This window comes from Anastrepha ludens, chromosome 2 (assembly GCF_028408465.1).
Source record: "Anastrepha ludens isolate Willacy chromosome 2, idAnaLude1.1, whole genome shotgun sequence".
In the NCBI taxonomy this organism is placed as follows: Eukaryota; Metazoa; Arthropoda; class Insecta; order Diptera; family Tephritidae; genus Anastrepha; species Anastrepha ludens.
In genome coordinates this window covers 96,651,200-96,723,138 of record NC_071498.1, presented here as the reverse complement: position 1 = coordinate 96,723,138, position 71,939 = coordinate 96,651,200, and the positions used below count along the sequence as shown (strand labels likewise).

Genomic DNA, 71,939 nt, shown 5'->3' with positions numbered 1-71,939 from the left:
TGCACAGAGGCGGGTGCGCAGCTTGGCTGCAACAAGGTAATGATCCGAGTCGATGTTGGGCCCTCGGATCGTACGTACATCTAATACACTAGAAGCGTGTCTTCCATCTATCACAACATGATCGATCTGGTTTCGCGTTTTTCGATCAGGAGACAGCCAGGTAGCTTGGTGTATCTTTTTATGCTGGAATCTGGTGCTGCAGACTACCATGTTTCGGGCCCCGGCGAAGTCGATCAGCCTCTGTCCGTTACCGGATGTTTCGTTGTGCAGGCTGAATTTTCCGACTGTGGGACCAAAAATTCCCTCCTTGCCCACCCTGGCGTTGAAGTCGCCAAGCACGATTTTTATGTCGTGGCGGGGGCAGCGCTCATAGGAACGTTCCAAGCGCTCATAGAAGGAATCTTTGGTCGCATCGTCCTTCTCTTCCGTCGGGGCGTGGGCGCAAATTAGCGAGATGTTAAAAAATCGCGCTTTGATGCGGATTATTGCGAGACGCTCGTCCACCGGAGTGAACGACAGTACTTGGCGACGAAGTCTCTCTCCCACAACAAATCCGACACCGAATTTGCGCTCCTTTACATGGCAGCTGTAGTAGACGTCGCAAGGTCCTATGGTTTTCTTACCTTGCCCCCGCATCTCTTGGATGGCAGTGATGTCAGCCTTTACTCTCACGAGGACATCAACCAGCCGGGCAGAGGCACCTTCCCCATTAAGGGACCGGACATTCCAGGTGCATGCCCTCAAATCATATTCCTTATTTCGTTTGCAGGGGTCGTCATCAGTAAAGGCAGTTCTCATCCGAGGCTTTGTAATTCTTTTCATTGGGGGGGATTTTTAAGTGGCGGGTCCCAAACCCAGCGCACAACCAGCTATCCTGGAATGCTTCGCCTTCTCACGTTAGCTCACTCCCGAACGGGTGTTCGGGAGCTACCCAGAGGATACGTGGGCTAATCCCGGCCGTTGTGAGCTGCTTGAACCATATGTAGAAGAATCGTCCTGGCCACTCCCAAGTGAATGGCGATCAGTAACTTTCCCCACTTGCGTGGACTTCTACACATGGAACCATCCTCAATTGAACAATGTAATTATTCAATAACATTTAATATTTCTTGACAAAAATCAAGAAACCCTGTTTAGAAGAGAATTCGTTTGGGATTTCTGAGTTCAAAACGCATTTTTTTAATTTTCCTCCGATAAAATATGTCAATTTTTATTTTTTAAACCTTGGTAGCGATCCATAAAAATTGTTTTAAGATTTTAAGATTTCCGTTGATTCATTTATTTTGTATACACGATGTGAGATTTAATTGGGTGTGAGATTTGCCACGCCCCCTTTTCAAATAACCATTAGAATTAGAGTACCTTAGCATATGCAGCTCGAAAGCAAAGTCAAATGAAGGTTTCAGTTTATATGGGAGGTGTCTCGTCCCCTTTTGCAATAACTACCACTTTTTACCATATTGGAAATTTTTCACCAGATATTGAAATTTATGTAACTGTTTCAAATTTCATTATCTTAGCTTTAGTAGTTCCGGTGAAAAGCGATTTGGATATTTCCGTTTATATGGGAGGTACCACACCCCCTTTTCCAATACCTACCACTTTTCACCATAAGCACGGTATATACAATTTATGCATTCGTGCCAAGTTCCAGCTCCCTAGCTTAATTGGTTTTAGAGATATATTGGTTTTCACATTTTCGTTTGGTTTATTTTAAGTCTAAAACTTAATTATAATAGTTTGTACAGACCACTTAGAGCTAGGTTAGGTTAGGTTAGCCTGGTTGGCATTAAGCCACGCATAGACCTTTTGGTCCCTAGCGATATCAGATGGAGACCGGCCTCTATGAATACTGAAAGTGACATGAAAGACATCATGTAGGATATCAACGATTTTAGCGAATCTAAGCAGAGCTGGGAGATCCGCTTTTGAGACGTTCTCCAGACCCTCGAACAGTAGGACTCCCAGGCATTTTAAAAACGTTTTTAATAATGCCGGACAAACGCACAGAAGGTGTTCCAAAGTTTCCTCAACATCCTCTCTGCATTTCCTGCATTTGTCCGTGCTAGCAATTCATATCTTGTACGCATGTGCGGCCAATAGATTATGACCACTTAGAGCTAATATGAACTTAAATTACTACCGACATCTAAATAAATAAATTTAAAAAATAGTTCAGAATTTCATAAAAATCATTCTTTGACACCGAAAAGTCTAGCGGAATAGAACTCGAGATAGAGCAATAGGATCATTACGCTCATAATTCGTGTTAAGCAATTTAAGATGAAATGGTTAAGTGCTGTGTAGAGATCTAGTAAGAATATGAAAGGTAATGCTCCCTAATAGCATAGATCCTCTACTATCTAGAAAATTTAAGTTAATGAAAATCAAACGGCAATTTGGGAAGAGATATATATGCATGTAAGTAAGAAGTTTTTTGATCCTTACACTCTCAAATTACTTTTTACTTCCTTTGTTCGCTATAGATTAGAGTATTTAACATTTATCAGGAGGTCCTGCCATCAATTTGCAAATTACAGATTTAAACCCGTTCGGAAGATACTCCTTAAATATGCGCTCAAGTTGTTATAAGAAGTGGAGATAACACAGTTAATGTCACATTTTGGTCAATATGTCAGATGCCACGCCCGCCATATGTATATCGGGGTTAACATTTTTGCTCTAAAGTAAGTTATTTCCTTTAAATCGGTGCATGCTTTATTTTTTATATAATATAATGTACTTAAACATTTTTCGAAATATCGTCTCTTCTCTTTATAGAATGAAATTTCGATCAACATTATTCACTGTCCGTTACTGGATTCGTTTTTTTCACCTCTTTTTTGATTTTTTTTTTAAAGGTTGTTCCTTGGACCATATTGATTTGATTTTGGGGCTTATGCGGGCCACAAATCATGAGAATCGGTTGAAATTTCAATAGATCGACGTGTTTGTGTGGCGCGGTTTACAACAGATTGAAAGTTGACAAGTAATTTTTTTTCTTGCAATCGGTTGCGTGTGTGTAGAGAAGTTGCCGGGTTTTGGTATTTTATTATGAGACTTCGAAGTGTAAACATGAGCGGAAAAATGGCAACATTCATAATAAATACCACCATACATGGCAATTACTTTCTTTCCACGCTTCATGTTTACTCAGCGCGAACGACGTGAAGTAAAATTTGTCAACCAATCCAGTGTGTGGTGAAACTAAATTCAACTGATTCTTACGATTTTTTGCCCGCATTAATGAATATAACATTTAGCACTTATTGATATATTGTCGATGTGTCTCCATAGGATGAATATCCATATTAAGACTATTCTGCTAATATGTGAGCTTATAAAACCGTATGCCCGGCTGAAGTCGGCAAGAGACGATTTCATGACGTTCTCCCATGGAACCCGGTGGACAAAGCTACATACATATGTATGTACATATGTACTGTGACGTCGATATGATTCGCAGTTTCACGAATAATACCACGATATATAATATTTTTTGTGAGAAACACCTTTTATAGCCTCCATGGCCTTATAATTTCTAAAACATTTAAGGCGTTCTCTACCATTTTTCCTTTTTATTTTGAATAGGTTACCGGTTTAAATATTTGCAAGAGGAACTCCTACTCTTCATTATTTTACTATATATTTTATCAAGTTGCAAATATGACTAATTACGATTAATTTTGAGCCACCTTGTATAAACAACTCTAAAAAGCAAAAAACAAATGCTAATAACAACGAAAAAGTAAACAGAAACCGTTAATAATTTGGTCATTTAATTTTGGTCCAGTCCATAATAAACGTAAACGCTTGTTATCAAGTAGCGATGAATACTAATTTCAATTTGAATTTTTATGTTTTAATTTAATGTTTTGTTTGTAATAACAATGAATTGAATAAATAAAAAAATAATAAATACTCATCTAATATGGATTTCATTATTACTTCTTTTGCACGGTTTTTTGGGAAAATATTTGAGTTTTTTCATCTTACACGATTTTTTAAAGTTGTGGAACCTATCCCACATTTTTTTACACGATTGTTTTGCACGCGTTTCCAAAGAACATATCAACCATGTAAAAACAGAGTTGGGTGTATGCATATGCACATAAGTATACACATCCATATGTACATCTTCACAAGCATTATTGTGACATCGTTGAGCATTATAGCTGCATAGCTTTCTAGTGAATTTCAAAAAAGCACAAATAAATAAATGGAATGTTGCTGATACTATAAATAGAAGCGCAGCAATATGCACGCAACAGTAGATTATTCCAAAATTTCAATAGATATAAACACCTATATATGTACATACTCAAACGTAGACAAACCAAACATTCAAGCTGATGATTCATCATCAAATGAAAACTGCGCTCGGCTACTGGTATGCGGGTGAATCAACAAACTGACAGCGCTGAACCTCTGAATGGTGATTCCGTAATTTTGCACGGCCAAAGCAACTAGTGAATACACACCCTGTAGAGAAATCCACTAGGTTAATCTACCGCTCTTCTTGGGCATTAAGAAGTAGTAGTAGTAGTATTTTTGTAGTAATTAATTTTATCAAGTTTTCATTCACATAGGTATCAGCTCTTTTTTATCACTTTCCCAAGATGGCAGCCCATATCAGCAAATCTGAAAAATACTTGATGTATTGGCAGGTACATGGTGAGAAGAGGTCAGCTGAGGTAATCGCTCGGAGCCAACTAAAACAAAAAACAGAGAAATTTATTGTAAATGCAGAGAACCTCAGCAAAAATACTCGAGTGGATTTTTGAGTGAGTACCATTCGGAAGGTTTGGGTTCAAGGCCAGCATTGGGCATTACACCTCAAATTATACATAGATGAATGTTTTTCTAGGGTTTTACGAGAGCAATTGCCCCACGAAAAAGCTTTTAATAAAAATTATCTGCCGTTCGGAATCGACATTAAACTGTAAGCCTCTCAATTCGTATGCCAACATCAACCCGCACACCACAAATTCGGGAGAAGGCAAGTTTTATTAATGTATTTGCGTCTTATTTCGACTATGAAATTAACATAGTTCTGTACATACAAATATACTAATTAGGATCAACCGAATTCCTTTGCCTAATCTTTGGTTCGTGCGAACAGTGCTTACATACCGGTACGACTCCACGCTATTCATGAGTTTGTCGACGTTTTCGATGGTTGTCATTGGAACCACCGTTTTGCATTTGTACTCGATACTGTATAAGGTCCATAAACAGCACCGTACTGAATATTGTAGCGAATTTTATATTTTATTTTACTCCATTCCAACGCCTGAACACAAAACTGTCAGAGACGCTTTTAAAGCGTAATATCATCTTCAAAATGAGGCATAGTAAGGTCCGTCTTCAGATATTCCTCGCTAAGGCATCTAGCAAAAAATGCCCAGGGCTCGTATATATGTATGTATGTACCAACAAACATATGTAAGTATGTATATACATACGAGTATATAATCTAAAACACAAAAGGCGCCTTGTTGGTATTTTGTAAAATTATTGAAAGATTATAGAAGCAATAGAGAATAAGTGATGTAAAGACCCTCTTTCTTTGCTTTCATCTAATGTTATTAAATTGATATATATACATATGTACATATATACATGTGTACGTACATATGTATATACATATTTTAGATTCAAAACCAGAAGTGGAAATTTTGTACTCACTTCTGTTTACATTCTGAACAAAGAAATATAATAATATATTAGTATGTACGTATAATATAAACAGATTATAATTATAAAATTCTACACGAGAAAAGAGGGCTCGGCTGGTCCAAAATAACTGTGTGTATGTACCACAGTGTATGTAATACATATTCTCACAGACTACGCATAATTCTAAATCTATATGAGAAAATAAGTGACCTAAATAGTTGATTGAAGTGGTACTAGGTGGCATAAAATCAACAATTAAGGCATTGAAAACCAGGCAGATAGGAGCATTGACACTTTAATTGCTTTTGGATGAACCTGCAATGTTAAAAAACTCAGGATGCCAAAACATTCTGGCGTGAAATCAACCCATTTAAGATTTTGGCAACAAATAAACACTCTAAAAAAGATCTTCTAGTCTCAGGGATATCCAGGCTAACCAGAAGGCACCGAGCAGGATATGTGGGTAATGGCATAGAAAAATTTACAAATCGGTGAATAAAGGTAAGAAAATCTATTTGAACTCGCTCTAAGAGAGGGAATACTGAACAGTTTCGGGGAATAAATGATAACATTGAACGAGAAGGAACATACATAATTAGCGAGACTATTGAATGTTAACTTGGAATCAAATACAACGCCAAGATCTTTGATACCAGTTACGGGTTTTAAAGTAGAACCAGCTATACGGTACGATGCATGGAATGTGTTTATGTGTTTTGTGAACATTTGCGTGAAAGCATTTATTGATATTAAGTAAACACCTATTCTTAAAACACCAACCATGAAGTCTGAGTTTATGGCATACTAAAGTCGATGGTGGTAACTTCTAGTTGCTATCGCAAATATTGACTGCTATTTGTCAGACCCCAAATGTTTCTAAAAAACATATTGCAAAATTATAAACACACTTCAATTTTTCACAAAATTGGTTCATATAATAACAAAAACCATATAATTGTAATTGTTTTAAAATTTCACCAACACTTTCAACTCTTTAACCAGAAAATATTCAAACGTGTAGTACTTTGTATGGAAGAAAAGGCATTACGACTCAAAACTCAGGCATAACAACAAAAATTTCGCAAATTAACCATGTTGTACTATAGTCACTTAAAACTTACACTTCGTTATTCCTACTAAAATTCAATGAGATATAAAACTGCATACCTAAAAAATTTCTAAAACAAAGTTTTGGCTAAAAAGTTTAAGTTATTCCCTCTGTTTGTGGAAAATCATAGAGACGCACACCACAAATAGGAGGAAGAGCTCGGCCAAACACACAAAACGGTTGTAAGCGCCAATTGTATATACATACCTATGTATAATTAATATCGGAAATATAAATATATAAAAAGTTTAAAGTTTTGAAAAATTATGTACAAATTTCGAAGCTTGCGTTATATGACTTTTATTGTACAAGGTGGCGCAGAATCACCTTAAGGGAAGATTTATAATTTTCGCAAATAACGTAGTACGTCAATCATATTTAACACTTGTGAACTAGACAGCTGTATGTAGTATACAAACAGACAAGCAATGTAGCGCGAACAGGTTAGAATAGAGATTTCTATCACTCAAAATCATTTAGTAATATTTAGTGAAAAAATTGATCAATAACCACATTGGATGATTAATTTTGCGCCAGTTGAAAAATAACATTAAAGTTATACCCTTGAACTGTAGTTTTATAAAAACAATAGTAAAGTGTTTATAATTTCCCAACAAATTGTATACGAGAAGAAATCTCAGGGGTGGGAATTAATAGTGGTTCAGTCAAATATACAAAATATAAGCGGTAAAAGATATACGTACATATATACATACTATACTAAACATTTAATTACAGAGATTTTAAAGGTAACAAGATTGAAATATTGTTTATTGCCATTGCATGTACAGTCTGTGTCAGAAGAAAAGAACCGGTTTTTTTCTTGTAACTTCAAGATATTCATTTCGTTCTGCGTTTTACTGCATAATAGTCTCACTCAAGGTCTACGATGCCAGTGCTAACTCGGGTTAATGTCGTGTGAGAAGTACGCGAAGCGTTTTGAGGCGGTATTTTTATGTACGCATTCGTAAGGGTCGAAATTATCTTACCCCGCTGCTACAAAAGTAATTAAAAAATCAAACAAGTTTGTTGTGATGTGGAATCAGCGGAATAAGGTGTACAAAAATGTTGATGGCTTTTCCGAGCGCGGCTTGAAGCAAGTGACGATAAAAAAGTAGGTTAAAGTGATCGCCCAACTTTTTAAGCGGGGCCCTTCTTTGTGACTACGACAAGCACGATCAGTTCTTGCTAAAAAGGAAATAGATGTGAGTATCAACACCATCGAACAACGACTGAAGGAGGCGAACATATCCTACCGTCCCACATCATCAAAACCACTGCTCTCAGAAACCCACATTGCCAGTCCCCAGACACCAACCCCATTGAAAATGTGTGGGGAACTATGAAAACACATCTTGCCGGAAGGCCAGTCCATGATTTAAAGCAACTCGTGCGTCAAGTTCGCAAAATCTAGTCCTGTTTGTAGGCGAGCTACACAAAAAAGCTGGTTCAAAGCATGAAGAATATGCCAGGCTATACTCGACAACGAAGAAGGCTACATGGCTTATTGAGTAATGGCGACTTGTAGTTTTGTACATACTTTCGGGATCCCTACAAAATGCTGTATATCAAAATTCTTTTCGTACGAAATACTGTAAATTAACGTAACAAAATTCTGCAGTGACAAAATTCTGTATTTACAGAATTCTGTATTTACAAAATTCTGTACTGTCTTAAAAAAATTCTGTATTGACAAAATTGTATATTGACGAAATTCTGTACTGACGAAATTCTGTATTAACAAAATTCTGTATTGAAAAAATTTTGTGTTGACAAAAGTCAACGAAAAAATGAGTTCCACGCAAAAATACGGTGGATTGCGTAGCCGGAGTTGGACTGATGAGGGTTATTTTTTTGAAGCGCAGCCGAAGGCCGCCCACGCAAAAAGGAGTTCTTCGCAAAAATACGGTGGATTCTATCGAAACTAAAGAAAAAAAGTGCGCACTTTTTTTATAAAATTTGTTGAATTTCTTATCATTTACTTACAGCATTTCGTCAATACAGAATTTTGTCAATACAAAATTTCGTCAATACAGCATTTCGGAATACAGAATATTTTTTAAAGAATTTTGAAATACAGAATTTCGTATACAGAATTCTATAATACAGAATTCTGAAATACAGAATTTTGTATACAGCATTTTGTAAACAGAATATTGTATCATACAGCATTACGTACCCAACTCCATACTTTCATGTAAAACAATTTTAAATATATATCTTTTATACTTCCTTTTTTCTGACACAGACTGTATGTATGTATATCGAATAGTTATTATTGGACACATCAAACTAATTAGATTTGCCCCAACATTTTTTTATATTTTAGTTAGGGAAGGTTGTTAGTGATTTAATAGAAGTCCTTCTTTTTGGAAAATCAAACAATACAGTAGACTTTAAATACTCAACAAATCGCACAATAAAACCACAAAGATAGCATAATATATATATTTATGTATTTATTTTTGTGTTGATATGTATATACATGCGTATGCACTTTTATGCCGTTTATAAATCTCTGCAAAATTATATTAAATTCGCTACAAAAAATGTGGGCGTCAAACAATGAATGCCTACAGTCCGCACAAACAAAAGTAAACGACGGGCAACTGTTGCATTGTCGCCCGACTTCCATGTGTCAGCAAATAAAGCGGCGACAATTCGTCGTCGGTTATGTCGATTCAACAACCTTTAACGAACGAAGGCAAGATTACTTTTGTTAAGCGTAAGCGAAATGCAATAAATATTACATGAAAATCAGACATGCATACATACATAGATATGTACATATGTAATCGGTGTTTCTTCGGAGGCATGCAACTTTTTCTCGAATATAACACAAAAGCCAATGAAACGGTTAAAGTTTTTGCTTTATTAACTTGTTATGACATGAATGGTGTTTTCGTTTCTACGAAAAAATGTTGCCCTACCGCGGTGTATAAATTGTTCAATATTGCACTCAATTCTATAAAAAGGCAAGTTTTTTACCTACATAGAAAAAAACCCTGCGTTGTGTATCTGTCTTCGTCTGGAACATGCATTTCATTATATTCACGTTTTAAGTAGTCAGCTGATTTTCAAAGCAACCAACTCCCCTTAAGGATGAAAATTTGTCTCTATTGCTGGCTTGTCCTTGACGATGACATTTTGAGAATCGCACAGAAAACTTTCTCGCCGACTACACTAATTTTGGAATCGAATTCGAAAAATGTAAAGAACAATAAAAAGGCACTACTTATCTTCTGGCATGTGATTTTCTCGCCACTTTTTCACTTTTTTTGTGTTAATAACGTTCCGAATGTCGACTTCCAGTTGGCGATCATAACTAGTTTATTAGCACGTACAGCGGAATTGACGTATCCACCAGTGAATTGGCGTTAACCGGGTCAATTTTAAAAAACTATAGGCCAGTGATACTTCCAGCATGCAAAACACCAAATGGATATTGATAGTAAGATAAATTCGCATTTAGTTTTTTGCACAGCATTTCATCGAACGTGCAGCAAACGATGATGTACAATGGCTTCAATTCTAAAGTCAATGAAATCTTCTGGAGGATGCGTTCATTGTAGTTGTTCAGAATGTAGTCGAGTTAACAAATTTTTGTCATCGTTCAGACTGCTTCTACTACAATGACGTGTTGTTCTTCGCCGTGCACTATAAGATCTGGTATTGAATAAATATAATTTTTCGTAATTCGATTAAACTGCTCGGATGGGCTGTTATGAATTTCACAATAAGGGGAAATGCTGTGTGACTTTCGTAAATGAACTTCCATGAATTAAAGATGTCTTTCGGTTATAGAGTAAACTAAGCAGAAAAATTGAAAGCATATGTTTACTAGGGTAGATGGTTTGACAATTACCCTCATCAAAATTGATATTGGTATAAAATAAACACCCATTATAACATATATAGATACTAAGTAAGCAAAATTCCTATAAACGTTTGAATGTATGGGTATACGCGTAAGTTCATACATACATACATATTTATGTACGTATATATATTCAATGTAAAATGCATATATTCTGATTTTTCTGGTAGTCTCTTTGTTACGCAGCTGGTCACTTGTGAAAATAGAGCTGTCATAACAAGCAGGTTGTTGTAGGCTGAATTGCCTCAACTATATACATACATATGTATGCATGTACATTTGTAAATACATATTTACATATGTATGTATGTAGATGATTTGTAAAAATTATTCAAAGGAATACGAAATCTATAAACTCCGTACGGCAACCTGTAGACTCTTATTGACTTTTGGAGCTGTGTCCAAATAGTCCACTTCAACAAAACAAAGTCAAAATTTGAATTATAGGAGATAAATCTTTCTCGGTGCGGTTATCTGCATATACGACTCAAAAAATTTGTTTTGGGTTTTGACGGTACCCCCTAAATTTATTCTCAAGTCAGAAAAATAAGATTATGAAACTTGGTAGACTTGTTACTGTTTGTCCAAGCTATATTGGCAATAAAAATACATAGCAGAAAGTGGATCAAAATTACGTTACTTTTGAAAAATGCAGAAACTGCGATATTTGAATAACTATGTAGAGTGAACTTTAAACAAAGAATTTTGCTTTGCATAAACCACTTAAGATGAAATAAATAAGTATGTGTATCTCATTAACCGCTTAACTGATTTCATCCAAACATACCTAGTACACATATTGCTGCTGGACCCATTCAAAAATTCTTTTCAATTTTTTGAAATTAGACAACAGCGATATTTTTGGAAGATGTATTTAAACTCTGCGATTTTTCATTATGCAATTAGGCTACATTTCTCAGGTTTATATTTAGATTCATAAAATGATAGAGTTTATGAAAATAACTAGGTACCGTAGACTGCCCAAAAGTTATCGACTGGTATTAAATTGACGTAAATTAACAAAAATATAGAACTACAAACACAATAAGCTCAATAAGACTTTCCACAGTTTCCATCCTATTCAAAAGTAACTGGTTTAATGAATTTTTTAGATGCAACGCGCTAGTATGATTGAGCCTAAAATGCTCCATGTCTTTGTTTTTCACTTCCACTTCCACCTCAAATAAGTGAGTAATAGGCTGAATAATTAATCACGGCAGCTGCGTGATTAGAGAATTTTGTGTACAGTTGCCAAACGGTTGATTCCTCGATATCTGTACTTGCAAGTAAATACTCGATACTTTTTTTCGTAATTTTTTCACTGGATTCTTTTTTCGAGTTTGGTACTTGGTATCCATACTTTTTTGCAGTATTGAATATATGGCAATGGTCTATGGTCATTTATCACAAATTCCTTCCAAGGCAAATCTGTTAAAAGTTGTATCAGTAGACCAGCTTTCCGAATTTTCTTCTGTTTCGACATTCCAATGTATTAAACTTTGTTGTTGGTATAGTGAAATCACCTTTTATGAATGCGCCTTGATCTGTGGTATGGAAATTTCAATTTTCCGTTCTTATTTCGTGTTTGCTTTTCTTGTAATTTCTGCGTGTAATTGATTTTGAAAAATTGAGGTTTTGCAATATCTTCAATATCTTCCGCTTGGAATAACGTCGAAAAATTAGTCATAATATTGAGGAAGTGAATCGCTATCTGAATTATGTAATACCTAATTCAAAAGTAAATCCTTAGAGGTATTAGAAAATATATGTAAGATGAATAAGATGAATTTAGTTGTCGTGGCATCTTCTGTTCCGTGCGAAAGGCCTTTCTGTAAAACGTGAAATATACCTTCACAGAAAAGAAATTGTCACTCAGGGTAATAGAGAATCTTTTGGCTAATTCTTTTTTTATTTATTATTAGTCAAATCTAGTCAGATTCTTACTGACCACTGAACAAATAAGCTTAAAAATTAGTTAAAGTAATTAAATAAGAAGCTGGGGACTGGATAGCATAAAGTAATGCCGGATCTCAATTAGGACGATTATTTAGTTATAAGGGACTCTTAACAAGGGACAAAAGTAAACGTTGTAATTTTTGTATACATATTTCCCTTTGCGAAAATTTAAATAAAAAATGTATTTTCGCTTAGTAATAAAAGCTAAATATTAAAAATTTAAAATTGCCTAATTTTTATAGTTTCAATATTTTATTCGAACCTTTAATAACACTATGCTCTTTACCGATATTTACTCAGTACTCGATACTTTTCTCCGATACCAGAAACAAGTAAAAGTGTCGATATAAAGGATCATTAGATAGAATGATCAGGAGTGGTGCGCTCCCACGGCAGTCAGTTCTATGTTACCGGAACGACCCGGGCTTATATTCGACCAACGACTGTCACTCCAGCAGCATTCTCCGTACAAGTATAGGGAATGTTTATGGTACTACAACAACAGACAATAGTAGCTCACAGTCTCTAGAAACAAAAAAATAAAGCCAAGAAAGTTCATAATGATTAATTTGTCCAATTGTTTTAAACATTATAAACAGATCAGTGATGAATGGTCGTATTTTATTGTCAGTGTCTTATTTATAAAATTAATTCAAATTAAATAAAAATTAAGAAAAAATTGTATATTTCAAAGTCCTTCATCCAATAAAAAAGCGCGCACTTTGTAGCTGTTAATTCGGACTAAAAACCAATTTCGGGTAAATTTTTTTACATATATTTGTAAATTGTTTTTCACATACTTAAACTTTTTATAAAAATGTATGCTATTCGAAATTCCGCATATTTTTTACAAGATAAATTGAAAATCTTCCTATTTTTGCAAAAAAATCCATTAAGGCTAGTATTATGATAACTTCACAGCACACCAATAATGAGACTGTGATTCCATGATATTTTTACTCAATGATTCAACTAAGAGAGTGAAATGTGCAGAAATAAGGAATACGAAATTGATAAATATAAGGGTTACTGTGATATTGGGTTAAGTTAAGTTCACACTTTATATTGTTGATAATTACACTGTACAGCACTCGACTGGGGATTGGACCAAACCATTTTTTTTTTTATGATTGAAAATTTAAATTTTTTTTATTTATTTATTTTATTGTATTTAAAAAATTGTTTACCTGCTAGAAAATATCTACGGGAATACTAGATCTTCCGTTTGGACGGGAAAAGAAGCATCCGACTATTTTAAAACCTGAACTTGTGTGAAAGAAGGATATCTGTTGTCTCCATTATTGTTCACTTTATACCTAAACGATTTGCACGACTATTTGAAAGGTGAGCTATTGGTGGAGAGCATGAATCCTGGAGAAATACTGCGCTGAATGGAATATGGAAGTAAACCCAAATAAATCGGAGATGATGGTCTTTAGATGAGGTGGACAACTTTCCCAGGCAGAAAAATAGTGGTACCAAGGTGAAGAAATTAAATTGGTGGCCGAATATAAATATCTTGGTGTCATTCTCACACCCAAAATGGCATTCGGCAACAACTTAGAAGCCAGAAATACTTCATAAGGCAGAATATACACTCGCAGAAATACATTTACCATTGCCTGCCGATATTTTCTTCATTTTGGTGTTTTACGAAGATTTGAACCTACGTTCTCGTAATGGTGTTTACGCACCAACGTATTCGGCTACAACGTTTACTTCACTTAAATACACCCCTTTCTGGATCGAGCAATGACTTCTACGAAAATATGTGGAAATATGTACATAAAATTTTATAAATTTGAATTTTGCGCTTTATATACACATATTACTGAACCTTTTATTCCTATATGGAACATAGGACCTCAACAAATTGTTTCCACTGGTCCCGATTTTGCGCCAGTAATTTAATTTCATTCCATGTTTTATTCGTCTTCTCCATCTCTATCAACCGTCTCCATGTGTTTGACGGTCTTCCTCTGCGGCGGTTGCCCTGCGGGTTCCACTCAACTGCATTTCTGGTGATGTCGTTGTTTGATCGACGTAAGCACTGGCCAAGCCAGTTCCACTTACGTTTAGTGATTTCAATTTCAATCATGTTTTGCTTTGTGGCTTGCCAGAGCGCGGTGTTTTGAATTGTATTTGGCCAGCAATTTACAAAGCTTTGTGGTGCTTGCGCATCTTTTTGCAACAAGTTCCAAGATTCGCAGACATAAAGGAGCACCGAGGAAAATTTGCGCTTTACTTCAAGATGTTCATGTTGTTGTTACAGCGTGAAATATTCTGCATAAAATTTGAAGTGGTAGTTTTTTGCCTGATATAAATCCGTACTCCGGTAACGTAGAACCGACTGTGATTTTTTCTTTAAAATTTTCTCACTTTCTTGCGATCAACTTACTTGGTATTACTGTCTATTAATTTTGACAATATATATATAATATATTATATATGTATATATATCGATATATTTAAATATGTGAGCTGGGCATGCCTATTTTTTGATTCTGTTATCACCTTTGTTTATCAACTACGGCATTTGTGAACATTCAACATTCACCATCAAGAAAAAAAAACGGATTGTATGCACACACATATAATATATATGCACTAGTTATATGACGAAAATACACAGAATTCTATCCCGCAGAGAAAAATAGCTGCTTTGGATTCATCAAAACCTAGAGAATAGTGAATAAAACACAAGAATTCCCTTGAATCTAGCAGTGCATAAGATTTGGCAGCACTGCGTTTTTTTCGTTTTGACAAATTGTTATGTAATATCGACAAAATGTCCCACCTGAACATAAGCAAAATGGTTTGATCCCTTTGTAGCTCGATCAAAATACAAGCGTCCTGCTCCGCACCACATGCCCCTCAAACTTTTAAAGAATTCCATTGTTTTGCACTTAAACTATGCAAAATATAATAAAATAATATCCCTGCTTTTGCTTGGAAGCACTGACCTAAGCATATCGCCAGTTTGTAACCAAGCGGCTATAATCAAAGTCACTTGATCATCGTTTTTTTGTTAATGCTTTCTTACATACATATGTATGTATACAAATTTTTCGTTTGGCGAACAGAGCAGTGGTGAATCAATAGCGGCAAATATGTTTCAGCGGCCTTCGTTAGCTCAAAATTCCAATCCACATGTCGGTTCTTCATGAAAACGGTGATAACAATGACACATTTATTTATGCGATTGACAGATGAATGTCAATGTACAAGTAGCAATTAAGATGACTTTATGAATGGGTATATTGATTATCGCTATCTGGCTGCGGTAATCCGTTAGATGTGAACATAACTTTAAATAGCTATGTGAATATGTATGTACATATGTTGGCAATGGCGATGCCCTGGGAAAGGTTAATGATTTGTGCAATAGATTTTCTTCGGCTTACTTGACGTCTATAGCGAAGAACTGTAAGCGAGCATAAGAAAATATATATTATGAAAATACATATAATTAGGAAATTTAGCTCAAACTATACATACATACGTGCATATGTAGGTAAGTGAGTAATTTAGACGCGCGCAAACAAAGTTAGTCTATTACCTAGAATAAATTGTATAGAACTCATTTTCGTTTTCCTCACAGGGTAGTCAAAAAATATACTTCGTCAATCGTCAATTCATTTCAGTTGTATGTACTTATTTGCACATTTGTTTATATTCATATGCAAGTACATACAGACACACATATATAAATATAAGAAACTGGCAAAAACAGCTTAAGCTAAGTTATTGCAAAATCTCCTACGTAAAGTATCGATTGTGGGCAACCGCGGGTAGGCGATGGACGCAGCTAAAAGTGTAAACATTCCAATTGTGTAAACCGGCAAAAGCTGGATGAATTAAGCTGTTGTCTGGCGTGCAAGCAAAATACAACTCGACATGGATAGTCAGTTAGCATCGCTATTGGACCTGCCAGCTTGTGTCTTGCATTGCAGGAAACACGTGATTTGCGTAGTTCGCGGGAACGGCGATAAGCAGCCCACACACACACATATTGATCAGCCATTTAAATAACGCTTTGGTTTCTAGAAATGTACACATAATAAATTTGTACTAATTGTATAATATCATAAGCATAGAAATTCAATGATTTCCTGTAGCGTTTTTAATTTCACAGGAATCCGAAAATAGCTTCAATATTTTTGAGTGATATTTTGCAAAATTTAGTTTAGTATAATTTCGTAATACATGACTTTTAATTTAACACATTCCATCTAATTCCCACAAGCTCGTAGTACTGTAAGGGTATTCTAATATTTTCTAATGTAGGTACATAGCTGGTTTTTATATTGGAATTATATGACATCACCGTCCATCAGGAGGACTGCTACTTCCGAAATCGCGCATGCATAGAATTTAATCCAATTGTGAATATGATATTGTTCTTGTTATTGCAATAGCTTACATCACTTCCCAAAACATTTTGAAGAATACCGCTAAAGTTTCATTCCTTTGCCAAATACAGTTTCATATCATCCTGGTCGCGTGGTATCCGCTGTCATGTGAACGTGATTTAAGAACTGCTAATACCTGAGGTTGGGTGTATATCGCATAATACGAAGTGACTAACAAAAGTCCGATAAGTTGCATGGAGCAAAACACACAAAAATACTTTTAAATTAATATTTGTAATCTTCATTATTTTGTATTCTTTCCACATATTCACCATTCATTTCAATACATTTCCTTAATATGTAGATTCACTGTTGAAAACAGCACTCAAAGTCACGTTTTTGTAGTTTCTTAACTTCTACATTAATAGCTTTAATTATCTCTGTATCGCTACCAAAGACTTTTTCCCTCAAATTTTTCTTAATTTTTGAAAATAACTAAAAATCACAGATCCAGCGAATATGGCGACCAACGAATTCGTTCGATGCTGGATAGCGCAGTGTGAGCTGGCGCATTATTGCGATGTAAAAGTAGTGGAGTAGTTTCTCTTTTATTCTATTTTCGAACAAATTTTCGACCTCTTTTGGTAAGCAGTTTTTAATATACCATTTGGAAGTTACTTGCTGAAAAGTATCTAGGGGATAACAACCACAATTCTTGCTCTGGTGCAGTAAACCGAGATAATCACTTTCGTCGCTGACTTTCGCTGCCTGACTTTAACATCTGGATGTTCTCCTTGTAGACATCATACCATTGACTAATGTTTAGTTTCCGGGTTATACTTATAAAACCAAGCTTTGTTACCTATTAAGATCGCATTAAAGATGCTAGACTTTCCCGTTTTCAATGCTTCTTAGGAAATATTGAGCAAACCGAACTCGAACTTCTTTCCGGCTCTCATTCGAAATTCGTGGGACCCATAGAGCAGGTTGCTTATGTTTGGCCGAGCTCATCCTATTTTTGGTGTGCGTCAGTTCTATAAATGTTTTACGCCACCTCCGAACAATAAATGTTTTTTTATGAGAAGCTTTTCAATGGCAGCAATACTCTTGGAGCTCTGCCATTGTCTGCCGATGGGCGATTAAAAATAGCAATTTAACTCCTCTGGCCCTTTTAGGCCAATTTTACCCATCGTGACTGGAAAAATAAAAATTAAATTTAACTTTTTTATAGAAAAAATTAGAGTCAAATTTTGATTTTTATTTTCGACCAAAACAAGCCAGATTTTAACTTTTATATTTCACTGAAAAAATAAAAGTTAAAACTTGACTTTTATTATGGCCCATAAAATAAAAGTTAGGCTTTAACTTTTTGGAAAGGAGGAAAGGAGCTGAGCTGTGGGCAAATGCGCCCATAAAATAAGTCAGGTTTTAACTTTTTGCTTTAACTGAAAACTTGTCGGTGAAAAAATCAGAATTATTTATTATATTCCTGGAAATATAAAACTGATGATAAATATAAATGAAGAAATTAAAACGGAAGCAAGCTACAAGTGGCTTATGCCCACAAAAAAAAAACGATTTACCAAAACTTTAGTGAAATGCTCTCTGATCTCAAGGAAAATGTAATTTTTTTTCTTTAATTAGTAATAAAAATATTTTTCATTCAAATTATGCATTGTGCTCCTCTTACTATTTAGACTTAAATGTGTTACCACCCTAAGGTTAAGTTTCGGCTTTATATAAATTGAAAATTGTGTAAAAACCTGGCTGCCTCTGTTTTTGTTTTTGTTATTCTTAAAAATAGATGTACATAGTATGTATGTAGAAACTATTTTTAAAAATGAGTTACTTGATGTGCTGTTATTGGATACAGACTGTTAAACAGATGTTTTAGAAGATACACAAACAAAACATAGGCGCTTTGAGTAATCGTTACCAATTTCATAAGTTAAGTTCAGTCTGCATTGACTGAAGAAGCTCGTAGAAAATTTAAAAAAGTCATGATACGGACACAAACTAACCACAGAAAAAACGAAGAAGTATTAGCTCCTTCTAACCAAAAAGGCATAAAACTGGACCCAAGACTAACTTTCTGGGCCCAAATAAAACACGCACCAGAGAAAGCCGCTAAGATGGCGTCCCTACTAAGGAGACTGATGGCAAACTTAGGGAGACCAACCCATATGAAACGGGAAGTAATGATGGCTACCACTCTCTCCATTCTCTTATACCGAGCTGAGCTGTGAGCAAATGCGCTAAAGGAAAATTATGTGTATAAGCTCCTAGCATCTATACAACGAACGGCAGCTCTGAGAGTTGTGTCTGCCTACCGCACAGTGGTAAGCTGTTCAAGTGATAAGTAGTTCAATACCGATTGACTTGCTGGCCTTCAAAAGGAAAAAGTTGTGCGCATTAAAGAACAAGGGTTTGCGAGAAAGAGTTAGCAAACTTGCAGAGCGCGAAATAAAAGACGAAACGCTCGAAAAGCAAAACACGCGATGGACGTACCTCCCATCCAGTGCTCTCATAAAAAGAAAACCCGAATTTGATTATTTTAATATTATAGAAAATTTACTTAAAATTTAGGCATTTATACATATTTATCAATCATTTTTGTAGATTTAAGCACCCTATGCAATTTATTATTAATTTAGCCCAAATATAATTTGCAGTCCAAAATAACAATTGCAACAAGAAGTTGAAGGCGTGCGCGTCATGGAGGCTTTTTTATTGAAAATTTTCACTTCGCCCGGAGTCAATATTTTAGCAGCACTCTTCTTTATAATACCAATCTTGCAACGTGCTCTATAGAAACTAAAGAGAAAAGAATAAGAACTAAAATCCATCATCTGATTTACCCATTTCCGTACCATCAACTTGTAAGCAAATAGGAATTCTCTCGAATCAAAAATTACCTATTTGTTATTCAATTGGAAGCGAGTAAGGAAATCCACGACTACTGAAGAAAACATTAAAACAATTATTGTGCATACATGTAGGAGTGTATATACCTATAACGGTTTTGTATAATTATTTACATACATACGTTAACAAAGCATTTCCAAAGTCGTTTCAAATTTACACTCCAACTTTATATTCTACTCATTTACAAGTGACTTTATGTGGGTGATAATCCAGAGTCGCATAGCAATTTTGTACGCAAACCCAACACTTGAATCATAAAAAAAGCTAGTTCAATGCTTTTCAATATTATATAAAGGTATATTCAATAGGCGTACCCTCCTTGTGAGCGTTTTCGTAGAAGCTTGAAAAATGTAATGAATCGTTTGACCGATGAAGATTATTTACAAACGTTCAAATGTATTTATTTACACGAATTAAATATACTATAAATTCGTCAGACTTATAGAGCTCTTCGTGGAACGAAGCATTGTTATAACTGTAACCAAAAGTGCTGCCGTTGAGCGGTGTATTTGCAATGTTCCAAATTTATCAATTCCCTGTCATTACGTATCTAGCGAATTTTATGCAAAGTTTGGTTTAAAAACGGGTCAAATGATGGATCTTCATTTGAATGAATAGCCTCATGAAATGATGTTAACTGATCACCATTTTTTAACGAAAAAATTTTGTTTGTTGTTTGTTGCTGTGTCAGTAAACAAAATTTTCGGATTCCAACCAAAAATAGCTCACAAGATTATCCACAGGCTCAATTGGTTTAAACTGCTCATTGATTTTTAACATTTGGTTTTTTTTTGCGCTACTATTGAGCATCTTCTACCGTATAAAAGACTTCCGAACAAGTGCTTTATATGGCAAAAAATACTCAACATCGTTGCAAAAAAAAAATGCAAAATTTCAACGTGATTTCTGAGCAACTTTAAACTTACTCTTTATTGTACTAACATTGAATGGGCTGTAGAACCAGTGTTGCCAACGCCAATAAATCTGAGTCGCTAGAGCCAAAATCAAAAGTCGCTAGAAAGTCGCTAACTCACTCAGGGGCGGATCCTAAATTTCATTCTGAGAGATGCACAAGAGGCCAGCTGCGGACTTAAAATTTTTAGATGAATTATAATTAAACCAGTAATACCAACTCTACTGAAATTTTGAGATCAACGGAAGTTAGTTTCAATCTCCTAAAATACTGCTTTTTTCAAAGGTAAATCCATTATTTAAGCAACCTCGAGATAGATTTAAATATTTTATATTTACTTAAAATGATTTAAAAAGTAAGTAAGCTAGAGGATAGTAAACAATCATCTGAGCCGATATCAATTAAATTGTTTCACGTACAGAACATAATAATTCCCCGACCGCATTGCTCTTATGTGATCAGTGGTAAAAATGATTTGGTTACTCATTACAATTGTGTGAAACAAGGTGTAATTCAATTGGAATATATTTTATTGTTTCTTAATACAACGTATGATTTTTGCTAATTTCATAAAAAGTTTTAAGGTAAAAATAAATTTAAAATATCAATTATAGATCGATAATTTATCAACGATAACACACCAATAGGTAGTGCTTTATTTTATCTATAGTCAGTAAATTGTTACTCTAGAGTATGGAAGGTAAAGGACATTCACGGGTAACCAAGTTGACAGAAAAGTATCTATTGCTTAAAAAAATTATATATTGCCAAAAGTCGCCAGATAAGTCGCTAAATCATTTTTGTCGTCAAAACTTTTTTTTTGTCGCAAAGACTCAAGCAAAAGTCGTCAGTTCTAGCGACAAAGTCGCTAAATTGGCAACACTGTGTAGAACTGCATACCTTGAAGTAGTTAAAATTCTGAATAAAAAGTTGGTAATTTTGTTGTATTTTTTTCAACTCAACTTGTCTTAATTTTTGTATTAACTTTTAAAATAATGAAAATGATCAAGTGATCAGCTTTGAATTATTATATATGATTTTTGTTGTGGAAAGCTTTTATTAAAGCATAAACAAATTATGTACAAAGAATTAATTGAAACTTGGTAAGTAATTCCTTGCGCTACTATTATTTTTAGCCCAAATGTATGTTGCATGCTCAAAAAACTTATATGTTTTTGCTGAAGGCGGGGAAAAATATTCTCTACCACAAAAGCACTTAAATAGTAATTGGAAACATGAAATCATGCCGGTTTTCCACATCATTTTTCGCCTAAGAACTAATTCAAAAATCTGAAGTCGTGACATTTTTTTTTTATTAGTAGTACAAAAACTATACCTGCAGGTTAAAAAAAAAAGTTTCTATATTGTTTAAACCCAAATGCGTAGGTATGTCATATATATATAAGGGTATTCAGTGACGCCTACTTGTCAGTAGTGAGTAATTCCTAGACGTTACTATTTTTATGTCGCCTTTGACATTTGTCAAGTAGACAGATGTGCAATTTTAGGCGATAGAAGAACACGTTAAAATTATTGAAACTTATGTCGATTTTTAAGAACTAAATTTCGCACATTCGAGTTATTATTGAAGGAGATAATTGTCCGAATGAGTCGACAATTCAAAGATTGGTGAAAAAATTTCAAGAAACTGGTTCCGTCGAGGATAGAAAAAATACTGGCAGACAACAAACTGGACGTTCTGTTGAGAATATTGCTGCTGCTGCTGTAGCGCAAAATTTAGCTGATTAACCTTCAACATCTCAACAATTAGGCATTCATAAATCGACTATTTGGCGCATTTTACCTGTGGACGTACTCAGTGGTGGGCATATATGTAAATGATGTAATTTTTCACATATAATTGTTAAGAGCAGTATTTTGAATAAAAATAGTGAAACCTGAAAGAATCTAAGTTTTTACATGTATTATTTCGAAACAAAATTTTGGGCGCGTCTTTTGAAAGACCCTATGTTTAACTACTTGTTGTTCGCGCTGAATTCTGGTGTTGACGTCGTGATTTTCTTTCTGTGAAGATTCACAGATTTCATCACAAACAGCCATAAATACATAAATATGAGATAAATGGTAAATGCAAACGCACATACATATAAAATAGACAGAGAATTGCAAGAATGCAAAAAAATTCAAAATACCAAACAAACGCTAATGAAAATAGACCGAAATGACTTGACCTTCAGCACTACCAACACCAGCGACAGCAATAATAAATAAATTGCCTGCGTAACAACATTACACCGCAGACAATCTAATTAGTGCATGATAAAAAATACATCCAATAGACACGGAAGATTTGTTGTTTTTTCTTTTTGTTCTCCAATTTAACGGTTATTCACATTCGCTTAAATTACATACGACAAACATAGTAGTATGTAATATACATCAGCACACATTAGAGCTGTTCTCAATGTACATATGTATGTGTATATATGCATGTATGCACATACATATGTATGAACGCAAACATTCGACATTTATTTCCTGATTTCCTTAACGTTTTTCATTCTCTATTAACTAACAATGTGCAATAAGTCTAGAGCATGAATCAGATGTGGCAAAATTAATATTTATCGAACGAAATTTAGTTGCGGTAGAAATAATTGTTTGTAAATATTTTGCAATCCTTTCACTTTCTATTTGAATACAAAATTTTTTTTAATCATTATTGTTTCTTTCGTTAATACTATTTATTGCATCTGTTATAGTAAGAAGGAATGGAATATTTTGCCAAAAGATGGCTTTCCCATATATATGAACATACGTACATACATTTCTGCTCACATAATTAAGTAATTTTATCTTTTTACAATATTCACACCAGTTTTCTTTTAGTTTCTTATAAAAGTATAGTTTATTTTACAATAAAAACCTTATAAATCAAAGTTCCAAGCTTGGTACAAAATTCACATAAATTTCTTACATTACATACATACCTACATTTGAATTGAAGCCGAAGTAGCATATCTCGGCATACCACCTTGATCAAAAAGTTTCCAGAATATATTCAGAAAATTCAAAATACGTTTATTCCACAAAAGTGACACTTATACCAGCGTTTGGCCCAGCTCTCGCAACATTTCTGAAACTCTATTTACGGTATAGCCATCAGAGCAGTCTTCGATTTTTCGATTACTTCCTTTCTACTGCCGGCTGTTGAAACGCGTTCCCGACAGTAGTCTTTTGACTCGATCAAACAGAAAAAAATTGCAGGAAGCCATATCAGTTGGATTCAAATGGTATTTGTTTCGTTCTTTGTCAAAAATTCACAGATAATTATGGCGCTGTACGACGGTTGTTTTCCCACAAATTCTTTCTTTTTTTGGCGAATTGCTTTACGTAAACGTCTCTTAACATAATAGTTCTTTTTAACTGTCTGACCTTCTGACAAAAATTCGTGGACTACAAAAGCGTTGTAATCCATAAAAAAAGCAATGTTTGCTTTCTATTCCGACTGAACACGACGTAGTTTTTTTGGTCTGAGTTCATTCGGAGCTCTCCACTCACTCACCTGATGTCTTGATTACGTATCGTACGAGCCCACGTCTTGTCCCCAGTAATGATGCGTTTGATGAACGTTGGGTCGGATTCAAGCTATGAAATCATGTCTTTGATTATATAAACCCTGTCCCTGTTTTGCATGCAATTCAGGGATCAACTTTGCTGCAACACGGCGCTAACCTAAATCATTAACTCCTCATTTTCTGAACGGGTCCATAAGTAATGTTCAAGTCCTCTGCCAATCAACAGTTTTCGATGTCCACGGCCTGCCACTACGTTCTCATCCTCGATGGACTCACAATCTCTTCTAAAGCAAACGGCTCTTTTTTAAGTGATCATAACCGAAAGAGTTTCCCCAACATTTCTAAAGTTTTCGCACCGTCGAATCTATTTTGAACACTAAAATTGTATACAAAAAAATCAAATCAGTTGACTTAGAGGGTCACCTGGCGGTTATTTCGGAAAAAGGTGGTATAAATAATCATTCAATTTCGTTTTTGAATAACTTTTTTAGTAAATAAAAACATGATTTTGAGTGAAATTTATTTTGACTTTCAGACGCTCTGTCTGTTTGTATACTGCAGCTATCTAGTTCACAAGTGTTCAATATGATTGGCGCACGATGCCATTAGCCCAAAATTAGAAATCTTCTGATAGGGTATTGATTTTATGCCATCTTGTATAATAAGGTTTCTGTTATCATCACGATGCTCCGCATATACTTCATAGTTATTTCGTCTGGTCGTCTATTGGTCTCTTTTGGTATTGAAATGCAAACTGCTTTTGCAGTAGTAGCAGAGCACTGCAAACGTCAAACATAATAAAACGTCACTTTTCCATCAAGCGTCACTCATCATTTGCATCAAAGAAATTTACGCTGCACTTTGATACTTAAAAAATTACTCATGAAAAATGAGTGGAAACCTTTTTTGTTTTCAATTTTGAATGAGGTGAAAATGCTCATCAGAATTAGACTCAATACGGGGGAAGAGTTTGCTGCTGGCAGGAGGAAAAAACGTAGTATAGAGTAAAGTTGAAGAGGAAGTAAAAAAATAAACAAATATATATTATAAAAAATTAGAAATTTGGCACAAAGAAAGTTTTTAATCCTGCTAGTGACTTTTAAAAGAATGGAAAAGTGTAATTATTTAAAACGTTTTTATAGCCCACAAATAAAAAAACTTACATATGTATATTAAAAGTGTTCGGTTCATTCGGAAATGAGAATAAAAAATTGTATTGGGATATTTGTAAAATTAAAGTCGTTTTTCTTACATTCGACAAAAAAAGTATCCCTTATTGTCGCACTATTAGATCCAATCACCAAAATATGAATAGATTAGATTAAGTAGAAGGCGTCTCTTAAAGATTTCACTCTGTGCCGTGACCAAAAAAAAATGCTGCTGACTATGATGGTCTCGTTTAACAATATGTCGAAGAAATATGTCCCTATAAATCTGATGTACATTTTTTCAAGTACAAAGCATTCAAAGAAAGTCATCAATGGTTTCTTCACTTTCTGATCACTCCGGCTACTATCGAAATTATTTCGTATTTTCAGTTTTGAAAACCCTTACTGGGTTTCGTTTCCTCATTCGTTGCGTATTGGTTAATGTTGTTGACTGCGTTCATACAGGGAAACTTTTGTTGCTTCAACTCGTAACAAGGTTTTGTGGAAAAATATAAATTGAATGGAAGTCTGCGCTATGGATAATAAACCCTGTACTATTGAAGCCAATGCGAAGAACTCATATTTTATATGGTAAGCGTTTGCACCCTTTATTAGGCGTTTGGCCGAACTTCTCCTCCAATTCGTGGCATGTGTCTCGATGTTGTTCAACAAATGTAGCTCGGGATGTTTGCCATTGGCCACCGAGGGGCGATCGCTATTAGAAAAATTTTTTCTACCGAGGTGAAGTACCTTGGGATTATTCTAGACCGTAAATTCAAATGGAACCGAAACATGAAAGACATGTCAAGTAAAGCGGTCACCAGCCTGTATGCATACAAAACGGCTGAGTGGAAGATGGGGCTTAAAGCCGAGCATTGTAACCGGCTTTACACTGCGATTGTGAAGCCTATCCTCTTCTACGGGATCACTATTTGGTAGCCAATATTAGAAAATATGATATCCAAGACCAAAATGGAAAGGGTATAAAGGCTCGCTTATCTCAGAAGCGCCGCCTTCTACCCTAACCAAGACTATATTAGATCTATTAGATCTTCCGCATAGATATCTATGGCGAATTTCGGGTTAATTCTAATGCAATCAAACTGAATGCATGTCTACCCTGGAAAGATTTCAGGTTTGTGCACTCAAAAATTTTCAAAACTCTTCCGAGAACATACAGGAAGCTGGACTACACTGCTCCACAAATTGGTTTTGAGTGTCAGGAACTCAAATGTGAGGCAGCACAACTGGCCATTATCTACCCTAGCTCAAGCTACCATAATATCTCTACAGTGCAATAATACTTCTCCCATAATAGCAATTAAATGTAGTTTTATTCTTAATGAGCTGGCTAAGCTGTGCACCACGAGCATTGTCTGGGTTCCTGGACAGAGTGACATTGCTGGAAATTGCATTGCGGATGAACTGGCTAGGAAAGAAACCTCTTTATGTAGTAACCGCGTTCTTCCTCTCTCCTACCCTCTTCCTCTCTGCCTCTTCTCTGGTATATTACCTCTCTGTTATTGTTAATTTAAGATAAATGTCTGTAAGTGCTAATAAGATTAATTTTTATTAATTAATTAATTCTCATATTCAAATACTGTTCCACTAATTTTAAATACTATGCACATACATAAGTAGAACATACCTCCCAGAATGGGAACGGTTCTTGAGTTATTCTCAGTGCTACATATATTATATAACGTACGTAGCTAACTTTCTGTGGACTTGCACAAGTGAGTTTCTCGATTTTTTATAAACCTTAACTTTTGTATATTTTTATTTTCCTACAAGCATTTTTAATGGGAACCCATACGTTACGAAAATGCAAAGTAAAAGGAAAATTGAAATAAATTAGCAAGTACTCACAAATAGCATTATATACATATATATGTACATATGTATTCACATTAGAGTGAACTATTTTAAAAATGGAAATATTTGCTTTAGCTCGCACGGCCATAGAAATTTTGCAGTAACTCTTAAAGAAATTGTAAAAAAAATTTTAATCACTTGCATTCGAAATTATATTGTATATACATAAGTAGGTATTGTATATTCAGTGCGCACATTCTTTGTTAATGTTTGGCCGAGGCACCTACAGTTTTATGGCGTTTCCGAAAGAGAGATGATTTTTATAAAGGGCTTTCCCACTGCCTTCCCGGGTCGACTGCTATTAGAAAAAATCTTTTCTATCTTTGGTATTCCATATCTACGGTGGGTTTCGGACCCGGATCCTACCGCACAGGAGTCACGCAAAACTCATTCGACTAAGGTAGCCGCTAAAAACATACATATGTATGCATGTCTACAATAATTATATTACGGAAGAGTGAAACAGTTGGGAAAATGTAGATATTGTAAAATATAAATTACTTTTGTTTGATCTAAACAAAATTTGGTAACTTTGCTCATAAATATGTGCTGGCATGAAAAATATGCACTATTAAATTTTCAATTAAAGAACACTTTTATTTAAAAAAATTTTGGCACAAAATTAATCAAATAAGTTGTATTTAGTTTGGTGCCGTTCACCTTTGATTGAAGGTATACAAAAATTTCAATTTCAATACCACAATATATTTCGCCATTTATTCACAGGCCAGAACACATGCTCTTCAAACTCTCTACGGGGTTTCAAGTGTGCTCTACCAGTAGCGGTACTTTTCGTGTAGTTTTTGCCACTAATTTCTGTTGCACCAAACGTTTACGCACAGGCATTAAGGGGGGAGCCTGGTTGCATCTCTTTGCGATTTTTTTTTTTAAGGAAAAAATTAATTTAGCAGTGCAAAGTTTTTTTTATCTTTTAATGAACATTTAAAAAGTATAAACAATTTTTGTACTGGTTAAAATAAGTTGAAAAAAATGTTTAACATAGAAATTAGTAGAGCGCTGCAACGCTGGAGTTTCCAACTGGCGTACAAGATACAGCTCGTAATTATTATCTAAAGCAAAAAATTCAAATGGATTTCTAATTATCATGATTTTTTATTCTAGATGAACGAAGAAAACTAACAGAAATTCCAAAATTTCAACTTTTTGGAGGTTTTAAAGAAGAAAATGTATTTCTATAAAAAAAAATGCACTTCAACTTGGTATAAAAATTTTGAAATTTTTTTTTAATCTATTTTGTTAGTTCAAATAGAAGAGAATTTAATACTGAAGGGAACAAGCTATAATTCATTTTAAAAGGTTCATTAGTTTTTTTTCATTCATGTACGCCAATTCAAAGAAATCATAAAAATGAAAAGTCGAGAAAAGAAGATAAAGTTTGTACTATAGTTGTCCGGTCACAGCGTAACTACCTAACGCTCGCCTACCTTTGGCTTTGTATCTACGGAAATATTGAGAATTAGGCTCTGTAACTATGTGCGAATATTCTGAAATATATTAGGAATCGCTTAAAACGAAAAAAAGAATTGATTTTTTTGACCTTATAAACCAGGCTCCCCCCTTAACTCGCAATCTAAAGTCGTCGCTGATGATCCTGGTTGATATAAATGGATTACTTTGCGATCGTTTACAGCGAATATTCATGCTTTCCTCCGCGAGTTTCATGCTTATTTTTATAATCTAAAGCATTTGCTAACATCTGAGCAGAACATCCTATGGAATTTTGAATTTCCTTGGACGTTTTCCCCTGTTTTCTTAGCATTTTGGTCATTGCTCGCGTTTCTTCTGTACAGAGCTTTCCTCTACCCACTAGGACCAAAAAAACGATACATAAATTAACAATAGTTTATTAAAATTGCTGGTAAGTTGCCAAGTTTAAAGTTATTTTGATTAAAAAACGACCACAAGTGTTTCAGAAAGCAAGTAATCCTGCTCTAAAGTAAGTACCGCAGACATAAAATATGACTCCATATTTTACAGATATGACTAGGGTCCCGTTAGGTGTATCGCTATTGTGCGACGCCACTTGCATGTGTTACAAAAAAGTTATGCATTCGTGTACATTTTTCATGCCGGCACTCCTATTATTTCGAGGAAAACTGTATGTATATTAAACTAGCAATGCAATTGAATTAGATACTACTCATATATACATAACTGTTCGAAAACGGTTTTAATGCTTGTACATAAAAGAACTTATTGTACAAAATACAAATGGCACAGGACGAGAGAAATAAGTATAGTAACTTAAAATACAATACAATTTATATGGTCCACTCTAATACCCAATTACATACATATGTTTACATGTATATGTACACTAGGGTGCACCACTTTCCAAATACACGGTGTGCATCACTTTTCAGTACGTATTATATTTTAAGACTTCGGTACTTCCGACCGGTGACTGAAGTACTTCCGACCGGTGGTTTTTTGGTAAATAAAATTGGTTTTAAAAAAAGTTTAAGTTTAAAAGGTTTGCATACAAATGATTAAAATTTATATTAACCCAAACAAGTGAAGATTTGGCTAGTTATTTAAGTTTTTCTTAACCCTATTACCTTCCAAACATGATACATCCATACATACATTCCATTTTGCCTATTTTGGATAAAATGTTTTAACATTTTTATACAGACCTTTTAAGCTTAAACTCTTCTATCAACTGAGATTATTTTAGAAGAAAAAAATTATTTATAAAAACCTCTTCATATACATATACACTTCCGAAATGTTTTCGCGGAAATCTTAAAATATAATAAAATGTATATTTCCGGTAAACCAGCCCCAACATTTTTTAGTGGGACACCCTAATGTACATACATATTTTTGTTTATGCCGGTTGAAAATAATTCGCATTTAGCTTTTCATACATATACTATACGTATGTATATGTACGTTTAAAGTCGTATATAATTGCAAGCATCTCATGCACCTATTAGAATACATATGTAGTTTAAAAATAAAATTAATCATTGTGTTTGCGATTTTTGTAAATATTTTTTGTTAGATAATAGGTAAAAAGAGGCAGATGCGACCCTACATACAAACACACAAACCTCATGTACACATATATATGTGTGTATATAGCTACACACAGTGGTGTTGATATAAAATGAGCCGCTTTTACAATGTTAAGAAATAATGAAAAATTATTTCCAAAGTGCAAGTCAACCAGTTCAACATAACCTAACCTTTCCAAAGTTGGCTTCAAAAACAGGTTGTTTGAATCAAATTTTGACAAACAAAATTACCACATACGGGGATCGGAAAAACTGAACGTGATTGTTACGAAGTTAATGCATCTACCGGGATGTATGGATTGTAGAGTGTTGGTATGATTGGGAAAACTTTTCTAAGCTGAAATACCTTGAACGGTTATTGGTTTTAGCAACATGCTCCTCAAACAGCCGATCTGTGCTTATTAGGGCTGTCACAATCGGTCCGTTGCGACCGTGCGGAAACGCATTTGACTGACGTGACGTGGAAAGTGTACCATGGTGCCACAGTGAAAGTATTGCCGCCTATAAACCCACAAAAAAACAGATGTTCTCATCCTCAAAGCAAATATTATATTTCGTTGTATATAAACGGGTTATTAATAAAGATTATAAAATTAAATAAGAGAGATAAAAGTAGAAAGTTACCAGTTTTTGTGCATTCCGGCACGGCGCCTTCGACAAAAATACACATAATCTATTTTTCTGTCAGTTAAGTTCGTTACCGCAACTGTCGCAACAGACCCATTTCGACGGGCCTATAATGCACTCAATCTCGGTAATAACGTTATACTTTTTGTTGGTTGTCATTAAATATTCCTATTATGTGGATTGTCCAGAAATTATGCAGACCCTCATTATTTCCAAGCTCGAGCTATTCGTAAGAGCCAGATACTGTCCACAAAATCTTGGAAAATCAGGTTGAAAAGATGCGCTACCACAGAATGAAATCGTGTTTTATAAAAAAATATACTTATATACATATATGTAGTGGTACTTTCTAAGATAATCGTAATGTACCAGAACAAAAAGAATTTGTTCATTTTCTTATTTTCAAGAAAATATACCTGTATTCGCATCATCCTGTATACAACTCCACTGTATGGACCAAAGTATGTATATTAAACAAAGTGAAACCAATATCTGGCTCACGTTTATTTGATAACTACAAGGTGAAGTCCAAAATAAATAAGACTGAGCTAAAATAGAAACGACAGGAGCTTTGTTCTGATAACATCGAGTTTCAAAATAGTCCTCTTTGGTCTCGATACACTGTTTTGCGCGATCTAAAAGCTTTTCGAAAGAGTGTTTCAAGTCATTGACCGGAATGTCCTTCAGGATGTCGGCACAAGCCATTTGGACAGCCTCTGCGGACGCGAAACGTTTTCCTTCCATTGTCAATAGGTAAGGGAAGTCCTCTTCTTTTCTCGCCTCTTTAATGAAGTCTTTTGAATGTTGAATTCTGAGCAATTTTTGGTCCTCAGTTAACTTCGGCGAAATGAAACGTGCAGACCTTTCGTAAGCCCAAATGATTTTTAAAATACGATACATCGATGTTTTGAAGATATTTAACTCCGATTCCATGAATTTCAACGATGATTTCGGTTCATTTTTGATAAATTTACGAACAATTTCGATGGAGTTTTCGGTGATTACAGATTTTCGGCGGCCCTTATGTTCATTGTCATGTATGTCCTCACAACCATCTCTGAAACGTGGAAACCACTCATGAACTCTGGCAAGAGATAGACAATCATTGCCATAAATTTTTTTCAACGTTTTACCGATTTTAAAACAAAATTTGATATTAGCTCTTTGTTCAAAACTCATTTTTGTACCGATGGCACAAACATACTGACAATTTAGACGCAATAACTTCGCTTCCACTGAATTGAATGTCACCAAGCTTTCACTAGAAGTCAGCTAGGGATGTGATGTAACTTCCAACGCACTAATTCATTAAAAAGATGGCGCCATCAAACACATTTTTATGGCGCCAGTCTTGTTATTTTGGACTTCACCTTGTAAAACGTAAGCAATTGAAGCATGAACTGTGTGTGTAGTTTTAAGAAGAATCGTGTATAAATATTAGACATACAGGTTAAAGAATGATTAGTACTCTTCATTTGATGACATCGGCGCTAAAATCGTTGATGGTACAGCATCTAGATTGAGAAATTTTCTTCTGGGATTAAAAGTGCAATTTTTATTTGATTTTTGTGGTTATTTGGCAAATCAATGCAAGTAATCGAACATTCATGAGTCACTCCGTAATTATGTACATAACTACATACAATCATGTTATTAAATACACGTAATTAATTAATTAAATATACATAATGCTCTGGATTAAATGTATTTAATTTATATCGTGTGTTTTTTAAGAGTTTGAGAACTTAAAATGATAATATAAAACCGAAATATCGTTGGAAATAATTTTTTTATTATAATCTGATAGATAATTTCATGGCATTTATTTTTTTATATAATATCCGGCATATGTCCGCCGCGACTACGAGTTACATGGTCCATTCGATCAGTCCAATAAATCGATTGTTAAGCGCCGTGTACGGCAAGTTGCGCCATCTTGTTGGAACCAAATAATTTTTGGAAACAAAAATTCACTCAGCATCGCTCGCTATTCACCTTAACGCCAGCTCTTTTCTCATTTAGAGTGAAATAATTACCAATGATGCCGTCAATGTGTAAAATGGACGAAGTGCTCTAGGAACTTCGCAAACAGTTTTATCTATTTATTATTATTATTTTTTTTTTTTCAAGGTAAATTTCCACAATTTGGAAAAGTTGTGCTGGCGGTAAACGATTGTTGATGACTTGCCAAACCTTAATGAACAGAAATGTCAACACAGCTTGCCATTCTCAACTGTCAAACCATAGTTATCGATATCGACAGTTCTCGTTTCCACGACAGTCGGTTCTACGTTACCGAAACGACCCGGATTTATATCCGGCCAAGGACTGTCACTCCAGCAGCATTCCCGTATGTAAGTATAGGGAATGTTTATGCTTCTACAACAACAACATATCGACAGTTCTCATGCAGCTAAAAAAACGCGATACTTGGTTTATGTATGGTCATCTTTTTTAAACCAGTAAATATTCTTATTGAAACTATGAAGTGTGTTCATTTAAAATGTTTTTATACTTTTCATTTAATATAATATACAGTACGGCAAATCCAAGATGGCGGACTCAAAATCAAAAAGTTGAGCTTAGGTCATCAAATTGAACATTCAGAGATTTTTAGTGCCACTGATTATCGCCATTTTGAATTTTGAAAACTGACATCGGATTTATAGTCAGCGGTCGGCGTTTTGTTTGACGATACTGTAATCACAATTTGTCTCATTTGAATACTTGCCTTATGTGGCCCTTTTCAAAGCACCTGTACCATCGTTAAAAAATCAAGTTGCCATTGAATGAGTTTTTTTTAATTATGTATATGTATTTGTATGAATTTATTTACATGGATGCACGTATGTACATATGTAATATGCATGCTCGTCTAAAGAACTTTGAACTATAATTACTTAAACAAATCTGCTGTTTATTATGCAGATACTAGGCGATTGATGCACTCCGATAATTTTCTTTAAAGAAAACAAAAAATTATTGCTTCTTTCACCATTTACTCGGAAAGAATTACATACATACATATGTACGTATAAAATTTTAGTCTTCAATTTTTTAAAACTATTTTTTTTTTAATTAAATCTTTATTTTACATGTACATAAAAATAATATGTATGCCTTCATCTTTAACACAATAGAGGTAAATTATTTTAGCATTTTCATTTATACTTTCGTAGCAAAATATTTGTTAAAGAAGGCACTAAACCATACCGTGTGCAGGTTGCAGACATAAAACCATATCAGATTTGAGTAAGTAAAGGAAACTTCGTTACAAGGAATAACTTCAGATACTTATTCCTTTTTGAATAATAACAAATTTTTCTTAAATTTTTGCAATAATACAGAACTGATTATCTTATCTGAGTCACTTATTTACCAATTGAAACAGAGGCATAACAGTACAAATTTCCAAAAAAACGTCTTCTGCACACAGTGTTCTTTTCCGTAACAATTGATCATTTAAACTATAATTATGTACTTACTAAATATAAACACTTAACAAATAAGTCTTATTATATTTTGTATCTACATATATGTATATGTAAACCTTATATTGTTATAAAATTAAGAATAAATAATGCAAATTAAAGAAATGCAAGCCTAGTCGTTTGATCGTAATTCTAGTGAATAGTTCCTCGGCTTTCGCGCTTACTCTATTAACTACCTACATATCTATTTATGTACTTATACTAGTATCAATTAATCTTTTACCCCGTTCAGTTGGTATTAGTTGCTCATTTGTAGTCCACCACTGCTGCGGCTGCCCGTAGAAGAAGATGTACTTAACGCGAGTTGCGAAACTAGTTCGTCGTAGTCTTCTAAGGATGTTTCAAATTCCTCTAATTCTTCCACCGCTGCCTCCGGTTGTGTTTCGTTCAGTCCAAGTAGTGGAGGCGCATGATAGCAATCACGATAAAATTTCGCCAAATCATTTACATGTGAATTTGGTAAGGCAAAAGGAAAGTTCAACTCTTTGAGCAGGTTACCATCATCGGGCCGGTGCATCGGTAAATGTGTTGGCGCTGTACTGTGACGCGACGTTGTTGAGGCGGGTACAAAAAGACTTTTGATGGGTGACTGTGAGAGCGTGCCACTGTCGGTTGGCGTTTTTGTTTGTGTACCATTTTGTCCATTCTCTAAACTCTTAAACGCCATTACATTGTTGTTATTAATCGCCTTTGTATTATTGTTGGCATTATTGACCACGCCGTCGTTATTATTTTGAATGCCTTGCTCTTGTCCATTACACGAATTCGGTACTGCTGCACTGCCATCACTCTTTTTATTTAATGACTCGACTGAACCTGCAGACCCTCCGCTTTCGTGGCGTGGACGACGCAATAGCCATTCAAACGGAGGTGTTTCAGGTAAAACATAATCTTTTTCCGTCCATTGTCGCAGTTTGCCAACATCTGTGAACGCTCCTGGGCGCAATGGCTTTTCAATATCAACTACTCTTCTTTCACCATTTGCACCCGTACCTCTTTTCAACCCTGTTAAAGATACGTTTTGAGTGGGCGAAGAATCGTTACGACGAAAATGGTCAGACTTTAGCATAATTGTGTTGCCTTCACCATTTTGTGCATCTGCGGTTGTGGGTGTGATCGTCATTTTGGTACGGTAAGAAACTGACATACTCAAGGTACCAACTATCGTATTTAGCTGCCCGATTTTCACATTTTTATGGCCTTCGCCTAAAGTGTGCAACTGTGGCCTATCCACGTAAATTCGATAGTAAATACCATATGCTTCTGGACATTGACGTCGGGATAATTTGTATCCTGGAGTAGCACGCGTCAACGAGATAAGTGACTTCAGTAGAATGCCCATTCGGTTATAAATAGCGTGCGCTGCCTTCAAAGTCTGTTGCTCTGATAAAGTTGCGCCTGTACCATTTGCGACGCCGCCCTTGCCATTTTCTGCATTCTTTATGAGTACTTCACATATGTCATCTTTACAATTTTTATGACAACCAGGTAGTTGTATATCTAAAGACCACACTTCTAGCACCATTTGGTCTCCTTCCACTGTGCGCAGCGAAATCTCCACACACAGAGGCAATCGCTTTAATATACTTTGACCAGGTTCCAATGCTAACGCACGCTTCGTTTCAGCATAAATATCAGGATGATCCTGTATAACTATGTTAAACCAATCACTACCAGTAGCGAGTGGATTACATGGAGTCTGTATTTTTTCACCTAAGCGCGACTGAACAACGACTTGAGTTGACTTCAGCGCCAAAAATTTTATAAACTTCTCCACGTCCTTTTCAGCAGCATTCACATTGACACGTTGACCAGACATTTTCAAGCTTATTTTACAATGCACTTTTGATATGTTTTCGTCTGTGGGCGTGATTTTTGCAATATGCACGCAATGTACTTTCGCAATATGCAGTGTTTGCCTCTTCTGCGTATGGTAATTATACAGTCCAAAGTACGTTTTTTTCACTTAGTTCACTTCAATCACTACAACTTAAAAACTTTTCAGCTCTTTTTATTGTTTGGAATTCTTTCCTATTAAATTTTTCTGTTTGCTTTCATGTACATTCGCTATAACTGCGTTTTCTCATTATTCATTCATAAAATTGCAGCTGGCGAAATTTGCATTGATTTCAGAAAACTTATTAATTATTTCGACACTATTTAAAGATTCAAATATTTGTAACATTGTTCTCACATTATTTCAACTTCAGTTTAGACAATATTCTCTCTGAAACAAAGTATTTTTTTATTTTGCACTCAACTCGACTTTTCCAACATCTAATTCTGTCCACTTTGAATGAAACACGTAAACGATATGCGATATGAACACACGAGCGAAGATTTAACGAAGCGAGAGGCCGTCCGACGTGAAAACGAGGCGCTGGCATACGAAAATTTGTATGAAATATAAATCGCAAAAATATGAAAAGCACAACAGAATAGGATTACGACATATAACAACTCTGTGCTAGAAATCATGATTACAGTAAGCCACAGTAGATATATATAAAGTTTACATTGAAAACTTACTTACTCTTTAGAAAATTTGATAAAGTTCAATATATTTCAATTCTGCTCAAAACAACCAAAAACTACCACCTAGTATGCACAAGTACTGAAAGAAAAATATGCGATACGGGTAATGCAGATATTAGTTTTGATCACTTATGCCACGAGACAAAGGCTGGTATGAATAAAAAGTATCGGTTCTTAATAAAGTACGTAACTTGCAAAATTTTCCAAAAACCAATATGCGAATTTTTCTTAAAAAGTTGTATAGTACACTATTGTGATCGAAAATGCTACAGTTGATTTAAAATTGTAAAATGGTATGGTATGTTATGTAGCAAGCAAAAAAGTATTATAAGTAGTTATTTCAGCTTCTACACGGTATAAGTATGGCAGCGCTTATGTAAAAAAATGAAAGAAGTCGAAAAACTAGTAAGTTCATAGTAGATAGTTGATTTTTCTGTAACAAAACGCCACCACACTTTTTATAGCCTCAGCAAAAAACATACCCCTTACTTTTGAAGACACTAGAGAACGTGAATTTGCGTTCACTGAAGACACCACTACAGATTGCTCTACCAAATCTTCCTCTATTCTATCCAAAATTTTAAAAAGTTAATTAAATAAAAGCAAGGCGAAACGGAACACAGCATAGGGAAATTGTATTACTTATTTGAAGGAGGCAGTCTCCATTGCTTTCACTTTCCGTACCTCTTCACAAAAAGTAATTTCCTTTCCTCTTGTTTGTATATTATTCAGCGATGACGTCGCAACAAAACACAAGAAATTATACGCACATCCGCATAAAAACGCAAAAAGCTGTATTTGGAATATTTATATAATATTAATTAGTGCATTTACAATTTAACGCACGCCACTTTGTTTTCATTAGTTTGTTTAGTTTAAATATCACAAATCACAATATTTTCAAGCCATTTACTGAATTTTCATAAACATACAAGTTCTATTCCGTTTGTTTATTTGTTTTATATTGGAAAGGAGCCTGACGTCAATCTCGAAACATAAAAGAAGACACCACTTTCTGTACTCAATTCGCTTTGTCCCACAATCGCACAAACCAGGCAAAAATCTTAAACAAAAATACTGTAGATGTCGCTTATTATTATTTAAAAAATTTACCAAGGCGTTTGTTGCCAGTGGAGATCTCAGAATAAGAATTTATTTTATATTTTTTTGGAAAATAAAATACAAGGTATTAGAAACTTGCAAAATGTTTAGTACTTTTCGGTGCAGGATTCCGGTGGATGCCGATCGCAATGTGGACAAAGTCAACAATCTTTTTATAGAGACTGTGATGGAGCAGGAACGTCGTGTAAAGGATTTAAGAGCACAGGAAGTACAAATGACGGCTGAAAATCCGCGCATACGGGCCCAACAAGAAACTACAGATATTTCAATAGAATTAAAAGCACAAAAGGTTCAAGATTTTTTAGATAAGAAAAAGCGCCAGCAGCTTCGACAGAATAATTCGGAGTTACGCCAGTTGGAGAAGCAACTGAAAGCGGCATTTATATCAAAACAACTTGCAGAACAAAGGATAGCAACGGAAAAGCTCAAGGAGGAGCAAATGAAACTAAAGCGCTTAGAAAATATTGAATTTGAAAAAGAACGACTTCGTTGCAAAGAAGATCTCATAGAATCTGAAAGAAATGAATTGAAAAAGAAGGAAGAAATTCGTAACATTCTTTTGAGTCAAATGGCTGAAACACAGCAAAGACGAAAAGATGAATATACTGAAGTGCTAAAGGAAAAGGATGAGATGCAAAAATTATTGCAGAAATACAAGGTCGAGCATGATACAGAATTATTAGAATTGGAGCGAAGGAAACAAAATGCCAAAGAGGAAATGGAGGAGTTTAAACGTAAACAAGAGGAATGGAAATTAGCACAAATTTCAGAAAAAGTTGACGAAGCCGAACGTTTCCAAGAGATGATAAAGGAACGCGAGGAGAAGAATTTACAAACTAAATTGGAGAGACAGATGCAGCTACAAAAGAGGGCTGAATTGAGTGATCGTATTGGACAGCATTTGTTCGAAGTCGAAGTAAGTATTTCATTATTTGGCTAAATTTTAATATTATATTTTCAATTATGTCCACATTATAGAATGAGAAAAGAAAACGCGAAAACTTATTGCTTGATTTGTTGGTGGAGGAGCGTAACACAAATGAGGATATAAGATATAAACAAAACCTTGAAAAGCAATATAATGACCGAATACAAATGCGTGTGGAATTTGAACGTTATCGTAATGACCAAGAACGTCGCAAACTTGAGCGGGAGAAAAATGAAGATGCTATCTTCCTTGCTGAGATGCGAAAACAATTGGCAGAACGTGATAAGTTGGATCAATTAGCGGATGAAAAGCGTCGCTTAAAGATAAAAGAACATGGTCGTGCCATTCAGGAAATGATTGAGTTGCGCCGACAAAAACGAGCTACTGATGCTGCAGAAGATATTAAATGGCATGAATACTTGATCAACGAAGAACGAAAACGGTGAGTGCCTTGCACTTTCATTTGATAAAACAGAAAAAAATTATTAAATTAACCAATTTTTAGAATGGAAATGGTTGAAAAGGAGCGCCTACAAATGCTGAAAAATGCTCCGGCCGATGTTTTGCGCTATCTGCCTTCGGGTGTGCTAAAAGATACAGACCGAAAAGTGCTTGGTATTTCTAGCCAAAAATAGACATAGTTTTTGTCAACTTCTATATTGTTTTTCTGTTGTGATTTTAAACGTAAATTCATGTGTACTCGTCCCGTATAAAAAAAGTTTAGTAGGCATATTTGATATTTTGGCGAATTTCCCTATGATATTTAGTCAAGGCGAAACGATTAAAGGTGGTGTTGGTAAATCAGCTGATTTGTTTTTTTTTTTCTCTCTTTCGCTGTGTCCATGTAGCTGTCAGCACGGAATACAACAAGGCGAATTAATTTTTTTGTTTTCTACTTCCCCAATACCTTGCTGTGACAATCAAACGTACAAAACATTGTAATTGTTGGTCTAGTGCCACCACCTGCGCCTTTGTATTTAGTGAACCTTTTTTTTATTTCCCCATTCTTCATTTTCCTGGCCGCCATGAAAAAGCTTCTGGCAAATACAATATAAAACTATTGGTCTAGGAACAAGAGAAGTGCTAAAGAAAACTGCTTCAAACCACAAGTACGGAAAACCCAACAAAAAACTATTCACTTTACGACAGCCGAGAAAATAACCATAAAATTTTAGTTTCGTTGTCATTCGGCTCCTTCAAAAAAACTAAAACAAAATTCCTCATAACTTAAAAATGAATAGAACAAAAAATGTGTAGCAAGTGGCTAAAGAAAGAAGTTAAGTAGCAACAAATTTTATTTAAATAAAATAGTTTTTTCTTAAGCTTCAAACAAACGGTTGATTTATTTATTTACATACAAATTTTTCACTTCACCAAATAGTGTTAACATGTTACCAATCATCACGAAAACGATGCTAATTCTTTACTTAGAACAAAATGTGTGATCATGTAGTTATATAGGATATTTGTTTAAGAGCTTGAGAATTTAAAATCATAATACAAAACAGAAATAAAAAATAATAAATTTTTTTTATAATCTACTAGAAAATTTCATGGCATTTGTGTTTTGAATATGATATCCAGCATATCTCCGCCGCGGCTACGAGTTAGATAATCCATTTGATCAGACCAATTGTTGACTACTTTTTCCAAAAAATCTGACCGTATGGTGTTATTGGGACTTGAATATTACAATAGTGGCGCCGTTTTGTTGGAACCAAATGTCGTCGATGTTAAGCTGATTAATTTTTGGGAATAAAAATTCAATAGCATGGCTCGATAGCGCTCACCATTCACCGTAATGGTGAAATTTGAAAGAAATAAGGACCGATGACGCCGCCAGTGCACTATGGACTTCACGAACAGATTTAGTTTTTTCAAAATAAATGTTCACAATATGAAAAAGTTTTTCAGGCGTTAAACGATTCATGATGACACTTGCCAAATCTTACTGAACAGAAATTTTTACACAGTTTACCATTCTCAGCTGTCAAATCATACTTATCGATATCGATAGTTATCATTCAGCTAAAAAACACCGATAAAATATTAGCTATATTGATTATTAATACCTATAACGAAGTAGTGAATGCCCCAAGTTTAATTTCATAGTGAATGGAAATATTTTATTTTGAGTCAAATGAGCAGCTGTTTTAAGTCTTATTAGAACTTGTCCTCGGTAAAGAAGAAGAATCCCCAATTATTTTATTTGCACGTGTGTATTAAATTATTATAGTTTTGTTTCGGTTCAAACATATTCATAATTTCGATGCCTCCTATACGTAAAAATAAGGCAAAAAATTCCGGCAGGCCAATGCCGAAACAATCTTCGGAGTCACAAGTGGTGGTTTCTGGACAAGTAAGTTTGTTATTTACCCTTTACGCTACAAAAATGTCAATAAATATTATGCGTAGTAACTTCATATGTTGTTAAAACTGTTTGGCTCACATTATTACAGTTAGGCAAGAAACTAAAAAAACAGCAAGAGAAGAATGATAATAAACGCGGAATTGTATTCATTAAACATTTACCACATGGGTTTTTCGAAGAGCAATTGAAGAACTACTTTGAGCAGTTCGGCGCAGTCACACGCTTGCGGCTAGGACGCTCGCGTCGTACTGGAGGCAGCAAAGGATACGCCTTTGTAGAATTTGCATATCCAGAAGTGGCAGAGGTGGCTGCAGAGACCATGGATAATTATCTTATGTTTAAGAAAGTTGTTAAAGCCGCTTATATACCCCCAGAAAAACAATTATACAATTACTTCAAAACATCGGTGCGCAAAGTTAAAAACAAGGTAATGAAATAATAAAAATTATTATTATTATAAATAGTATTTAAGCTCGTCTGTGAATTTACAGGCTGGCAGAGATATATATGTTTCCCATAAAACAGCAGCTATACAACGCAAGGTAAAGCAAATGAATAATTGGTCCGATAAAAATTATCAAAAACGTGCATTGAAAAAATTGGAAAAGGTAAAAAAACTAAATGAGAAGTATGCTCACTTGGGCATTGACTTTTCCAAGGTGTTTATTGAACCAAATAAAATTGTAAAGGAAAATGATAGTGAGACAAAATCTACAAAAGTTAATGAAGAAAACTCCACAGCAATAACTAGTAAAAAAAAATCAAAAGGTGCTATAGGCGATGCAAATAAAAAGTCGAAAAAATCCAAAGATTTAGAACTACAAGACCTACTAGGCAACACAATAAATGATGATTCGGAAGACGAAGATTACGTTGCTTCATCACAAAGTGGCAATGAAAGTGTTGAGGAAAATGATAGCGACGATGGAGATCACACTGATGGAGTCTCGACAAGCTCAGATGAAGAAACATATGGGTTTACTAACGACTCGGAAGATGAAGAAAACAGCAGCAAAGCACAGTTACGAAAAAATACAAAAAAAGAGGCTATTCCCTTTAGCAAGTCCGTAAAAGCCCCAAAAGTTGATCCTTTGGAAAAGTTAATCAAAAGGAAGCCTCTGAGTGGAGCTGTGCAGAAGGCCAAGAAAGCACTTAAACCAACTGTTGCAAAGAAAACTCAAAAGAGTATCGCACAAGTAACGGCCGCAAAAGAAATACTAAAAACGATGCCTTCAAAAAAAGTGAAAACGGTGGGATTAAAATCCAAGTCATCCAAAACACAAAAGATTAGAAAATAGCTTATTTTTAACTTGCATACGTTTTATTTTCCATCTAAATTTATACAAATATTAATAATACATAAATATGTTTAAACTGTTAAATAACCATTTGAGTGTTCGTTTGTTGAAATTCAACCGTATTTTGAGCTTGGGACTCCAATTTAAGACGCTTCCATTTCATGCGTCTGTTTTGAAACCACACCTTAACCTAAAAGTAAAACAAATTAATTCAATAACTCTCTATTGGATTTAGGAAAGCGTTTTCACCTGACGTTCTGTCAAGTCTAAAGCGACAGCTATTTCGTATCTTCTGAGGCGTGTTAAATAGTTTGAATGCACAAATTCTGCTTCTAATTCTCTTATTTGTTCTTTGGTGAACGCAGTTCTCTCTTTTCGATTTCCAGCAACATTAGGAACATTCAAAATTGTTGATACTTCATCCAGTGTAACGTCTAAAGTTGAAAGAATCGGAACTTAGAATTATTATAAATTATACAATGGAACAAAATTGTTTAACATGTACTTAAATACTCATATGTGGGTGTAAATAGATGTACAAGGTTTTTAACTGAATGTTGAAACGGCAGTCTACGGACTTATATCAGGTCAATGATAAACGCTGAAATAACAACAGTTGGTCGAGAAAAACCCAAGTTATTCTGGTACGTAGAGACGATTTACATATGTGGTGCAATTCCTGGTACTGTGGTTAGGTGTTTTAGATGGCAACACTTAGTGGAACACCAACCTAGACAGGACTTAGTAAAGACGCCACAAAAACGGTGTCGGACACAAAGAATGAGATTGCAGATGGCGCTTAATAGGGATTTGTAAACTGTTACAACAACAACTAAAAGTTTTGAGAGATATAGTGTGGTGCTGCCAGAGGCTCAACTGTGGTCAAATTCAGAAAATGAGCCCGGCAAACACTGTTTTCGCATTTTCACGGATGACTCCAGGACCGACCACGGCTCCGGCTCTGGGGTCTACGAGGAATCCAGCGAGACAAAACTGCACTTTGCTCCTGGAATGAATGCATCTGTGTTTCAAGCGGAGGTGTATGCTGTTCAAGAAGCGATGAACTTTGTTGTGGAAAACATATTTATGTGTCTGCAACTACAGGCAAGCTGCGCTCATGGCCTTAGACAGCCCCCGAACCACTTCAAGGGTAGTCGAGTCCTATAAATCCAGGCTGAACTATGTATGTCGGCAGGTATAATAGCCTAACGCTAACATGGGTCCCGGGACACGTGGATATCGCGGGTAACGAGATCTCTGACCCTTTAGCCAAACTGGGCTCTGAGGCCAACTTTCTTAGCCCGGAGCCCGTTCTGCCACTCCCTTCTGCAGCCATCAAAGCCACGGTTAGCAAACGGGTTACTCTAACCCACAAGCGAGCTTGACAGGCTAAGAGAGGCTGCAGATGGGCAAAGCTGATGCTACCTGTCATGTCCAACCGACTGTCGCAGTTCCTCCTGTCACTAAACAGAGGGGACTGTAGGAGGCTAGTTGGACTGATGACGGGCCACTTTCTATGGGCAAAGCACATGGAAAAGGTGAGCATCTCAGACAGTGTCACTTTATGAGGTTTGCCCTTCGATCTCATGGTTTTTTGTGCTCTCTACTCATCATAGTACCTCATCCAAGCCAAGTTCCCCTTATTAAACTCAGGATAGAGTTGGGTTGGATTGATCGTATATGCCTTTCCTCTGGCTACAATTGACCAAGATGTCTCAACCTTCTCCGCGCTATAGCGCTGTATTCCAGGAGAAGGTGCATTGAAGTTTGTTTGTTTGTTTGCTAACAGTAATAGAATCCCCGCCAGTGTAGGGCATATCACCGGTCATCTTCGTCTAGCTCATCTTAAGGTAGACCCAGGAAACATGCTGTTTCGACGGGTTGGGTCCAGAGGGAGAGGGGTGTTAGATGAGTCTGTTTGTGAGGGCATGCCGGACATATGTTTGGTATGTCGGGGTCGATTCTGGATAAGTAGGAGTTTAACCTGCTACAGTATCCAGAACGTAATTGTGCCAGTGTTACACGTGTCTTACGAGGAAGCTGGAGCTCTTCATCTGCTATAGGTGGTAGTTGGACTCCGATTACGGCATTCACCGGACGGGAGCTTAAGAAGGTGGTGACGGTCTCCTGGTGAATGCCGTTTATTGACTGTCTAAACACTGTCAGGTCTAGTAGATTTCGGTCAGTTTTGTCCTGGATTTCGTCGGCGTAGTTTAAGAGGTGTCTCCTGACGTGCCTGGGAGGCGGCTCAGGCTCAAACAGGTGTCTGCAGGCGTGAAACCTGCGGGTAACATCCTAGCAGGAACTGCTTGCTGAGCAGTTTGTTATGCTCCATTACTAGGAGCATGTGTGCTTCGTTGTGAAGGTGTTGAACAGGGGACATCAGGAGGCTGTCCGAAAGGCAGTATTTTGGCATATCTGTAGCTTTATACACTGCGTCTTACTAGTTCCAGGCGACCAGACAGGCGCAGCATAGTTCAGAACCGGCCGACCAATTGCCTTAAATGTCGATAGCAACAGTTCTTTGTCTTTGCCCCAAGTGCTGCCGGCAAGCGATTTGAGGACCTTGTTGCGATTTTGGACTTTAGTGGCAATTGCGGTTGTGTGCGATGAGAAGGAGAGCAAACTGTCGAAGGTTACACCTAAAATTTTGGGGTTGTTTACCGTCGGAATTGGTGTGTCGTCGACTTTTACCTTAAGGGACAGCTTGACCTCCTTTGTCCAGGTGGTAAAGAAGGTCGCCGTGGACTTAGTGGGGGAAAGTTGGAGATTCCTCGCAGTGAAAAAACGAGAAAGGTCGGTGAGGTAGTTGTTCACTTTGGAAAACAGGCCATCGATGTGATTGCCCGACGCCATTATCGTACAGTCGTCAGGGTATGAGACAAGGGGACTCCCACTAGTGGTTAGGGGAGCTTCGAGATGTAGAAGTTGAACAGCAAAGGAGAAAGGACACCACCCTGTGGTACACCTTGCTTAATCTTCCTCTGCTTTGATGTTTGATCTCGAAAAATCACTGACGAGTGACGAGCGCTCAGGTAGTTTGCGGACCACCTCTTCAGCCCTGGCGGGAGTGTCGACTGATAAATATCATCTAGTAGCGTGGAATGGCTGACTGTGTTGAAAGCCTTCTTCAGGTCCAACGTTACTAGGACAGTCCTCTCGCAGGGGCGGTTTTGGTTGAGCCCGCGGTTTATCTGGGCGTTTATGGCGGTGAGTGCAGTGGTGGTGCTATGCACTCGTCGGAAGCCGTGCTGATGTGAGGCTGGGGCCAGGTGTTTCGTGAAGAGTGGGAGTAGGACGGCTTCAAGTGTCTTCACTACTGGGGAAAGGACTCTCCCTGCTTCCACTTGTCAGGGATGATGATAGTGGCCAAGGACAGATTGAAAACCCTTGTAAAAAATCCTACTCCCAATGGTCGCAGGTGCTTCAGCACCAGCGCGTTTAGTCCGTCAGGGCCAATGGCTTTTGATGTTTTAGATTTATTGATGGCCCCTGAACCTCATCACCGGAGAAAGCAAGTGGCGCATTGTCGTTCGTCAGTTTGTGCAGCCTTCTGGTAACACGACGCTTGGATCTGTCCGCCGGAGGATGCAGTATAAAAAGTCGGCTAAAGTAGCTCGCGCATCTCTTCGGGTCGGACGAAGTGCAACCGTTGAAGGTGATAGCCACCTTGACGTTGTGCTTCGCCGGGTTCGACAGGGGCCTAACGGAGGACCAGAGCTTATTCACCCCAGAGGTGAGGTTACAGGTCTTCAAGTGCTCAACCTATTTAGTCCGCTTGTGTTGATCTACCAGTTGCCAGATCTCCAAATTGAGGTCCCTTATGCGGGGATCCCCGGGATCGACCTGGCGCAGGTGGTCACGTTCGCTTGCCAAGATGGCTGCTTCGGCTGGGAAATGAGGACGAATGTCCTTAAACCTTCCAGATGGAATGAAGCGAGCCGCAGCAGCTGTAAGCACCTTGTGGAATGCGCATTCGCCTGCGCGCAAATCGGTGGGGATGGGAAGAGCGGCGAAGGTGTATCCAGTGAATTCCGTTAAGCCGGCCCAATTAACTTTTTTTAAGTTAAAATAGGACCGGTGGTTCGCGGAAACAAAGTCGGCAGGTCTCTCAATCGAGACGATAATGGGCAAGTGGTATGATGCAAGCTATAGTATAGGTCGCCACGTTAGCTATTTATGAGACCCGCGCTAGCTATTGTTAGATCAGGCGAGCTGCTGCAATTGCAAACTACCCTGGTGGGGGGGCGTCGTCGTTCACAGTACTGAATGTCGAATCGTCTATTTGCTCTGCCAATTGCAGTCACCTACTATCGTTTGGCAGGCTTGAATGCCAATGATCATTATGCGCATTGAAGTCACCTACAACCACCAACCGGTTTTCCCCTCTGATGAGCGCACCTATATCAGGGTGATATCCTGCCGGGCAGCAGGTGACAGGGGGTATATAAACATTAAATATTTCGAGCTCGGAATCGTCTGTCCGGACAGCTATGCCTTCATCAATGAGACGATACTGCACTGTGTGGTGGACTATAAACGCTAGGCCACCACCATTGTCTCGCTCGCGATCGTGTCTGTGCACGTTATAGCCATCCCTGGTGATCAGAGAGAGTTGCAGTTGAATTGCAGAAGCTTGAAGCTTCTTGGTAAGGTCGTTGTAACTCGGAGAGTGAGGGACGCGTGGGGTTGCGTACGTTGGCCTGCTGTGCAATCCGCTGTAGTTGTTTCGGCCTGATGATGGTGAGCGGCCGCGCCACAGGGGCGGTTGCGGGTGCAGAGCTCTGCAGCAGGGGGCAACGTAGTCAATTGTCCACTCACGGGTGGTGTGCAGGCCGGAACATCTCCGAAAATGGCACCAGCCATTGCAAGAATTGCATTTGACTGATACCAGATTCCGAGGTATTACGGTCTGACATACGGAACAGACTGTGCGGGGGGACAAGAGCAGCTGGTTTGTCCCCGCACTGGGGTTCGAGCAGGAGGGAAGGGGATGGGTTAAGTCGGGGGAGTTGTGTTGCTCCGATAAGCTCCTGGAGGTGTGGGTTGTGGTGGCGGTTGGTGATACCGACCTATCAGGGGAAGTAGTAGCCGTGGTGGCATCAGACGCCTACTGGCGGGAGCAACACGAGGCCTCATACCGTGTGGGCCACTCCCTATGAGTCTTAAGGCCTGAACAGGTCTTAAGGTGGATCCACCAGTGGCACTTATTGCACCTAACCGAGGTGGAGCCGTTTATGGCAGACGCAGCAATAGAATACTTCTGGCCCAGGGTTGGATTCAATTCCAGCCCTGAGCGGAAGCATTTGGAGTAAGGTTGCTGCAAGGAGTTGGTCCTGTGACGTAAGGGGAGGGGTGATGACAGATGACTACGCAGTCTGCAGTGGCCTGTGAGGACGCTCGTGAGCATTCTCAGATTATCCTTCGGGAGGGTGATGAGTTTTTTAAACCTCTTTCGGTTGTATCTTCTCAGTAAGTATTTCGCCTGGTGTAGCCCCATAGTTTGATGCCAGCATACCACCCTTAGCCCTAGCTCTTCACTCCTAAGCTTCTCCTTGATGGTGTGTTGTCCCATGCCAAGAAAGGGTTCGGCTCTTATTTAAGGCGAGACCGCAGCCCCTCTCACCAATGCGTCCGCTACTTCGTTCCCACTTACACTCCTGTGTCCTGGAACCCAAATTAGCCGGATGCAAATGTGCATTCCTAGTAGATTAAGTTTCTCGATACACTCAAGTAACAACGAGGATTTGATCTTACAGGACGATAGGGCCATGGGTGTCGGTGTCACTCAGAATGGCGATGCGCTAATTCCGGATATTCGGAATGAATTCTGGATAAGTATCCGGCCAAGTGGTGGCCGGGTATCGAATTTCTGAACCATGTCAGTTTATTCGGTCTCTCCGGAAACATTCCAGGAAAATCTACTTATAGAGAACTTTGGAACCTTTAGCAGGGGAAATCCATCTGGTTTTCGTCGACAAAATGTATGGATCATAGTTTACACGATGTCTGCCGAGAACCTTGCAAATCGCCTGTATTGTGTTCGCGATGAAAACTATCGAATATTACCGCCAGTAACTTGGGATTATTCAAAGTTAAGATATACGTATTAGTGGTGTTAATGTTACGATAAAGTAAACAAAAATTCAATAGAAGGGAGTGTGAGTATGAGATCAACGAAATCTACACATGTATCCAGTGAAGCTTCGAAATATGGTTAATATACAAATACAGAATCGGTTGTCGTTTTAATATACGAGGTGAGGTGAAATATTTGAAATAATTTAATTTAATTATTATTCTAATACATTTCCCATTTTTACTTAATAATCAACTACTAGGTAATATGTCTTCTGCCTTTTGGCATCTCTTACTCTTATGAGATTGTCTAATATTATTTATTTTATGGGCTCTGGTGTAAATGTTTATTAAAAAGGGTTTTGATCCGTAGAGGAAGTTGGTTCATGAAGAGCGAGAACCCTATGCGAAACCAATTATCATTGTACCTGCTACCCTAATGAAGGATGATCAAAAACACATTGAAAAGACATCGTACAGTTCTATGTATCGCGAATAAAAGAGTTCTGTGTAATAGAGCTGATACACTTAATATAAATTTTTATGGAAAAAATGTATGTAGCAACATCTCTTGGAAGAACACACCAAGTTTCAGCCAGATCAATATATTTCTTTGTGTTTGAAACGAGGAAGTCGAGTGCTTTTCCTTTTTCATTACGACCACACACCAGCTCACGGCTCAAGAGTTGTGGTCGCAAAATTAATGTGAATAAGGTTCCAACTCGTTTCACATCCCACCCTATTCTCCAGACTTGGCTCCCTCGGATCCCTCGGACTACTATTTGAATAAATGGCTGGCGGGAAAACGATTTTATTCAAACGAGGAGGTGATTACAGAAACGAATGACTTTTTCTCATACTTGGACTAATCCGAATCGAAATTCCGAAATCGAAAGGGTTCCACAAACTATAACAGCGTTGGACGAAGTGTATATGCCTAAAAGGAGACCAGGTCGAAAAATAAAAAAGGTTTACCCCAAACAATTAAGTAGTTTTTATTTTTGCAAGGACTTTTCAACCGGTCCTCGTACATATAAATATTTTGCGGATATATCCTACAGTAGTTTTCCGTCGGCAGATGACATCCTGTTGAGATGAACTATTATTATATTAAAAAGATGTTAATATATACATACGACACTAAGTGGCAGTGGCGTAAAATTTGTTAACTTAGACTTTCACCATATAAAATTTCCAATACCTCAAGATAAGAAAAATGATCTCTTTGAGGTTCGGTAATGGCTTAATTCTAATAGCCAGCTAGGATTTACACAATTTAGGATCTTTCCTTACGGCTACGAAACTCATTTAAAGCAATATCTGTCTATGTCGAAGACAGCGGAGAAGAGCTTTTCTAAATCCCTAACGGCATGAACTACGTCGGTGAGAATAGGTGGATAGATAACAGTTTACGTGCAGTGCAGCGACATCCAAGCTGCGTTAACCATTTATAAATTCACCTCTTCATACTGTTTCCACTCTTTCCACTAAATAATCCCAATAGAACTCGCTTATTTGGTCATCGACATCGAAGCTGTTGAAAATAGAGGAAAAGGCATAACTGGGAAGAGCCGTAGATGGGCTAAGCTCATGGTGCCTTTAATTTTAGTAATTGAAATATATCTGTATTCACCGATTGTGACCATTTCACCTTTCTCATTGAAGAAGATGAGGCAGCGATGCACTTTCTGTGCGCCTGTTCTACCATCACTAGGGTTAGGTACGCATATTTTGGAAGAAAATTGATGAGAGACTAATAGTAATTTCGATTTTCCGAAATAATGTTTGTTTTTCATTGCCTCCAACGCTTTTCGTGTTCGATTTTAAGTAAGCGTAGAAGCGTAATCGGTAAGAAAATTGTGTGTTCGATTCTAAAAATGCCAGGTGAATCTCCTCCCTTGAGAAGTTTCGGCTGCCTTGACTACTTAAAACGTTAATATTAAGAAATACGTGTGCCAGTCAAAGGTAGACATTGGCAGTGTTTTGTGCTCATTTCTGAGTAGGCAAGAAACATGACTTTGTATAGAGTTGAGTGCGATATTGAAGGGCAAAATTTGTTCGTAGAAACGAAAACACCAAAAGATCTCAGCTCCTTAACATACAAAACTCTATTCTGATTTGTTCGTAAGCCGAACCGATTTTAAACAGGCTAAACTTCTACTTCAATTTGTAGTATGCGCCTTGACACGTTACACAAGTAGAGAAACTTACTGGAGAAGCTGTTACACGAGAAGCTTTTCCATGGCAGAAGCCCATCATTCAAAAACCCAAGATAAAGTGATAGTTTTGTAACGAAATCCTTAAGACCAAAGAGTCTAACTTCTTTGAGATTATCAGCCATGAAATCAGTATGAACACTCGGAAGGGTACTCAAGTGACTAAACAACCTTTGAGGAGTATGTAAAGTATTCAAGAAGAAAATGGTGCAGCTACCCTTTTTAGTTATCCAAGGTAGGTTGGTATTGAAGTATGTCAATAACAACGCACACCTCCAACTTAAGGGTGTTTTTCAAAAAATTTAAAAAAACAATATCTCTAACAGAAAAATTTTGAAAAAGATAACTTATTAATGAAACCCTCTGAAACTTGTTTCACGAGTCGGACAAACACTTTTTATTTTTAAGACTAAACTTCCGTTGGTCCATCTGATGTTACATTTTCATTAACTCTTTAATCATTTTCTATAGGTATATTTCATCCCGAACAGCCAGCCTAAATTAAATTTTTCCGAAAAGTTCGACCCTGGCCGAATTTAGCACTTCCCTATTTCACACCTTATTTTCACACAGACACCTACTTCACGCTAAACGAAGTCCAGGAAATTCAGTATTATTCCTCCGCGGAACGAAATGGATGGCTTTACACTCCATCAACGTTTCGAAATATTTAAAACCTACTCACAAACTCACAAAAGGATGCTGTACTGACAAAAGATTCGAGGTATATTCAGGATTATTTCTGCTTTTGCCGAAAAGAAAACACATCGAATTATTTGCTTCGAGGTACATTCAAGATTATTTCTGCTTGAATCGAATTATTTGCCTAAAGGTTCAATACTCGCTTAGAAAATTAAGGCTTCGTTAACAGTTTTTTGATGGGCTTGTAGCATCAGGAAAATTATGCGATTTATATTATCGAATCATACCCTCATTTTACTCAAATCCACTAAAAACATATGCCGAGTATTTAAAGTTCGGTCCCGAACGAACTTCAGCACTTACCTTCAATATGAGTTTTGAATCCAGTCACACATCTAGGCTTTGTAGTCGCTGTCAGTTGAAGTTCGCAGCATTTGGCATCAATTGAAGGGTTATTTGAATTTGAAAGAAAATTTTGCATATTTAATATACAAGGATGATCTGGTGTGGTGGAATTATTCCATTCTGTCGAGATTTTCGGTTCAGCAGAATGACCGTTGTTGGTTAAACGCGAATAGCTTTGATTAAAACAGTCAAAACAATTACGAATTTTGATCGAATCTTGAATGCTTATATTATTGTCATAGTAATTCGATTGTGTGGTCTTAATATCAAAGTTGTAACAACTGCAATTATAAAATGACTCTATTTCGGTCGAAGAAAAGTCGATATGCGTAAACGATCGCGTAGGTAAGTTATTAGTGCTCATTATTAAACCTTAGTTTTCCGACGGCCAAAGTATGACTAAAGACATCTTGGAATCGTTAAGAAGTTTGCATCAAATGCGATCTCAACAATTTGTTGCTCATCGAAAGCGATGATCACTCCTTATTGGCTGATGTACGACATATAACTCAACTGTGATTGGTCGCATAGTTGCGCTTATACACATATATATGTGCATATATATACGAGTATATGTACACCCATTCATGTATACATAACTAGATTTTGTAAAAGCATATGGTTTTCCACTTAATGTGTTTACTATATTTGTATCCAGGCATACTTATGTACATACATATGTACGTATGGATTTTTATATTGGTAATTCCGGTCAAAATTTATGAACTGTTATGACAACACTCACAACACTTTTGCATTTTGTTTTGCTAAGGCATAATGCGGGACAAAAAGGAAGTTGTGAACAAAAATTCAAGTGCATTGTGGCAGTGGGAGATGCGCCGCAATGCAACTGTGTAATAAAAATAAGAGTGTGGACATACAAACTTTCATATATACTATGCACATATCTGTGTTCATTCTTTACTGACTATGCCACTTTCAAAGCAATTCATTTATCACCATTTGTCATCTTTCTATTGCTTGCATAATTACACTTTGACTGGGTACTTAGATGGCGGCTGTGCTGCTCTTCTTCGACGCACTTACATATCTAAATAGTTGCATGTGGATATGCGTGCACACTAGGATGGACCAAAAAATTATTTCCGTAATGCTACATCTATTTTTTATTTAATACTAGCTGTACCCTGCGCACGTTGCTACGCCAACAACTAAAATAAATTTAAGAAAAATAACTTTAAAGAAAAATCAGTATTTGCGTACAGATTCAATTCATTTTTTCATTCATTCTAAACCATTTTATTGATTTTGTTTATTTCGAAAAAATCGGTTGAACGGCAGAAGTTGCTATTCTGCAGCGCCACCTGGTGGCGAGTGGCAGCAATGAACATATTCTACAAACCTTCTCAGTGGAAAAATACATACATATATATACCAATTTTTATAATAATCGGTCCAGTCGTTTTTGAGTTCATCGACAGACAAACATTCATTTTTATATATAATATAAAGATTTACTCATGCCATCTTTATGCCTTGAATATGACCATTGAATACGAACGGAAAAATTTCACTTTGCAGCAAATTTGGTATCTAAAACATGTTTACGGATCGATATTATTTAATCTCCTAAACTGCGAAAAAATGATACTCTATGCTTTATTTAAAAAACGAATTCACTATTTTCCATGAGAACTATGAAACCAGCCAAAATTTAAAAAATTGTTAAAATTATATATTTATCTTGTATGTTTTTGCACAATTGTGAAGGTAAATGAAGAGAGGATATTAAATAATGTCGATCTGAAAACATTTTATACCAAATTTGCTGAAAAGAGCATTTTTCTCCATGTGAATTCAATGGTAATTTTCATGGCATAAGCGCCCCGGGTAAATATCATCAAGGAAAACAATTCATCCTAATGTACACAGTATGAAAGTGAGAGTCGGAAAATGATCCCACATACATACATACATATACATATATGTGCCTACAGTTTACAGTAATAATTGTAACAGTTTATTAAAAGAAGTATTTGTATCTGAGTAACTAGTTTCAAAGTGTTACCATATCAGCATATTGCAGTCGACAAACTGCAACAAACATTTCATTTTTCGTTGTTTATCCACGGGTGGGATATGCAGTTATCAGAATCAGAAACAGTTATTGGGCTATTTATGTATATATTTTTGCTTACAAATAACACTTTTCTTTCTATTCTATTTTCAATTATCCTCCATGTAATATTTAATTTTGTCTTACAAAAGTTAGGTATACTCGTATGTGTCGACACTTTCATTTTAGCCTTAGTTAGTCAGTTCATCTAAATTTCTACTTCAGTCTGATAAATCTGATGAATCATCTGTAAATTAGTGTCACTTCAAACGCAGAATTCTGTTTATTCACAAAGCCATTGAACACTACAAAGTAGTGGAGCGCTCTGTAACGATTTTTTTCGGCCAGTTTCTCAGTACTCAGTTTTGAAACAGGTGGATTTACTGCAGAGTACCAGTACACATCTTTTCCGAAAGTAAATGTCGCATTACTTCCGCACTATATCTGCAAATATTCCTGATCCGAATATTATGTATTTGTATGTACAATTTACTATATGAGCATATGTATGCATATCTAGACTAGTTTGAATGGGATTGTGTTGTTAGATTTAATATGCAACAACAAAGAAAAACACATGTGGCAAGCAACATATGGAAAATTTACACATCACATAGAGCTAGTCAAGTTGTTGCAAAGCAAATGAAACGAGCGGCGCGTGCTTGCAACCTTTTCATTTTTTATTTGTTTTTTTCTCAATTCTCTACCTACATACATTGTACCCATATATACATACATACATACATGACCACGCACCCACATCCATGGCTCATTAAAAATCTTATTTGTTTTTTTTTTTTGTACTAAAGAAAACTATGAATGCTTCTATTATTTTGGACTACATAAACTTAAAAAATGTCAACAGATCGACAGTTTTGTTTATTTGTTTAGCTAGAGCTTACTTTAAATTTCACACGAGAGCTTTATCGCATGTTAAGAAATTAGGTATGTAAAATAAGTGAGTAAGTGCTAAATTCAGTTCGGACTGAATTTAATATACCCAGTGACATTTTAGTAAAATTTTTTTTGGGCGGCTTTTACTTTTCGGAATCAAATAAACTTATATATAGTGAGAGTTATAGCTTTTAACGTCAGACGAACGGACAGAAATTTGGAGACTTAACATATTAAAAGTGGGCGTAGTTTTTATCCGATCTCAATAAAATTTACGAGTATGTGAAATCTAAATGGGATGGAAAGCATTCGTGCATCAATTTTCCACAAGTTTTATCGGAAAGTTGTTATAGAGATACACACATTTACCCAATAGTTGGCATAGTACCGCCAATTTTTCAAAATTTTACTTACTTTTTGGGCTTCCACAAAAGGCAATATTTGTAGTAGGGATATGTGTTTTTTTTTCTTTTTTTTTTGAAAATTACCGGCTATTGACCGATTATACAAGGTATCATTGAAGAATATTAATTTTTACCCGAGTTGTCGTGCACACAGATCAGATCGCGGATAATTCGGAAATAACGGACCGGAACAAAATAATTTGTGAAGACGGAAAGTGGTGCGCCCAGTTTGCCGGATGGCGGGCACAATTCGTCATAGCGCCCAAGACTAAAAAGCCGATATGCTCCTCATGCAGTCCTACACCGAGCTGCAAGAGAAATGAGACTTTATGCAAACGTATTTTGTATTTTTTTTAACATTGCATTTAAAAATTTAGTCATGATGACTGAAATGACTATCAATGATCTTGTAGAGTACCTCGTAAAAAAGAGTTATCTTTGTAATAGATAATTTAGGTAAAAATTCATATACCATACATAACTCATCCAAACTTATATACATATATAACTTATATTCATATAAGTTTCGAAAAAATAGCTAGTAAAAAATATTTCTAAGTTTCTGATAGTTGTGTAGATTACTTGATTACTTGTCTTGACGAAGATCTTATGCATCTGTCTCAACATGAACTGTCATATTTTAGTTTGATAACTCACAGTGACAACTTGTGCATACAGAGGCTATTTTTCAGTGCAAGTTTAGTTTTACTTTCCAGTTAAACTAAGTTTACGCGTTTGATAACTCACCGTGACAACTTGTGCATACAGAGGCCTATTTTTCAGTGCAAGTTTAGTTTTGCTTTCCAGTTAAACTAAGTTTACGCGCCCAATTTTTCAGGGTTCAACTCAATTTGAAAACTATCGACATATAAACTGAATTTAAATACCCAGTTTTGGAAGGTTAATTTCAGTTTGACAATTCACAAGAGTTAAACTAGAATTGGAAAAAGGAATCTCGACTGTAATGCTGGAATTGATAGAATTGAACATGCTTTTTAAAATTTTCTGATTTGTCCCATCCTATAATCAAGAATCAAGATGTTCGACTATTTGTCTCTCCTTGTTTCGTTGGAAAGTACTAATTTACTTGTTTTTTGTTGATCTTACGCAAGCCCTTTACCTTCCACCTAAGTAAGATTAAAATTAATTACGTTGATCTTCGTGAATTTAGCGAGATCTCGAATTCTGTCTGGTTCACTTTATCTAAGGGTGCCTTTCTCTCTTTGTTATATTATGTTTGTTGATTAATTATTAAAAAATAAAGAATAGCTAACAAAATTATTGCAAAAAAATTAATATAATAACTTTTAACTTCCCTTAAAGTCTATCTTAATTTATAATTAATAGTTTCAAGTAGTCAGTAAACATTTTTATTTTGTTTTCTTCATGAAATAAATACAACAATATGAAAGTCAGTGGTAACTTAACAGAATGATGGATTGAAATGACATTTCCATTTCTACAAAGGTTTGACTAGCTGACGAGTAACAAAGTGAATTTATCGCTTTGCTTTAACGGATTAGTCCCCAGGGCACATTCAACAGGTAGCAGCAACGCGGTGTACGGAATACAGAAGGTAGCGCTTTCCGAAAACCGTTACTCTATTTATCACGATTTTGGCAACCGATGACGTCATCATTTCAATACGCAAACAAAAGGAACAGAAGTAACTTCTTTGTAAATATTCAGTCAATAGCTTGGTAACATTTTTTTTTTTTAGTTTTGTTCAACTAAACAAAGTAATAAAAATTATATATCACTTGTTAAATTGTGAAAGCACGAAGCAATCCCTTCAAATGCACTTTTTTTTTTATTCTGCCGAGGACACCGTAGCAAGAAAGTGTGCGTTTTATAAAAAACATTGGCAAAGCTCTAGCCATTAGCTAATTACCTAAACACTCAATAAAAGTATACATAAAATGTATAATTATGTGTGAAATATGAACTTATAGTTTTTTTTGCGCAATAATGTCGGACTTCATCCAGCCTTCGGCAGAGTTGTCACATTCTCGAGTTTTTTTCTTAATATATTTATAGGGTTCTTCTCTATCATCTAGTTATAAGAAGTAATACCACAACACTGATTTTGGTTTTATACACAGAAATACTTCTGTGAATAGCGTGTTGAAAAGAAGAAGAGAACTTATAAATCGAGCAACTTTATGTTTTTGTAACAAAATAGTTTCATATTCATTCGTTAATATATAAAGGCCTAATAATGGCGTCCACAGTGCAAGAGCGCCAGCCGCTGAATCGTATGCCTCTTGATAAATGGACTACGAAAGAACAGCTTTGTCTGGCCTCGGCTGTGTCTCGCAGCGGCGATCAAAATTGGATGTCTGTGAGTCGTTCTCTAAAACTTATATGTGGAAATGGAAACACTGCTCGCCCGGTCGATTGGTTTTCCCAAAAAAACTGTGCCGTACAATATGGTCATTTGTTGGAAAATGTTGAAACACCAAAACGCAAAAAGCGTACGAGCGAAAGTGCTAGTGATTCTTCTTCGCCAGGGACTGTGGAGACAACCCCTGATTTAATTTTGAGACGTCTAAATGACGAACGAATTCAAGAGTTAAAGGCGGAAATACGTAAAGAGCAAGAGGAATTTGCCCAAATCTGTAGGGAGCTTAAGGCATTGCAATCGGAAACTCTTTACGAAGAGCAGTTGCATGAATTGTGGAGTAGCATTGAAAAGCAGCAAGAACAAAAACGCGTTGAAGAAATGAAATTAGAAAATCAAATGCGTGAAAGAGAACAAGAAAGGTTGGAGATGCAACGTAATTGGCGCACTTTGACACAGATCACAACGCCTGTTGTTTCGCCAACACAAGCAATCACCACTGATACAACATCAGTGGATATGGATGTGGAAGACATAATAAGAGAAACAAGTCCGCAGCAAGAAGGGCTTACTGCTTCAAATTCAATGCAGCAGAAACAGTCAACCCAGCCGGGAACATCACCATTATTATCTTCTCTGCTCAAGTGTCATTCCCCTGTAAACACTGCACCGCCAACATCTATAAATACATCTGCTGGTTCGTCGAATAACTCTGCGCGGTCATCTGCACCAACTATAACAACTCTTCTAACTTGTGGATCTATACCTAATAAAAACCAGCCAGCCATTACATTAAAAGCTAGTATACCACCACAAAAAGCCGCCCAGTTACTTTCAAGTCCGATTAGTGGCCCGCCGACAATAACATCTGTTCCCGTAACAACTATAACAGCGCAAAATTCATTAAGCCCGTCACAGGCCGCCCCAACTTTATCTATGTTATTGGAAAGGAATAAAATATCGGCAACTGCAAATGGAAGTAACGAAAACCACAAGGATGCCTCGAAGCAGGCGCTGTTAGAGGGAACACCAAATGTATCTGATTCTAACAAAGACGAAATTCCAATGGAACTTGACGAGGATATTGTCTCACATGTTGATGACAATAATGGGAATATAATTAGCGCAAATGAATCTGAAGAACCCGATCCTAACGAAGAACAACAATTACTGGAGGTTTTCAAAAATATTGGCAACATCGATGAATTAGATATAGACGTAGCTGCAGTTATAGATGATGAAGAGGTGGATTTTCTAAAGGACATGGGTGCTGATTCACTTGGTGAGACTACGAACGTTGCGGATTTTGAGCATAAAGAGGACACGAATATTATCTCTACGACATCAAACTTAGTAGCCGAAAAGAGTAAAGATAATGATAGGCAAGATATTGCTATAAACTCCGAAGGTAATGGTACATCCTCTGTTGGATTGGTGATACTAAATCAAGTGGAAGAAACAAGTAAAACAGTAACCGGGGCAGAAGGTAAACCCAAAAAAATAGAAACAATTTCCAGTGATGATTCAAATGACAACATACCATTAGCTGCTGTTGCTTCGTTGGAGCAAAGAGCGGCCCATGAGAAAGAGATTTTTAAAGAAAAAAATGATTCAAGTCTAAAAAACGATGACATAGAAGATAGCAATGAGTTCAGCAAAAACAAAAGTGACCAAACAACCAAAATACTATTATCTTCATTTGAGGAAGATAATCAGGCACATGATAAATTAGAGAAACAATTAGCAGATTTGGTGGGAGCAAATGATTTAGATGAAACAAAAAACTTAGACGAAGATGGAAAGTCACTAGCATTAAGTGAAAGTTCGGATGTAATAGTAATTCCAACCGATGATGATGACTCTTGCGGAGATAAAGCGGGTCGGAGAAATGAGAAATCAAGCGTAGACGTAGAAGCAGCAAAAATTAAAAAAGACTTGGAGTCCGATGTAGGCGCTACAGGTAGTCTAATATAAATATCAATATGCATAGATATAGTTTTTTATTATCGCAAAACTTACTAATCATTATTTTTTTTTAGAATTGACAAAGAACGCAACTGGACAAAACGAGTACCCGACAGAAATGGTCAATACCTTAGCCGGCACCAACCAAGAAGCTCTTGTGCCACTACCACCAACAATTTCAATTGCTGACACTGATGAAGACTCGTCGACCACAGACATTAGTATAGTCACACGAAAAGACGATAAATCGGGAAATACTTCATTAAAACATAATACACCCCTAGCGCGCAAGGGGTTACATGATACAATACGACAAGACCAACAAAATAAAACAGATGATGAATCTACCACACAATTTTCTTCATCTTCGTCATCATCTGTTACTCCAGCCCGACCGCCAATGCTGCGAAAATTACGTGACCGAGACCGTTCCGAAAGCCCTATGATCGAAGGCGAATCACACATGGCAACCAATAATATTAATACAACTCCTCTTGAAAATTTAAACAGTCAACGTCTGCGGCGACGCTACTCCTCAACACCTATTAACGATAGCATACCAAACTCTCCCGCCTCAAGTGATCGTGATCGGGACGAGTTAGAAACACGCGTTCCTAAAAAGTCACTGTTGAGTATTTTTCATGTCCTTCAGTATAGCAAAAATGCCAGTGCACTACAACGAGCATTCCACGAAGATGTTAAATTTGATGAAGTTTGCTTGCGCCCAATGGACATGCTTTCGATTAGAAAATATATTGAAACGGGTACTATACGCAATGTGAGTGAGTTACAACGGGACATTATGTTAATGTGCCAGAATGGGTTAATGTTGTTTAGGCACAATACCGCGGGATTCAATGCTGCTAATGCGTTCATGCAAGAATGCCAAGCTTTACCCGAATTTGTGGCAAATACATATAGCTCTGATAGTAACATACAAATTAAAGATAATAAAGATGTCAGTAAGTCACAAAACGTAAGCGGTACAAGCTCAAAATCTCGAAGTGGTTCGAGAAAGAGCCAACGTATCTCCTAAGATTAGTTTGAGGAAAATATTAAAAATCCACATAAAAAAATGAAAGTATGTATTTACTATATTATATTGTTTCATTAAAATTTATATTAGGTTTAGTGGTAATGCAATAGAAATAAAATTTATGTGCAAATACATAATTCTAAAAAGTAGTTTGGTATATTTTCTAAAAACCTATTAAAATGTAAGCAAAAAATTTTGCAAACGTCGCGCTCTTGAACTAAAGCAAACAGCTCTACGCTTGGGACAGCTAAATCGCCGTAAGCAGCGAGACAACTGAATATCACATTGACACAATCGCGCAGCACATGAGCCCGGCCCACCAAATTCTCCATGATCGATGGCACATAGTGGCTTCCGGCGATAGCACTTCCAAACATATGGAACAAAATATTCCAAATAAGATATGCAATTGGTGTATTCGTAGCACTTGTCGTGTACCTTGCAGCAGCGATCGATGCCATCAGCCGGTATGCCAGCACCCGAGAAGCCGCAATAACAGCCATAGCCCTTATAAATTAAAGGCTGACAACCGGTGGAGCACTGGATCATAGAGTACAATGTAAATACATCACGTTTTGACCGATCGGTGGAATTTCTGCGAAAAGAGGAAATTAAATTTTTATTCATCACATTTACATATAGCAGTTATACCCTCCGCCCCACCCCACAACTTTGTTATTTTATGTTAAAGAATGGATTTTTCTAGTTTATTGTGATTAGAAAGAGGTTACGAATAAAACTGTATCAATACAATTTTCAGTAAACTTTATTGGCTTCTAAACCAACGAAAATAGGGAATGTATGTAGACTTCTGTCCACCACTGCATGTATGTATCTATATTGAGGATTAGCAGATATTGGGGTAGAATGTATTGACACAATGGAGTCGTTTCTTCAATATTAATAGGGCTTCAGGGGTATCGAGAAGAAACCTATTGGCAGACGGTAAGTACAGTAGGTTCTGTTTTTATGCGGTAGATACGTTCCGCAAGAAACAGCATAAAAAAAGCTACTAGTTCTATAGTAAAACTATGGATACGTTCCAAAGTGCTAAAACCGCATAAATCTGAAATAATGTAATAAAGTCGCATAAAAAAGGGCAATAGTCCCATATTATAACTATAGATACGTTCCATAGACCGCATGAATCTGAAATAATTAATAATATAAAATCGCATAAACAAAATATTGTATTTTTGAAAATTATATCTTTATTTAAGAAACGTCAGAATCGAAAAATAAATTGAAGTCAGAAATAGAATCAGACAATACCCACATGTTGCGCGTTCGTTCAGGATTTGGCGTAAAATCACTTTCGTCACTTGAGGAAATGTACACGTCTGATTTAGATAGTTATGCAGGCGGTTCCATACTTGTAGGGTTAGCATTTCTGATGTAATCTGTGATGAGTTTTTGCTTAGCTGGTTTAGAAACTTCTTTATATGTACAATTCCCGATAGGTCGACATGCATTTTGTAATTTAAAAAAAAAACCGCACTATTTCAAAACCGCATAAAAAAAAGCCGCATAAAAACAGAACCTACTGTATTTAGATTATTTTTAATTAGCCACACATAAGGTAAGAAAGAGTTATCAAGACTGATTATTCATATACCCAAAAAAGGGGATAAAGCACACTGCTGTAATTATCGGGGTATCCCGATATTAAACGCTGCATATAAAATATTTACAAACATACTATATGAAAAAGTACGCGAATATTCCGAAAATTCAGGATGATTAAGGCTAAGAATTAATACAGAAAAAACGAAGTTTATGGTCCGGTCTAGCCCCGGTTTATGGCATGCTGACCTGCTGATCGGAGACTATGCATTCGAGAGTGTGCAAGAAAATACCTATTTGGATATCAAAATATCAGTCAATAAGGATATGTCATTGACAATTAGTGACCGAGTTTTAGCAGCAAATAAGTCTTATTATTCTAATTAGCTTAATCTGCTTAAGTCAAAATTATTATTTCGCGACCAAAAGTTAGGGATATACAAGACATTGATCCGCCCTGTGTCTACCTATATATACAGTAGGTTCTGTTTTTATGCGGTAGATACGTTCCGCAAGAAACAGCATAAAAAAAACAGCATAAAAAAAGCTACTAGTTCTATAGTAAAACTATAGATACGTTTCAAATGCTAAAACCGCATAAATCTGAAATAATGTAATAAAATCGCATAAAAAAGGGCACTAGTCCCATATTATTACTATAGATACGTTCCATAGACCGTATGAATCTGAAATAATTAAATAAAATCGCGTAAACAAAATATTGTATCTTTGAAAATTATATCTTTATATATCTTCCATACTTGTAGGGTTAGCATTTCTGATGTAATCTGTGATGAGTTTTTGCTTAGCTGGTTTAGAATCTTGTTTATATGTACAATTCCCGATAGGTCGACATGCATTTTGTAATTTAAAAAAAAACCGCACTATTTCAAAACCGCATAAAAAAAAGCCGCATAAAAACAGAACCTACTGTATATATATAATTGGCGCGTACACCCTTTTTGGGTGTTTGGCCGAGCTCCTCCTCCTATTTGTGGTGTGCGTCTTGATGTTGTTCCATACATGGAGGGACATACAGTTTCAAACCGACTCCGAACGGCAGATATTTTTATGAGGAGCTTTTTCATGGCAGAAATACACTCGGAGGTTTGCCATTGCCTGCCGAGGGGCGACCGCTATGAGAAAAATGTTTTTCTTAATTTTGGTGTTTCACCGAGATTCGAACTGACGTTCTCTCTGTGAATTCCGAATGGTAGCTACGCACCAACCCATTCGGCTACAGCGGCCGCCCAGTGCTTACCTATGGACGCTAAAAACTACCGACATTAATCAGCTAATGGTTTTCGAATACGATAAATTTATGGACCAATAAGACTGCAGGACGGTACTTCTCGAATAAGATGCAATCATGGGCTGGAACTTGTAGCAAAAAACGAAACTGTGATAAGATTTATAAAATCTCAGAGGATAAGATGGCTTGGGTACGTGTTTAGAATGTCCAAGGAGCGAACAACTCGAAAGACAGGTGAATTGCGACCAGTTGGAGACCGAAGAAGGGGACGCCCTGGAAAGAGAAGGCTCGAAGACGTTGAAGACGTCCTTGCAAAGCTAAACGTGCGGCGAGGGAGCGAAGTAGCCTTAGATAGAGACGAGTGGCGAAAGGTTGTGAATGAAGCAATGGTTCACCAAGGACCATAGATAACTAGATGTGAAACTTATTCATTTTTAGGGAGAGCGCGCCCATGAGGACGTTTCAAAACTTGGCAGCATTCACACATTATGGGATTTTGAACAGCTGATAGGCGAAATGGCGGACTGCCAGAAGAAACGCGCCAAAAATAACAGACGAAAACAGTTCGTTTTTGCTTAATGGAGAAATGACGTGTTGAAATGTTTATAATTATTTGTCTTAAAATTAATTCAATTGAAATGTAATAATTTGAATTTAAGTGAGTTTCTAGAATCCAAAGCTCGTTATATCCTTTTCGACTTCTACTTTTAATTAGTCTTATGTACATGATGTAATTTTATTGAAAACTGTGTGTTGGTTTATGTAAATTTATATATACGTAAATATTCTATGGTTGAAAAGCGTAGGTAAGGGAACTGAATTTGTGTTTGAGATATTTTACAAAAATTAAAGGTAATCTGCTTTAACTTATTCTGTTCGTTGTTTGAGAATTTTTTTTTGTTACCCAATTTCTGTGTTATATTAAAAAATCGCAATAAGTCATGTTTTTAATTATAACTTATGTTTTTCGCGATCATTACTTTATTATTATTAAATTACTTTTGTATTTCAGTTTTAAATAATTTCATTTACTTATAAATTTTTAAATTTTTTGCTTATTTATGTACATATTTCATACGGAGTGTGCTTATTTTTAGTATATGTAGGTGTTTACGAGTGATATAAGGCTATTGGGCAACCGCACACTAAATACTAACCTCAATGGTGGTGTGGAAACTAAAAATTCCAGACCTTTGGTTCAAAAATACCCAATTCATGTTTCTACCGGTGTGGCAATATTGGAAAATGTTATAAAAAATGCACATTTTTCAGCGCTCTCACGAGAAAAAGAGTTTCACATCTAGTCATCTATGCCAAGGACTGTGATGCTAAGAAGAAGAAGAAGGTGAGAGTGATGTCGTCTTCTAACGAGAGAGGCCATGCCTCCCTATTTTCAGTACGATGAACTATCAAAACAAGACTTATCCGATCTGCACCGACAACCGCGGGGTTGCACGATTTTTCAAAGTGTCACGTCCAGTGTAAAATTTTAGCAACTTTAGCAAAAGTATAGCGTTACAACTATCAAACAAATTTTGAATCGGCATCATAAAATTCTTGCACAAATACATCATTATTTTTTCTTGTCATTTTCAATAGTAAATTACCGTAAGTATCGAAATTATGAAGGAAAATATTTATATTCTTGATCGGCGTATCCATGCTGGATGCTTGCGATTACATACAAACGTCATTATGATCTTAGTCGGGTCATATTATTAATTATGTCATTATATATTTTTTTTTTTTTTCTACCAATTCCTCTTCGTCCTTCAATTTTTCCTCGTATTCGCAGTTGTAAAATATAGCAGTTTACTATCGTATTTATTGCCTCTTGCTATATGGCCGAAATAAGTGACTTTTTTCTTGTTATATCCGTAAGCACTATGTCATTTGATATTTTGTCAGTCCAGCCTCATCATCTATAGCACCACACTTCAAAGATATCTAGTTGGTGTATGCTTGTAGTTTTCAATGTTCAGGCTTCGCATATCGTGTCCCGGTGTGTCAGTAGTTTACCTTTATGAAGGCCGGTCTAGCAGTTTCTATTCGACCTCTTATTTCATGATTATTGTCGCAATGGTCGTTCTATTAATTTGTTTCCTATGGTTAGCCTCGTATTTGAATACTCTATGCCGCTTTTTTTACAATAAAAAATTTGGTTTTATCAATGTTTATATTTAGCCCCAAGTCTTTGCTGCGTTTTTATACTCTGTTTATAATTTTTGTTCACTTTCCCCTGTCTCTGTAAAATAAGTGACGAATATCAAAAAACTATCAGGTTATCTTTTGTAACAGAGTTGCAAATATTTATAAATGCTGCAATACTGTCCCACGCAAGAATAAGAAATATTGTTGACAGTATCCTTTTCATGAATCTTTCCATAACCGAATTGCAAAATGGTTGCCCTATGTCCTCGATAGCCTCACGAATTCTATCTTTGAGGTTTTGAATCGACCCTGGGCTGTTGGCGTAGACCTTCTCTTTCATGTGGCCCCAAAGAAAATAGACACAAGGTGTTAAATCACAAGATCTCGGTGGCCAATTGTGATCACCTCTTCGAGATATATCATGGTCCGGAAACTTTTCCCGTAAAAGATCAATGGTTTCGTTGCTTGTGTGCCACGAAGCGCCGTTTTTTGAAAATAAACGTTGTCCAGATCAATACCATCCAATTCCGGTTACAAAAAATCGTTAATCATCTCTCTATAGAGCAATCCGTTCACCAATAACACCTGTTGTTGGAAAACCCTTTATATGTAAAGTAACCACACTCGATTACCAAACATAGAGTTTTCTCTTAGACCTGACACCGTTTAGCAGACCAGCTTCGATAACAATGCTCGATGAACTCAACGATTTTCGTAGGGTTTGGTATTGCAGCAGCAACGCCACCAACAACAACTTCTTCTTCTTAATCGGCGTATCCATGCTGGATGTTCGCGATTATAAACAAACGTCATTATGATCTTAGTCGCACGGTTGCCTGGTCATATTATTAACGATGTCATTATATTTTTGTCTGTTTCTCGTTGCCGCTGTTAGTTCGCCGATTGTTTTGAGACCTGTCCACTCTTTGATGTTGTCTAGCCATGTCATTTTCTTCCTACCAATACCTCTTTGTCCTTCAAATTTTCCTTGCATCAGCAGTTTTAAAATATCATACTTCTCACCTCTTGTTATGTGTCCGAAATAAGCGAATTTTCTCCTTTTTATGTCCGTAAGCATGTTCCTAGAGGTTTGAATTGTATTTAGCACTACGTCATTTGATATTTTACAACAACAATAGCATGTATAAATCTAGCAAGCCAATTTATTTCTTAAACCAAAACCTTCAACTCTAAAACCCCCTCTTAGAACGAAACTCACCTTAATTCCCATTTTACTGAGGTACCGAAAGGATCATTAACTCGGGCAATATAAACACTTTCACCATCTTCATCCTTTTCCGTATTTCCTTCTTCATTCTCCATATCCAAAAGAATATCACTAGACGGATATTCATTATTTGTATCGGGATTAGCATTCACCGGAGCCACAGCGCCAGTCCAACCGTCCAAACCTAGTGAACTCCAAGTGTTTGCATGCGTTTGCGCACTGCTCTTCGATGTATCCTCGTCCAAATTATCGCTGTTTACCAATGTTAGACGGTTTTTATTTAATTGCGCACGCATATACTCAAAAGTAAGATTAGGAAAAACTGGATCAACAAGATCACTGCGTTGCATCATCCATATTGAATGCCCGCTTTTAACAGCGTCGTCAGGCATTTCGAAAAGAAAAACAAATTTCGATTGTTGCATAACCGGTACGTACATTTGAGGTATAATGCGGTTTATAAGATTTGTGTTATTTGTAACGGTTTTAAAAGCATTACGAATATCATTCAGAATTATATCTGTTGTCGTGCGGAGATTCGGCGTAAATTCGTTACTATGAGATGTATGGCTTTGTATGAGCATCACTAAAAACCACCGGACGAAATGGTGTGCCTTCATCATTTTATATTACTTATTCCAATCGATTTCTGTTACTTTTTAAGTTGGTTTTATATGAAAGTTTTCTGCGTTCACTAGTTGAAAGCGTCTAACTGCTGACAAGTTCGCCATTAAAATGAAGCATACAATAGTAGTCTAAGGCGCGAAATGGTTTGAAATGTTTGGAAAAAACTAGGTATACACTATAATAAGAGCGTTGAAGGATTGTAAAACTAAACCGAAGAGCTTTAATAAAAGAGTAAAAAGAAAAGCTCAAACAAATGTTTATGTGTATGTATGTATAAATGGATGGATGTAAACAACTTTATTAAGGTTATGTAAACTTATTACAGGTAAGTAAGGCAATAGCACAAGTAACAGATGTTGGTGTACATAGCGCTCCCACAAACCTGCATACTCACGTACATATGTGAGTACTTCACTTTAACCAGTTTAGCTCCATAGTCACGTGAATTGGCAAAAAACGCTTTATAAAAATACGCGCGTATTCAATCAAAACCCAATTATTTTAAATCTCTTCCATGCAGACATTGAACATGAATCATATTTATTTATGTAAGTTTCAAACTGTGCACATTAGGGCCGTTCTTAAACTTTTCACTTGTTTTATTGTGTACTCAAGGCCATGGATTGAAAATTTGCAAAAATAGAAATATTTTAAAACTAGCATTTTCATACGATTCAACTAAATTCACAATTGTATATGTTATTTATATCGCCGTAGCCGAATGGGTTGGTGCGTGAGTACCATTCGGAATTCACAGAGAGATCGTTAGTTCGAATCTCGGTGAAAGCAAAATTAATAAAAACATTTTTCTAATAGCGGTCGCCCCTCGGGAGGCAATGGCACACCTCCGAGTGTATTTCTGCCATGAAAAAGCTCCTCATAAAAATATCTGCCGTTCGGAGTCGGCTTGAAATTGTAGGTACCTTCATTTGTGGAACAACATCAAGACGCACACCATAAATAGGAGGAGAAGCTCGGCCAAACACCTAACAGAAGTGTACGCGTCAATTATTTATTTATTTTTTTATATGTTATTTATAATAACTACAATGGCAATTTGTATAATTTATATAATGACAATTTATTACATTTTAAAGCATGTTTGCAACTTGAAGCTTACAATAGTTCAAAATAAGTGAAAAGTGTCATCATCAAGGTATTATTTTCAGCACATTTTCAGTATAACTAAATTGAAAGGTAAAAAATTATTTTGTGGTACTTATGTCATCTTTTCAGGCTTGCAAGTCCAGTACGACCAGAAAGCTTTAGCGTTTTTTTAGTTTGCAGAAGTCTAGTTAAAGAATGATATGCGATGATGTTTGGAAATATGAACCTTAATTTCAGTTGGATATCATTTCCATCGAATAATTTTCGATCAGCAAAAATTTATTTATTCTGATAGTTCTGATAGTGATATGCTAAGTTTAGCCAAATAACAAACCCTCTTACAAAGGCCAGGAGCTGTTCCAATTATCACTGAAAAACAAAAAATTATGTTTTTAAACTAGAGCTCTAGACACCCGGATATCGAGCAGAGCGAGTAGTTTTATACTCACTCGAATATATTTCTTTACTCAACTGCTCAATTGTTTGTTAGAAATTTTCGAGATTTTGAACAATTTGAGCAACTCAATATAAAAATAATCCGATCAATTCCCATAGGAACGATCCGGATCATTTTTATGGGTATTGGCAGCACTGATATGAAACTTCTGTTCTGGTAATATGAAGAAGAATAAATATAATTTGTTCCATTCTTCCACAAGAATTGTTGTCGAAAATGCATTCGGAATACAAAAAAACAATATTCAGACGATTTCTTAATTTCTATACAAATACAGGCTTGGACTATAAGCATGTATTCCAAGAATGCTAGAGAACTCAATTCGTCTTGCATGTATTCTACACAACGTTTTCTGCTTGGAACATGACAACATTGAAGATGAAGGACGCTAATTAATACTCATTTTCAAGAAAACGATATTTCAACTAAAAATCGGTGTGTTTCAAGAGTTAATCAATTCAAATGTTACAAATTTAAAATAAAAAAAAGGCGTTGCAAAAATCTCATTGAACGTGTAATTTATATCTGAAATAAAAGCTTTTCTAATATAATTTAATTCATATTATTTCTTGTTTATGTACACATTCACTTGCAAGTGCTACCAATTACAAAGGCTGTGCTGTCAAACTAATGACGAAAAGCAAAATGAAAAGAACGGATCATAAATTGAACCAGATCTCCATTAGCATCTTGGTGCATTTGCGTCCGAAAGTTTTATGCGGATCTCGGTCATTGAGAAGTGGAACACAGCTATTGGGTATGAATAATTGTAAAACTTGAAACAAAATAATCAAAACAATCATCGCTCAAATTACTCCTATGAACTCGAAATACTTCAGCCCAAGCTCGAACATTTTCGAGTAATGAGCAATGAATAGTAGAATAATAGAATTTGTAATACCAAAAATTTGAGAAAACTTAAATACTCAAATGAATAACACAGTAAGGTTTGAGAAGTTCACTTAAAAATAAACAAGGCGAATCTATTAAAGATGGTGTTAGTAAATCAGCTGATTTGTTTTTTTTTCACTGTCTAAATGTAGCTGTCAGCACAAAATAAAACAAGGCGAATTATTTTTTTGTTTTCTACTTCGCGAATTCCTTGCCGTGACAATCAAACGTACAAAACATTGTTGTTGGTCTAGTGTCACCAGCTCTAATAAATGCGCCTTGAAAATAAATGTGTATTGTAAAATAGGAGAACATAGTCGATTCATTTATTTTCCAACATGATACTATGCATATCCACTCATATGTATGACCAGCAATAAACTGTTTGTGTAAAGTTCATATACTTCTCTTCTTCTTAATTGGCGCTATAACCGCTTACGCGATTTTGGCCGAGTTTAGCAAAGCGCGCCAGTCGTTTCTTTCTCGTGCTAACCGGCGCCAGTTGGACACACCAAGTGAAGCCAAGTCCTTCTCCACCTGATCTTTCCAACGCAGAGGAGGCCGCCCCCTTCCTCTGCTACCACCAGCTGGTACCGCATCGAATACTTTCAAAGCCGGAGCGTTTGTATCCATTCGGACGACATGACCCAGCCAACGTAGCCGCTGGATCTTTATTCGCTGCGCTATGTCTATGTCGTCGTAAAGCTCATACAGCTCATCGTTCCATCGTCTACGATATTCGCCATTGCCAACGTGCAAAGGTCCAAAAATCTTACGCAGAATCTTTCTCTCGAACACTCCAAGCGTCGCTTCATCGGATGTTGTCATCGTCCACGCTTCTGCGCCATACGTTAGGACGGGCATGATGAGAGTCTTGTAGAGTGTTAGTTTTGTTCGTCGAGAGAGGACTTTACTGCTCAGTTGCCTACTTAGTCCAAAGTAGCACTTGTTGGCAAGAGAGATTCTACGTTGGATTTCAAGGCTGACATTGTTATCGGTGTTAATGCTGGTTCCTAAATAGACGAAGTCTTTTACAACCTCGAAATTATAACTGTCTACAGTGACGTGGGTGCCGATACGCGAGTGCGCCGACTGTTTGTTTGAAGACAGGAGGTACTTCGTTTTGTCCTCGTAGACAGGAGGTACTTCGTTTTGTCCTCGTTCATATACAGCTATTGAAAAATTGTACTCTTTCAATCAAATACGCCCCAAAATAAACCCTTCACAAAGGACTAAAAAATTCATGATTTGAATAAAATCTTTATTTACAAAGTTGAGAAATAAAATCGATTTGCGTATTTAGGTGGTTAGGTTAGGTTAAGTTGTAATGGTTGTTCAGAGAGTAGGGCCCACTTGGACGAAATAGTTTGGTTCGTCCTTTGTGATACCATTGAAGGAGAAAGAAGGGGGAGGAAGGGAAGGGATGGGGAGTGGTGAGTGTTTGTGGACTACGAACGGTGACTAGTCCGCGGTTGTGTTAACCTCATTATGCTGCTGATGTAGTTCAGCAGATTTTTGTTATCAACACCTGCAACACCTGCAGGCGCAGAAAAGAAGTGAGAACCAAGATACTTGAATCTTAGTCCCGCGAAGGCTGGGCAGCTAAGGAGCAAGTGCTGAGATGATTCCACCTCATCCTCCATACAGCTGACGCAAAAAGCACTCGAAGTAATTCCGAGTCTCACGGCATGTGTACCTCGCGGACAGTGCCCCGTGATGATGCCCACGAAATTTGAGAGATGACATTTTGTCAACCCCAGGATATCCCTCGAACGCCTCCTATCCAAACGTGGCCAGAAGGACTTCGCGACCCTACACGT

At 36.4% G+C, this 71,939-nt stretch overlaps 6 protein-coding genes across 7 annotated transcripts; 3 read left to right on the top strand and 3 right to left on the bottom strand.

Annotated features, from left to right (window-relative positions):
- Positions 1-33,830: 33,830 nt before the first annotated feature.
- Positions 33,831-36,891, bottom strand: LOC128854828 (autophagy-related protein 13 homolog). The gene has a single exon (XM_054089241.1). The coding sequence runs from the start codon at positions 36,348-36,350 to the stop codon at positions 34,770-34,772; it is 1,581 nt and encodes a 526-aa protein (XP_053945216.1). The 5' UTR covers positions 36,351-36,891; the 3' UTR covers positions 33,831-34,769.
- A 1,265-nt stretch (positions 36,892-38,156) lies between these two features.
- LOC128854829 (meiosis-specific nuclear structural protein 1) lies at positions 38,157-39,920 on the top strand. The gene is made up of 3 exons (XM_054089242.1): positions 38,157-39,104; positions 39,167-39,558; positions 39,622-39,920. The coding sequence occupies exons 1-3, from the start codon at positions 38,271-38,273 to the stop codon at positions 39,749-39,751; spliced, it is 1,356 nt and encodes a 451-aa protein (XP_053945217.1). The 5' UTR covers positions 38,157-38,270; the 3' UTR covers positions 39,752-39,920.
- A 1,343-nt stretch (positions 39,921-41,263) lies between these two features.
- On the top strand, positions 41,264-42,872 carry LOC128854830 (MKI67 FHA domain-interacting nucleolar phosphoprotein). The gene is made up of 3 exons (XM_054089243.1): positions 41,264-41,475; positions 41,576-41,914; positions 41,979-42,872. The coding sequence occupies exons 1-3, from the start codon at positions 41,386-41,388 to the stop codon at positions 42,783-42,785; spliced, it is 1,236 nt and encodes a 411-aa protein (XP_053945218.1). The 5' UTR covers positions 41,264-41,385; the 3' UTR covers positions 42,786-42,872.
- LOC128854831 (homeobox protein Hox-B4) lies at positions 42,865-52,672 on the bottom strand. Its single transcript, XM_054089244.1, has 3 exons — positions 52,085-52,672; positions 43,035-43,219; positions 42,865-42,975 (listed from the first exon to the last, which is right to left on the bottom strand). The coding sequence occupies exons 1-3, from the start codon at positions 52,488-52,490 to the stop codon at positions 42,865-42,867; spliced, it is 702 nt and encodes a 233-aa protein (XP_053945219.1). The 5' UTR covers positions 52,491-52,672.
- A 4,934-nt stretch (positions 52,673-57,606) lies between these two features.
- On the top strand, positions 57,607-60,942 carry LOC128854822 (bromodomain-containing protein 8). Its single transcript, XM_054089233.1, has 2 exons — positions 57,607-59,802; positions 59,882-60,942. Exons 1-2 carry the CDS (start codon positions 57,720-57,722, stop codon positions 60,841-60,843), a joined length of 3,045 nt encoding a protein of 1,014 aa, XP_053945208.1. The 5' UTR covers positions 57,607-57,719; the 3' UTR covers positions 60,844-60,942.
- On the bottom strand, positions 60,909-68,211 carry LOC128854825 (uncharacterized). 2 transcript variants are annotated; one of them, XM_054089236.1, is made up of 3 exons: positions 68,047-68,211; positions 67,029-67,882; positions 60,909-61,438 (listed from the first exon to the last, which is right to left on the bottom strand). In XM_054089236.1, exons 2-3 carry the CDS (start codon positions 67,658-67,660, stop codon positions 61,018-61,020), a joined length of 1,053 nt encoding a protein of 350 aa, XP_053945211.1. In that variant the 5' UTR covers positions 67,661-67,882; positions 68,047-68,211; the 3' UTR covers positions 60,909-61,017. The 2 variants fall into 2 exon arrangements, with proteins under 2 accessions (XP_053945211.1, XP_053945210.1); XM_054089235.1 differs by having other exon boundaries at positions 68,063-68,211.
- Between the last annotated feature and the right edge of the window lie 3,728 nt (positions 68,212-71,939).

What these genes read in the sequence shown, in the direction of transcription:
- LOC128854831 (XM_054089244.1), bottom strand. Translation starts at nt 52,490, where the DNA reads ATGAGCACTAATAACTTACCTACGCGATCGTTTACGCATATCGACTTT. An exon ending in ATTCAAAACTCATATTGAAG is followed by an intron (nt 43,220 to 52,084) that starts GTAAGTGCTGAA and finishes TTTCAACTTTAG; the next exon opens with ACGTTACACTGGATGAAGTA. An exon ending in TAGACTTGACAGAACGTCAG is followed by an intron (nt 42,976 to 43,034) that starts GTGAAAACGCTT and finishes TTTTACTTTTAG; the next exon opens with GTTAAGGTGTGGTTTCAAAA.
- LOC128854830 (XM_054089243.1), top strand. Translation starts at nt 41,386, where the DNA reads ATGCCTCCTATACGTAAAAATAAGGCAAAAAATTCCGGCAGGCCAATG. An exon ending in AAGTGGTGGTTTCTGGACAA is followed by an intron (nt 41,476 to 41,575) that starts GTAAGTTTGTTA and finishes ACATTATTACAG; the next exon opens with TTAGGCAAGAAACTAAAAAA. An exon ending in TGCGCAAAGTTAAAAACAAG is followed by an intron (nt 41,915 to 41,978) that starts GTAATGAAATAA and finishes GTGAATTTACAG; the next exon opens with GCTGGCAGAGATATATATGT.
- LOC128854829 (XM_054089242.1), top strand. Translation starts at nt 38,271, where the DNA reads ATGTTTAGTACTTTTCGGTGCAGGATTCCGGTGGATGCCGATCGCAAT. An exon ending in AGCATTTGTTCGAAGTCGAA is followed by an intron (nt 39,105 to 39,166) that starts GTAAGTATTTCA and finishes TCCACATTATAG; the next exon opens with AATGAGAAAAGAAAACGCGA. An exon ending in ATCAACGAAGAACGAAAACG is followed by an intron (nt 39,559 to 39,621) that starts GTGAGTGCCTTG and finishes ACCAATTTTTAG; the next exon opens with AATGGAAATGGTTGAAAAGG.
- LOC128854828 (XM_054089241.1), bottom strand. Translation starts at nt 36,350, where the DNA reads ATGTCTGGTCAACGTGTCAATGTGAATGCTGCTGAAAAGGACGTGGAG.
- LOC128854822 (XM_054089233.1), top strand. Translation starts at nt 57,720, where the DNA reads ATGGCGTCCACAGTGCAAGAGCGCCAGCCGCTGAATCGTATGCCTCTT. An exon ending in GTCCGATGTAGGCGCTACAG is followed by an intron (nt 59,803 to 59,881) that starts GTAGTCTAATAT and finishes ATTTTTTTTTAG; the next exon opens with AATTGACAAAGAACGCAACT.
- LOC128854825 (XM_054089236.1), bottom strand. Translation starts at nt 67,660, where the DNA reads ATGATGAAGGCACACCATTTCGTCCGGTGGTTTTTAGTGATGCTCATA. An exon ending in TCAGTAAAATGGGAATTAAG is followed by an intron (nt 61,439 to 67,028) that starts GTGAGTTTCGTT and finishes CTCTTTTCGCAG; the next exon opens with AAATTCCACCGATCGGTCAA.